Source organism: Equus caballus, chromosome 6 (genome assembly GCF_041296265.1).
Source record: "Equus caballus isolate H_3958 breed thoroughbred chromosome 6, TB-T2T, whole genome shotgun sequence".
NCBI classification, from domain to species: Eukaryota; Metazoa; Chordata; class Mammalia; order Perissodactyla; family Equidae; genus Equus; species Equus caballus.
Window position 1 is genome coordinate 85,094,072 of NC_091689.1, and position 70,294 is coordinate 85,164,365.

The 70,294-nt window shown below is 35.4% G+C and overlaps 2 protein-coding genes and 4 pseudogenes across 2 annotated transcripts; 5 read left to right on the forward strand and 1 right to left on the reverse strand.

The window, feature by feature from the left end:
• Positions 7,416–8,029, forward strand: OR6AW1P (olfactory receptor family 6 subfamily AW member 1, pseudogene; annotated as a pseudogene).
• OR6C74EP (olfactory receptor family 6 subfamily C member 74E, pseudogene) lies at positions 24,084–25,019 on the forward strand (annotated as a pseudogene).
• OR6C353P (olfactory receptor family 6 subfamily C member 353, pseudogene) lies at positions 32,257–33,187 on the forward strand (annotated as a pseudogene).
• On the forward strand, positions 42,324–43,274 carry OR10A7 (olfactory receptor family 10 subfamily A member 7). Its single transcript, NM_001390914.1, has one exon. The coding sequence runs from the start codon at positions 42,324–42,326 to the stop codon at positions 43,272–43,274; it is 951 nt and encodes a 316-aa protein (NP_001377843.1).
• Positions 43,275–55,402: 12,128 nt separating this feature from the next.
• OR6C329 (olfactory receptor family 6 subfamily C member 329) lies at positions 55,403–56,374 on the forward strand. Its single transcript, XM_014728378.2, has one exon. The coding sequence runs from the start codon at positions 55,403–55,405 to the stop codon at positions 56,372–56,374; it is 972 nt and encodes a 323-aa protein (XP_014583864.2).
• Positions 58,402–59,328, reverse strand: OR9K2SP (olfactory receptor family 9 subfamily K member 2S, pseudogene; annotated as a pseudogene).

Sequence of the window (70,294 nt, forward strand, 5' to 3'; positions counted from 1 at the left end):
GATTTATAAATCAGTCTGCAAAATACACTAAAACTTCCAGACTGTTACTCTTAAAGGTATAGACACAGAATTATTCAGGCAAAGGATTTTGTTTGTTGATGTTCACATTCTTTGTATTCCTCTTGCAGGATGAAGAAATCAGACTTTTTTTTCCTTCCCAGGAGTCACACGGAGATGTATAATTATTTAAAACTTTTAATACTTGTAGACATGTTGTGTTTAGCTATTTCAATCTCAGATCAGCAATTTGGACTATCCAACTGTCTCCTTTATTCCTCATATTCAAGAGTTTTTAAGTTAATACAATAATACTAAAATGAGACAACTATTTACTCCATTAAGTGATGACGATTTGCTTATTTCCAAGGAATCCCTTAAACAGTGTACGAATCTCTCCAAGGAATTCCAGTCCAAAGCAGACATTACCTGAAGATCTTTGCTTTTATTACTTTATGAGAGATGCCAAAATGCACAGAGACTTTTCTCTGTTTCCTTCAACTATGTTCTCAGGAGATTCTATACAAACTATACTATATTCAAGTCACCATGTACTCCTTTTACCCTCATTTATTTATTAATTCATTCATTCATTCCTTGAAACCTAGTTATTGTGTGCTTGAAATGTGTCGTCTATGTGTCAAGTTCTCTGTCCTGGACATAAAAGTGAAATCAAGACGCATGAATATGCATGTGAAATTGAGAATATAAAGGGCTAAGAAATAAGTTCAGAGCACATCTGGAGGACTTCTGTCTTCTGCTCCAATATGTAAAGATCTGGATCGTCACTCCTGTACAGACAATAAGAAAAAGCAGGAAAACAAAGAAAATTAATGACTTTCTTGTACCCATCAGAGAGATGATGTTGCAAGGCAAATCACCACACCAGAATCTGGAGAGACAGGTTCATCCAGAGAGACTCAGCCAAGATCTGCCCACCTGTAGCAAAAGCGGCTGAAACCATAAACTGGTGGCAACACTTCAGTGGTGACTTTGATGAATTGCTAGATGCTGAGTGTGGGGTAATGTGAGAGTGAGAAACTCTTGGAGGCTGAATTCTCAAAGGGGTCCCTACATTTTCATGGGTTTTGCTTCCAACATTCCACCAAGTTCTCAGAGTGAAGAGCCAAGAAAGATCCCCTTTTGTGGAGGAAGAAGGAGAAGAGTAATCATGAAGAATGACCACAGCATATACAAAGGCTAGATTCCAAGGGATAAGACTTTACCAGAACATTATTGCACCTGATGCAAGGGCATTTCTCGCAGTCCAGCCCCCAGTCCCCTTCTTGTCTCACCCGAAATTGGAAAAAATTTATACCACTGGAGAAATACTGTGAAGATCAAAGCCCTGAGACATAGGCCCACCAGAGCTGGAGGTTTAATCATAAAATTACAGACTGCTTCCTCTACACCACAGATTGATACAACATCAACAGAGCTCCAGTATAATAAGTGAATTACAGCTGAAAGAGCTGTAAGATGCAGACTCCCTCTGAAGAGGAGTGCTTAGGGGAACCTAACGTCAATAAGAGAGCCACAAAAAGGACACAAAAGGAATTTGAAGCCACTGGCTCCAATAGCTACAGAAAACATTAAGCACAACTCATCTCTTAGGGTGATTAACATAAAACCTCACATTAAAGGCCTATTCATCTCAGGTCCTATTGCTTGATACATCATTTCCAGCTTTCAACCAAAAAGTACAAAGTATGCCAAAGGGCAAGAAAAGTCACAGGTTGAAGAGAGAAAGTAAGCATCAAAATCAGAATCAAATATGATATAGATGTTATAATATGTTAAAGGCTATAACAGAAAACATAGATAACATGCAGGAACAGAAGGAAAATGTAACCAGAGAGAAGGAATCCAAAGGAAATGTGAAAATTAAAAAAAAAAATAAAACTGTAGCTGAAATAAAGAATGCCTTGGATGGGCTCATTAGTAGACTGCACACAGCCATGGAAAGAATCGGCAAGCTTGAAGATGGATCAATACAACATTCTCAAACTAAAATGCAAAGGGAAAAAAGATGAAGAACACAAAATAGCATTCAAGACGTAGGGGATAATTTCAAAAGATACAACGCATGCTTAATTCGAAAACTAGAACTAGGAAAAAAAGGGAACAGAGCTGAAGAACTGTTTGAAGCAATAATGACTGAGAATGTTCCAAAGATAGATAGTCTCAGACACTAAGTCACAGATCAGGAGTCTAAGACAACGCCAAACAGGGTAAACACTTCCCCACTCCACCTAAAAATCCTACACCTAATCATACCATATACAAGTTGCAGAAAAATATAGCCAAAAAGAAAATTATTTTGGGAAAAGTCAGAAAAAAATTATCTCCAGATAAAAAGGGATAAAAATTATATCAAACTTCTTGTCAGAAACCATGCAAGTGGGAAAAGTCCAGTGAAATATTTAAAATAGTGAAAGAAAAAAAATCCTACCAACTTAGAATTTTATACTCACCAAAATATCCTTCAAATGTGAAGGAAAAATGAAAACATGCTGAGAGCAACTGCCATAGATGGAATGTCTGTGTTACCTCAAAATGCATATGTTGAAACATAATCCCTAATGGGATGATATTTGAAGGTGGGTCGTTTGGGAGCTGATTAGACCATAACAGTGGAGCCCTCATGAATGGCATCAGTGTCCTTTTAAAGAGGTCCCAGAGAGTTCCCTTGTCCCTTTCTGCCAAGTGAGTGTATAGTCAAAAGACTATGAAGTCTATGAAGGAGATTCTCACCAGACACTTAATTGGCCGACACCCAGATCTTAGATTTTCTGGCCTCTAAAACTGTGAGAAATAAATGCTTGTTGTTCAAGCAACAAAGTTTATGGTATTTTGTTACAGCAGTCCAAATAAAGATAGAAATTAAAACAGAGTATTCATGCCAACAGACTTGTCATGCAAAGAATGTTAAATTTCTTTAGGAAGAAGGCAAATGATCCAGGTGAGAAATTCAGATCTACATCAAGAAAAGAAGAGTTTTGAAGAAAGAATAAAATGGATAGGTATATTCAACTGGATTTTCCACTGAACTGACTGAGTTTTTCTAAGTAGCACCGACTCTCTATTAATTACCATTTATTAAAATTAATTACAACTCCAATGTTATTAGTGTGGTTCTGTCTTTAATAGATGGCAATATTATGAGCCCTAAATTAGATTATCTCAGAATGCCTGCCTGCTCTATTGCTCTCTCTCCCTCCTTCACTCCTTATTTTCTTCCACTTTACTTCCATCATTCCTTCTTCTGTGTTCCTTTCCGTCTTCCTTTTCCCTTCTTTATTATTTCTTCTTTTCTTGCAATAAAAGAGTAGAGGTGTAATGTCCAAAAGAGTCAGAAGCCAACTTGAAGAGTTTCCTTCTGGCTAAAACACTCCAAAGGGGTAGAGATGTCAATTTAAATCTCCCCTGAAATATTTGTGTCAATCACTAGTGTGGCCTACAACAAATAAAACATTTATAAATCCATATAATCATAAAGATAGTAAGAAAAAGATACCATAGAACACTGAACACTGAGAAAAGAATAAAGAAGGCATTCATCTGGGCTTTCCTGTATAAACTATAATGATGAATAAGCAATTGGTAAATGATAGACTAAGAATATAACCATTTTGCAGCACATAATGAATGAACGGATCCAACCATAGATCAACAATGGAAAAAAATAAACTAAACATGTATCTCCTGTCAGAAATTTAAAATTCCATTTCTGGAGAAGTCTTGCCAAAAAAAAAAAACGTTTCCAAACCTGTATTAAGACTCTAAATAGCAATTACGGGAAACCACGAGGATGAGGACGCAATGACGGGTAGCAACACTGCACACTTGCCTCCATTAATAATGACAGTTTCTTGTGGTTTATTAATTGGGCTTTTAGAATAAAAACATAACACCATTTCCCTATTGCCACGAAACTGATCGATAAGAATAAGATATTATATACCTTATGGGGAGTTATTAGCGAGTAGATCTTAAATGTTCTCAACACAAAAAAGAAATTGTAACTATGTCAGTGACAGATGTATTAACTAATCCCACTGTAGCAATCATTTCACAATATATAAGTGTATAAAATCAACATGCTGTATTCTTTAAAGATACACAATATTATATGTCAATTATGTGTCAATAAAGCTGGAAAAAACATGAATGAAGTGGACAAGGGTCTCACTCCCCCGATATAAAGCCACATATGCCAAAAAACTCCTTTACTGAGTTAAATAAACCCAGTATAAGCACTGACATAGATTTGAGTTATGCCTACCTTTTTCTTCCATTTTTTTCCACAGTCTCTTCTAATTTCTCTCTTCCAGTAAGTAATTCCCAAACAGACTAGGATTCCAGCTGTGGTTTAGCTCTACATTGGTGACTGTATCATTATTCGATTACATAAATTTATTATTTTATTTTTTATGTTAAATGCATGTTTTGTTATTGCATTTAAACATATAACACTTATTAAGTAGTTATATAACATATCATTAGTTTAGATAATTATACAACAAATATGCAGCTTATTATTTACTGATTACATTTAATATAATTTTTTCTTATCATAATACTTGGACACATAAAGAACAACAATAAAAAAAGTGATTAACAATTCACTAACCAGAATTTGAAATAAACAAAAGACTAGTATTTTGTGATACTTTTCATTAGAATGTTGAAGATATCACTTTTTTTGTTAGTGCTGTTGAGTCAGTTCTGAGTCCTAGTGATCGCGCAACAACAGAGTGGAACTCTGCCCAGTCTTGTGTCTTCTTCTCACCTTTCAGCACTATATCAGACAATGCTCCTGTGCTATTCACCGGGCTTATTTTTCAGAAGTGAGTGGCCAAGTCCTTCTTCCTAGTCTGTCCTAGTCTGGAAGGTCCCATGAAACATGCCCACCATGGGTAAACCCTACTGGTATTTGAAATATCAATGGCATAGCTTTCAGCATCCCAGTGACATGCAGCCTCCACGGTATGACAACTGACAGATGATAGATGGGTGCTGTGGTTGTCTGACTGGGACAAGAACCCAGGCTGCAGCAGGAAGAGAATTGAATCTTGACTACTAGACCACCAGGGCTGGTGAGGACATGATAAATAAATGTAAAAGCCAAGAGGAAAAAATAAGATGGACAAATTTACCACTGCAGTTAAATATTGCTCTTGGTAATGAGGATAAAACTAGTTAACCTATGTAGTAGCATTTTTAAAAATTATGAGTACCACATGTGCCTTACAACAGTTATAATTTAACAGAATAATCTTGCTTCTTGATGCTCCACAACTAACAAGGCTTATTGATAAGCAACAAAAAATTCTATGTAGAAAACTTTTATACTTCAAGAAGGTGATTAAATATAAATTAGATGGAGTCCTATTTTTGTAAGGAAGTAGATGTCACAACTATTTTGATTACTTCTTAAATATTAAGCAATTGTGATTAATGGAAGTAATTATTTTTTAGAAGTCAACATTTTATGTCCTCTGTGGGATACAAAGATGCACATAACTGTTCTGAAGGGAGGTTCACCATGAGGAAGAGTTAGGTGGCTAGTGAGAAATCCAAGGATGGCTTTCAGAAATCCCTCATGGTCTGTGATAGAGCAGAGATGTAATTCTCTCTTTAAATATTGCTTTCTTAAACTTCTAGATCAACATTATGGAAGAGGACTGTGGTATATTTCCACATCTCAAGGTTTCTGACATTCCATTTTTATTTCTTGAACTATTTCCCTGGAGTCGTCATAAAATACAGAAAAAATAAAATCTAATTTGATTAGTGTGAATTTTGTGAGTGTCTGGCAGAGAATCAATAATTTTGCCCTCTACCCTTCACAATAAAAATGTGACTCTCTAGGGGCCGGCTCCGTGGCCAAGTGGTTAAGTTCGTGCGCTCCGCTGCAGGCGGCCCAGTGTTTCGTTGGTTCGAATACTGGGAGCGGACATGGCACTGCTCATCAAACCACGCTGAGGTGGCGTCCCACATGCCACAACTAGAAGGACCCACAACTAAGAATATACAACTATGTAGCGGGGGGCTTTGGGGAGAAAAAGGAAAAAATTAAAATCTTCCAAAAAAAAATTTGACTCTCTAAAATATGGTGGAGGTAACTGTCAAAATTTTAGCAAATGAAATCTACAAGTTAGTGTATCACGCACAGCTGGGAATTAGCTGAATAGTTTAGGATGAATGGGAGAGGTTTCCCCATACGTTCTGAAATATCCTTAGGGATCAGCAGTCTCATGTAAAAGATAATTGTGGAAATGTGGGGCAGAATTACAAGGCAATAAGCATTTTTTCCATAAAGCTTAATAGCTCAGAAAGAAGAAAGTTCAAATGGAAAATGCAGTGGGCTACATTCTTGGTGACAGAGCTGCTAAGATCTGATGCAAGTCATTACTTTTCCAATTTGTGCTTCAGTGCAAAATGAAAAACATAAATACTGAATGTCCCTTTAAGCTCAGAAAAAAAATGTTTCTATATATACGTTTCTAGCAAGTCATGGAAGATGTCAAACATGAACGGTTTTGATGGAATTATAAAACAAACCAATCAGTAAGTGATTATGTTCTCTACGCATTAAAAATTAACTAATTTATTCTACCTTACAGTAAATGTGCATATTACTATATAATATGTATATACTGTTATACTATTTTGAAAATTACATCAATAAATATTGATATTAAAACAATATTAATAATTATGTAATTAATTAAAAATAAAGTCTATTTTATTTGCTAAGAAAATCACTAACTGATTCTTATAAAAAAGAAATAAATACACTGAGAAATATACTTTCCATAAAAAGTGTAATGGGTTATTACTTTAGTCTCCTGAGTTTCACTTTTACCTTTTTATGGAGTTAAGATCATGCATTTCTGTTTTTAGATGGTAGCATCCTCCAATAAATACATTACAGAAAAGAAAGAAAAATGAATATTATATATGATTGTTTCAACAAAAATATATTTATTTGCATAAATTGGAAAGAGCAAGGATTACTGATTTTATTTACCATTTCTCCATGATGTGACATTGGATGAAGATTTCCTAACTTCTCCTGCTAGATTTAAAATAAGAGAACTAATAAAAACACCAGGACACACAAATGTGTATTAAATCATAATGCAAACGAGATTGTCAAAAGGAAATAAAATTGGCATGGATTACATAAAATGTTTTAGAATTGTATTAATAATGATGATATTCATCTTGATGAAATACATCTTTCCTCTCCTTCCTTTAGCACTCTTCTTTTCTTTCAAAGAAGTAAAAATGAGAGAAATAAACCACACAATTTGTCCTCCTAGGCCTTTCTGATGATCCTGACCGTCAGATTCTGATTTTCCTCTCTTTATTGATCATATATGTATTAAGTGTCACTGGACATAATCACTATGGATAAGACTATTTCCTATACCAACTGTGCAGCCCGACAATTTTTATCTATTTTCATGGAGGTGACTGAATTTTACATCCTAACCACCATGTCTTATGACCGCTACATTGCCATCTGCAAGCCCCTTCACTACACAACCATCATGAACAGGAAACTCTGCAGCCTGCTTGTGCTCTGCGCATGGCTGGGCTGGTTTCTGACCATTTTCCCACCTCTTATGCTTCTCCTCCAGCTGGATTACTGTGCTTCCCCCAATGTCATTGATCACTTTGCATGTGACTATGTTCCCCTTTTACAACTATCTTGCTCAGACACCTGGCTTTTAGAAGTAATTGGGTTTTACTTTGCTTTGGTGAATTTGCCATTCACTTTGGCATTAGTGATTTCATCTTATATGTACATTATCAGAACTATTTTTTGAATCCCACCTGCCTGTCAGACAAAAAAGGTTTTCTCCACTTGTTCCTCTCATATGGTTGTCATTTCCATTTCTTATGGAAGCTGTATATTCACGTATGCTAATCCCACTGCAAAGTAAAGGGAACATTGCCCAAAGGAATAGCTACTCTCAACACTTCTGTTACCCTCATGCTCAATCCCTTCATTTTCTGAGGATGTTTCTTCTCAGACTTGTGTTTGGAGATTCCTAATTAGAAAATTTTGTTCAATTCTTTTTAAATGAAGCTCGTAATCTCTTTCTCCCTCTGTTTCTGTCTGCTGCAACTCAGCACAGCAAAATCAGTACTAAGAGGGAGGTTTATAGCAATAAACATATAGTAATAAGTCATTTTAACACAATATATTCCAAAATTATCATTCCAAAATCTAATACATATATATATATTTTTTTTCTTTTTGAGGAAGATTAGCCCTGAGCTAACTACTGCCAATTCTCCTCTTTTTTCTAAGGAAGACTGGCCCTGAGCTAACATCCATGCCCATCTTCCTCTACTTTATAGGTGGGATGCCTACCACAGCATGGCTTTTTGCCATGTGGTGCCATGTCTGCACCTGGGATCCAAACTGGCGAACCCGGGCAGCCAAAGCAGAACATGCAAACTTAACTGCTGTGCCACCAGGCCAGCCCCAATACATATTATTAGTGTGACCATTTTCCCTTTTTTCTGTACTAAGTCTTTGAAATATGAGGTGCATTTATATTAACACCACTGCTCAGTTTGACTAGCCACATTTCGAGTTTTAGTGGCTACCATATTGGACAATGTAGACATAGTTAGACAAAGTAAACTGTTTCTGGTCTACTTCTTCATTTTAGCTTTTCAGAAACTTCAGAGGTGATTTATAATAAGTATAAGAAAATGTGGAAATTAAACAACACACTCATAAACTACCAATGGGTCAAAAAAGAAATCATAAAGGAAATTAAAAAACACTTTCAGAGAAAGGAAAACAAACACACAAGATACCAAAACTTATGGAACACCGTGAAAGCTATGTTCAGGGGGAAACTTATAGCTTTAAACATCTGCCTTAAAAAACAAAGGTACATCTCATATCAATAATCTAACTTCATACCTTAAAGATCTAGACAAAAAGAGAGCAAAATGCCCAAAATCAGAGGAAAGAAGTAAACAATAAATATTAGAGTGGAGATAAACAAAATAGAGAAAAAGAAATACAGAAATCAACAAAACCGAAAGTTGGTTCTTTCAAAAGATCAACAAAAACTTGTAAACTTTTACTAGATTGAACAAGAAAAAAAGAGAGAAGGCTCAAACTGCTAAAATCAGTAATGAAAATTGGTTCGTTACTATTGACCTGACAGAAACAGGAAGTAGTTTAAAAATATACTATGAGCAATTGTGCACCAAAAAATTAGTGTAGCTAAAAGTACAATTTGTAGAAATCCACACATTACCACTTAGTTAAGGTGAAATATAACAAGACCAATAACTATTAAGGAAATTGAATCGTTAATCCAAAACCTCTGAACAAAGAAAATTCAGGACCAGATGAATTCTTCCAATGCTTTAAAGAAGGAGTAATGCTAATCCTTCTCAAACTCTTCTAAAAATTGAAGATTACAAAATTCTTACTTGATTGTATGAGGGCAGCAATGCTCTGATACTAAAGCCAGATAAAAACATCACAAAGAAGGAACAACACAGATCTACACACCTCATGAGTAGAGATGCAAAAATTCTCAACAAAACACTAGGAAACTGAATGTAGTTGCATATAAAATATTATGCATCACAGCAAAGTAAGATTTATGCCAGAACGTAAGGATGATTCAAGTTTCAAAAATTAATGAATGTAATATACCACATTAACAAAATGAAGGGAAATTAAAGAAAACAACACAATTATTGCCACTGATGCAGGATGAGCTTTTGGCAAAATTCAAAACCCTTTCATGATGAAAATACAGCAAACTAGGAATGGAATAGGACTTCCTCAACCTGCTAAAAAGCATTTATGGAAAACTCACGGCTAGCATCATACTCACTGGGGAAAGAAAGTGTTTCCCCAAAGATCAGGAACACAACAAGGATGTCTACTTTCTCAACTGCTATTCGTCATTCTAGTGGAAGTTCTAGCCAGAACAATTAGGCAAAAATAAACAAATAAAAGCCATTTGATTTGGAAAGGACTTTCAATTCTACATAAAAAAATGGAATAGAATTGAAAGTCCAGAAATAATCTGATACATCTATGGTCAATTAATTTTCGACTAGGGTACCAAGATCATTCAATGGGCAAAACAATATTCTCTTCAACAACTGGTACTGGGACAACTGGATAGCCACATGCTAAGAATGAAGTTAGAGCCCTAGCTCACACTGCCCACAAATTTACTCAAAGCATATGACTGACCTAGATGCAAAGGCCAAAACTGTAAGATTCATAGCAGAAAATACAGAGGTATAGCTTAATGACCTTTGATTTGGATTTAGCAATGGGTTCTTGTAAATGATACCGAAAGCATGAGCAACAGAAGAAAATAATTAATTTGGGCTTCACCAAAATTAAAAATTTTTGTGCATCAGAAGATGTTATTATGAAAGCATAGGGAAAACCTACAAATGGTAAAAAATATTTTCAAATCACATATTTGATAAGATTCTAGGGTCCAGAGTATAGAAAGAACTATTACAAATCATCAGCAAGAGCAACACACAAAAAACCCACAAATAACACAACTAAAAAAATATGTCCAAAGGATTTGAACAGACATTTCTCCAAATGGCCAGCAGGTACATGCAACGATGCTCCACATTCTTAATCATTATGAGGATGCAAACTAAAACCACAGTGAGTTACGCTTCAAACTCCCTAGGATGGCTATAACAAAGAAAATGTGCATGTGGAGAAATTGGAAAGCTAGTATACTGTTGGTTGGAATGTAAAATTATTTTCCAGCTGTGGAAAAAGTTTGGCAGCTCCATTAAAACGTTAAGCATAAAATTACCTATGACTCAGTAACTCCATTCCTAGGTATTTACTCAAGTAACTGAAAACAGGCCATCAAATATTTATACACTATCCTGTTGTTCATAGCAGCATTATTCACAATAGCCAAAAGGTGGAAACAAGTCAAATGTCCATCAAAAGATAAATGGATAAACAAAATGTGATATATGTGTATAATGGAATATTATCCAACCAGAAAAAATGAGGCATTAATAAATGCTTCAACGTGGATGAACCTTGATATCATTATGCTAAGTGAAAGAATCTAGACGTCAGAGGTCATATATTGTAAGATTCTACTTATATGAAATATCCAATATAGGTAAATCCACAGAAACAAAACCAATTGGTGTTTACCACAGGCTAAGGGGAGAAGAGATAGAAAATCACCACCAAATGGATGCAGTTGTCTTTTGCTGTGATCAAATGTTTTGGAACTTAATATAAGGGGTGGCTGCAGAACATTGTGAATGTACCAAATGCCACTGAATTGTACCCTTAAAAATGGTTAATTAAGAGAAAAACTACGGAGATATCATCAGAAAATAGAAAAAAATAAGTAAAAAGAGTATTAAAGAATTATATCCTATACTTCATGCAAATTTATTTTCTGCCTTTTATGATTTTAAAAGCTTAATTAAATTTGTGGTTTGTTATGGTTTTCCTCACTCTAAATAGCATTCATACTGATTCCTAATTCCATATTTATAAATTTTGCGTTCATAATTTTGTAAAATGTTTTCTAAAAAGAGGGCACTGTGATGTGAGGGAATTTAAATATGCTCAAAACATATTCATGCTTGATAGCAGGTGTAGGGTAAAACTAATCTGCCTGAAGATAAGGAACAGACAGCCCAATACAATAGTGGAGCATCGGACCTAGAAAGCAAGCAGTTCTGACACTGCTGGGAGGAAAAAGAGTTCCAGGACTGACAGTGCTGAGAAAGAAGAAAATGAAAGAGAGAATTTGCCTAATATATTTGAATCTCTTGAGGGTTAGCTGCACTTCTGGAGGCCAGCCTGGGGAGGGAAGACTGGAGTATGTAAATAGCGATGCAACTATTTTCACGAGAAAATTAACCTCAATGGAAATAAAATCGTTGTTAAGGAAAGAAACAGAATACAGGCAAAGATGAGGCTCAGATAGAACAAAAAAATTTACACTGTCAAAATAATGTAATTTAGAATAAAAATCTAACCAATAATTGTAATAAAATTATTTTAGAAACATAATTAAAAAAGGAAAAAGAAATGTGTGTAGGAGAGATGGGAGATATACGAAAATCAATGCTCATCTTCCATATCATAAAGCCAGTAACTGGTGCACAACTGAATATGTTATTTAAGAAATGAAAATATATATATAATAGGGGAAACAAACCCTACGAAGGGTGGAAGTCTCTGGAGAACAGGAGTTAGGATGGAAGAGGTTTGGAGCAGTAGGCTACTAATTTTCATTAACAGAGTTCTAGAATTGATGACATTCTGAACTTTGTATATGTATACTTTTAATAGAAACTAGCACATTTACTGAAATAATATTTTGGGGAGGAGGAATAACACAATAATTAAGTCACGTTGTACACACAAAATTCCTTAGACAGTCATAATGATGGTAATTTGTATTCAGTTTCTCAGAGATAAGGAACGGAACTAAAGAGAAATTGAAGATAATTTTATTCAATTCAAAGTGAACCCTGCTTTGTGATATAAAACTTGGATTTTTTCCTCATATTTGTTTCATTTATTAACTAAAACTTTATTATTATTATTATTTTAGAGTAGGTTTAAGTTCATAATAAAATTGAGAGGAAGGTACAGAGATGTCCCATAACTTTTGCACCCACACATGCAGAGTCTCCTCCATCATTGACATATCCCATTACAGTGACACACTTATCAGAGTTGATGAACATACATTAAGACATCATAATCACCCGAAGTCCATAGTTGACATTACAGTTCACTGGTTGTACACTCTTTGGGTTTGAACAAATGCATGACATATATCCATCATTAGGGTATTATACAGAGTATTTTCACTGCTCTAAAAATCCTGTCTACACTTATTCATCCCTCCCCCTCCACCCACTCTGGCAATCATTGATCTTTTTACTGTCACCATAGTTTTACCTTTTCCAGAATGTCATATAGAGTCATACAGTATGTAGCCTTCCAGATTGGCTACTTTGACTTAGTAATACACATTTAAGATTCTTCCATATCTTTTCATAGCTTGGTAGCTCATTTCTCTTAAGATTTACCTTTCTCCTTTTAAAACATTTTATCTTAAAGTTATTTTCAAATGCTTCCAGAGTTGTAAAAGTTTGAATTATTAGTTTTCAGTGTAGATTATTTTACTTGAAAATTGAGAAGTATATCAGAGATTTTTATATAGATGACATCCTGAACTGAATATTAAAAATTTCGCTCATCAGTACTCTCTGTGTCCTCCAAATTTCCTCCATGCTCAATGCCCAGGCTTCCTCCTGTCATGCTCTGTCTTAGTTAGTGACAATATCTTATTTCTTATTCCATCTTGTTCGGAATTTCAGAATAACTTTCAATGGCTCTCCTATCCAAAAAAATTTAACTTTTTTGTTCTTTAACACGTATTTATTCAATTTCTAATTGGTGTCAGAGATATTCCAGATCCTGCGTATTGATCAATTCAATAATTGAATTCTCAGATAGGGTTCTACTCACATAGGGTCTACTCTCAAAATGACTTTTTGTGGAAATGATATTTAATCTGAGGTCTGGAATTTGGTGGAAGAGTGAGAGCAGACATAGGGATAGAGATGACAAAAACTTTGAGGAATGGACAGAAACTCAGTGTTACAATTGATAATGGAGTAAATAAAGAAAGAGTTCAATGGAAGGATGTGAAGATAGACTAGGTAGTGGAGAGCTATACCAAGGCTTCTTTGCCGGCCGTGCATTACCTGCAATTCAACTAGTTTTCATGGTATAATGTTAGCAAAGATGTAGAGAATTGTGAACTAAATTTTAGAGAACATAACTTTATCTTCTCTATAGAAAATAGATTGGATGAGGGAAGGAAGCAAAGATTATTTGGAAGGCTACTACAAGCTACTGTTAAGACCAGATGAGTTGGATTAGAATGATAGCAGTTGTAGCAGACACTGGTCACCTAATCACAAAATATTTCCTGTTTGACACCCTCTAGACAACCTCTGGACAGCCTCTAGATATCCCCAACTTTTTTGCATTCTGCTATATCTGTATAACTGTGCTCTTATCAATGGAAAAAGAATGGAAATTACAAAAGCCACTTCCGTGCCTAACAATATAAATCTCCCATGCAACTCATTACTGTCTTTTTTCCTTCATCTGCCGGTTGACTCTAGATATATGCTGAAGATGGCAGAGTCTTAATCAGCTTGAATCTCTGAATGATGCATAAAGTAGACAGCTCACCCCACCCTCTTAACAACCAAATAAAACCCCTGCCATCCATGCTACTTGCTTAACGTTAAATTTTTTTTTTTTACTCTTTTATTTTTTTTTTTTTATTAATGTTATGATAGATTACAACCTTGTGAGATTTCAGTTGTACATTTTTGTTAGTCATGCTGTGGGTACACCACTTCCCCCTCCGTACCCTCCCCCCACCCCCCCTTTTCCCTGGTAACCACCGATCAGATCTCCTTCTCAATATGCTAATTTCCACCTATGAGTGGAGTCATATAGAGTTCGTCTTTCTCTGACTGACTTATTTCGCTTAACATAATGCCCTCGAGGTCCATCCACATTGTTGTGAATGGGCCAATTTCGTCTTTTTTTATGGCTGAGTAGTATTCCATTGTGTATATATACCACATCTTCTTTATCCAATCATCAGTTTCTGGGCATGTAGGCTGGTTCCACGTCTTGGCTATTGTAAATAATGCTGCGATGAACATAGGGGTGCAACGGACTCTTGAGATATCTGATATCAGGTTCTTAGGATAGATACCCAGTAATGGGATGGCTGGGTCATAGGGTATTTCTATTTTTAACTTTTTGAGAAATCTCCATACTGTTTTCCATAGTGGCTGTACCAGTTTGCATTCCCACCAACAGTGTATGAGGGTTCCTCTTTCTCCACAACCTCTCCAACATTTGTCGTTCTTGGTTTTGGATGTTTTTGCCAATCTAACGGGGGTAAGGTGATATCTTAGTGTAGTTTTGATTTGCATTTCCCTGATGATTAGCGATGATGAACATCTTTTCATGTGTCTATTTGCCATATTCATATCTTCTTTTGAGAAATGTCTGTTCATGTCCTCTGCCCATTTTTTGATCGGGTTGTTTGTTTTTTTGTTGTTAAGCAGTGTGAGTTCTTTGTATATTATGGAGATTAACCCTTTGTCGGATAAGTGGCTTGTAAATATTTTTTCCCAATTAGTGAGCTGTTTTTTTGTTTCAATCCTGTTTTCCCTTGCCTTGAAGAAGCTCTTTAGTCTGAAGAGGTCCCATTTGTTTATTCTTTCTATTGTTTCCCTCAACTGAGGAGTTACAGTGTCCGAAAAGATTCTTTTGAAACTGATGTCAAAGAGTGTACTGCCTATATTCTCTTCCAAAAGATTTATTGTCTCAGGCCTAATCTTTAGGTCTTTGATCCATTTTGAGTTTATTTTGGTGTGTGGTGAAAAAGAATGGTCAATTTTCAATCTTTTGCATGTGGCTGTCCAGTTTTCCCAGCACCATTTGTTGAAGAGACTTTCTTTTCTCCATTGTAGGCCCTCTGCTCCTTTGTCGAAGATTAGCTGTCCATAGATGTGTGGTTTTATCTCTGGGCTTTCAATTCTGTTCCATTGATCTGTGGACCTGTTTTTGTACCAGTACCATGCTGTTTTGATCACTGTAGCTTTGTAGTATGTTTTGAAATTGGGGATTGTGATTCTGCCGGCTTTGTTTTTCTTGCTCAGGATTGCTTTAGCAATTCGCGGTCTTTTGTTGCCCCATATGAATTTTAGGATTGTTTGTTCAATTTCTGTGAAGAATGTTCTTGGGATTCTGATTGGGATAGCATTGAATCTGTATATTGCTTTAGGTAGTATGGACATTTTAATTATGTTTATTCTTCCAATCCATGTGCAAGGAATGTTTTTCCATCTCTTTATGTCATCGCCTATTTCTTTCAAGAAAGTCTTGTAGTTTTCATTGTATAGATCCTTCACTTCCTTGGTTAAGTTTATCCCAAGGTATTTTATTCTTTTCGTTGCGATTGTGAATGGGATAGAGTTCTTGAGTTCTTTTTCTGTTAGTTTATTGTTAGTGTATAGAAATGCTACTGATTTATGCACGTTAATTTTATACCCTGCTACTTTGCTGTAGTTGTTGATTATTTCTAATAGTTTTTCTGTGGATTCTTTGGGGTTTTCTATGTATAAGATCATGTCGTCTGCAAACAACGAGAGTTTTACTTCTTCGTTACCTATTTGGATTCCTTTTATTTCTTTTTCCTGCCGAATTGCTCTGGCCAGCACCTCCAGAACTATGTTGAATAGGAGTGGTGAAAGTGGGCACCCTTGTCTTGTTCCTGTCCTCAGAGGGATGGCTTTCAGCTTTTGTCCATTGAGTATGATGTTGGCTGTGGGTCTATCATATATGGCCTTTATTATGTTGAGGTACTTTCCTTCTATACCCATTTTACTGAGGGTTTTTATCATAAATGGGTGTTGGATCTTGTCGAATGCTTTCTCTGCATCTATTGAGATGATCATGTGGTTTTTGGTTTTCATTTTGTTGATGTAGTGTATCACGTTGATTGACTTGCGGATGTTGAACCATCCCTGTGTCCCTGGTATAAATCCCACTTGATCATGGTGTATAATCTTTTTGATGTATTGCTGTAATCGGTTTGCCAAAATTTTGTTGAGGATTTTTGCATCTATGTTCATCAGTGATATCGGCCTGTAGTTCTCCTTCTTTGTGTTGTCCTTGTCAGGTTTGGGGATCAGAGTGATGTTGGCTTCATAGAATGTGTTAGGGAGTTCTCCATCTTTCTCAATTTTCTGGAACAGTTTGAGGAGAATAGGTATTAAGTCTTCTTTGAATGTTTGGTAGAATTCTCCAGAGAAGCTGTCTGGTCCTGGACTCTTATTTTTGGGGAGGTTTTTGATTACCGTTTCTATTTCCTTACTTGTGATTGGTCTATTCAGATTCTCCATTTCTTCCTGATTCAGTTTGGGGAGATTGTAGGAGTCTAGGAATTTGTCCATTTCTTCCAGGTTGTTCAATTTGTTGGCATATAGTTTTTCATAGTATTCTCTTATGATCTCTTGTATTTCATTGGTATCTGTTGTGATTTCTCCTCTGTCATTCCTGATTTTATTAATTTGCGATTTCTCTCTTCTTTTCTTGGTGAGTCTGGCTAGGGGTTTGTCAATTTTGTTAATTCTTTCGAAGAACCAACTCTTTGTTTCATTGATCCTTTCTATTGTCTTTTTTGTTTCAATATCGTTTATTTCTGCTCTTATTTTTATTATTTCCCTCCTTCTACTGACTCTGGGCCTTGTTTGTTCTTCTTTTTCTAGTTCTGTTAGGTGTCGTTTGAGGTTGCTTACGTGAGCTTTTTCTTGTTTAGTGAGGTGAGCCTGTATTGCGATGAATTTCCCTCTTAGGACTGCTTTTGCTGCATCCCAAATGATTTGGTATGTCGTGTTCTCATTTTCATTTGTCTCCAGATAATATTTGATTTCTTCTTTAATTTCTTCAATGATCCATTGTTTGTTGAGAAGCGTGTTGTTTAGTCTCCACATTTTTGCACCTTTCTCTGCTTTTTTCTTGTAGTTGATTTCTAGTTTAATAGCGTTATGATCAGAAAAGATGCTTGATATTATTTCAACTCTCTTGTATTTATTGATGTTTGCTTTGGTTCCCAAAATATGGTCAATCCTTGAGAATGTTCCATGTGCACTTGAGAAGAATGTGTAACCTGCTGTTTTTGGATGAAGTGTTCTATATATATCTATTAAGTCCATCTGGTCTAATTTTTCATTTAATTCTATTATTTCCTTGTTGATTTTCTGTCTGGATGTTCTGTCCATTGGTGTTAATGGTGTGTTGAGGTCCCCTACTATTATTGTATTGTTGTTGATGTCTTCTTTTAGTTCTATTAAGAGTTGCTTTACAAATTTTGGTGCTCCTGTGTTGGGTGCGTATATATTTATAAGTGTTATGTCTTCTTGGTGGAGAGTCCCTTTTATCATTATATACTGTCCCTCTTTGTCTTTCTTTATCTGTTTTGCTTTGAAATCTACCTTGTCTGATATTAGTATAGCGACACCTGCTTTCTTTTGTTCATTATTAGCTTGGAGTATTGTTCTCCATCCCTTCACTCTGAGTCTGTGTTTGTCTTTGGGGCTGAGGTGTGTTTCCTGGAGGCAGCATATTGTTGGATCTTGTTCTTTGATCCATCCTGCCACTCTGTGTCTTTTGATTGGGGAGTTCAATCCATTTACATTTAGAGTGATTATTGAGACGTGGGGGCCTACCACTACCATTTTGTGTCTTGTTTTCCGGTTTTCTTCAGTTTCCTTTGTTTCTCGTCCCATGGTTTAATCTGTTCTGATGTAGAGCTGCTACTCTCTGTTGTTGTCCTTCTACTTATCTCCTCTGCTCTTGGTTTTGTAGCCCCTTTCCTTTTTTGGATTTTTCAGGAATGAGGGTTTTCCTGAGGATTTCCTGAAGAGGAGGTTTTGTGGCAATGAACTCCCTTAATTTTTGTTTATCTGGGAAAGTTTTTATTTCTCCATCGTATTTGAAGGATATTTTCGCTGGGTAGAGAATTCTCGGCTGTAGGTTTTTGTCCTTCAGATTTTTGAATATATCATTCCACTCTCTTCTAGCCTGTAAAGTTTCTGCTGAGAAATCTGCTGATAGCCTGATGGGGGTTCCTTTGTAGGTTAGTTTCTTTTGCCTGGCTGTCCTTAATATTTTCTCCTTGTCGTTGACTTTTGCTAGCTTCACTACTATATGCCGTGGAGTTGGTCTTCTTGCATTGATAAAGTTTGGAGATCTATTGGCTTCTGTCACCTGAAGATCCATCTCCCTCACCAGATTTGGGAAGTTCTCAGCCATTATTTCTTTGAATAGGTTTTCTGCCCCTTTCTCCTTCTCTTCTCCCTCTGGTATACCTATAATCCTTACGTTGCATCTCCTAATTGTGTCTGATAATTCTCGGAGAGTTTCTTCATTTCTTTTAAGTCTTGCTTCTCTCTCCTCCTCTGCCTGCAACAATTCTATATTGCCATCTTCCAAATTGCTAATTCTTTCCTCCATATTATCGGCCCTACTGTTCAGAGCATCTAGATTTTTCTTAATCTCCTCTATTGTGTTCTTCATTTCCAATATTTCTGTTTGGTTCTTCTTTATCGTATCAAACTCTTTTGTGACATAGCTCCTGAACTCGTTGAGTTGTCGGTCAGAATTCTCTCTTAACTCAGTGAGTATTTTAATGATGGCTGTTTTGAAGTCATCATCATTTAGGTTATATATCTCATTTTCTTTGGGATTGTTTTCTGTGTATTTGTTACTTTCTTTCTGTTCTGGAGATTTAATGTATTTTTTCATATTGCTTGATGATGTTGATTTGTGCCTCCGCATGGAGATAGAGTTTAGTTGCTCCTTTCACTTGTTTCAGCTGCTGCGGTGGGGGGAGCAGCTGTTTATACTTCACCAACCAGGAACCCTGTCTGTAGTTGCTAACTGGGCCTGGGCCCCTCTTCGTAGCCACAGTGGCCCTTTGGATTCCCTCCTCTGCCGTGGGGGCCGTCACGGGGGGCTTCAGGCTGCAGGTGCCTACTGTTGTTGCCCACCTAGATGCGCTCTCTCCTTGGGGTCTGCAACGGTGTTATGGGCTTTTCCAGCGGCCAGGGGTGGGATCACTTATATTTGTCGCTCCGTTGCTGTCGGCACCCACCAAATCTCACTTGTCCTCTATGGGTCGCAGGAGAGCTATTGGCATCTTCTACAGTCAGTGGTTAGTACACCTAGCTATGCTGCTTTTGCCCTGGGGTCTTCCAGCCTTGTGGCTGGCGGCTGGGTGCCTTCTACTGGTGCTGTGCAGAGGCTTTCCCTAAGGCTTCTGTGAGCCTGTAGGGTTTCCCCCTAGGCTACTAAGCTGGGTCTCTGGAACTCTCTCCAGCCCCAGTCCTCTCCGAGATCTCCGGCAATCCCTAGCCTCACCGGGTGGGCAACGGCAGCTGGGGGTCGCCCCGTCCTCTGGGCTTCTCTCCGGGCCTCTGCCGGGAGCTCTGAATGCTCAGCGTGGCCCCTCTGCTACCGGCAGACAGAGAGTTTTGTCTGCTGCCTGGCGGAACTCCGGCGCTTCCCCTCCGGGTCGCCGGACCTGCCTTTGAAAGTTCCCCCGCCCCGGTCCTCTCCGAGATCTCCGGCAATCCCTAGTCCCACGGGGCGGGCAACGGCAGCTGGAGGTCGCCCCGCCCTCTGGGCTTCTCTCCGGGCCTCTGCCGGGAGCCCTGAGTGCTCAGCGTGGCCCCTCTGCTAACGGGAGACAGAAAGTTTTGTCTGCTGCCTGGCGGAGCTCCGGCGCTTCCCCACCGGGTCGCCGGACCCGCCTTTGAAAATTCCCCCGCCCCGGTCCTCTCCGAGATCTCCGGCAATCCCTAGTCCCCCGGGGCGGGCAACGGCAGCTGGGAGACCTCCGTGCCCTCCGTGTCTCTCTCTGGGACCCTCCGGGCGCCCCGAGCACCAGGCTGGGTCTCCCCGCCAATGGCGGGGAGAGACTCTCCCCGCGGGCTCAGGTGTGCAACTCCAAAGTTTCCCTCTGCGTTTAGGAGTAATTGCGGGGGGTTTAAGTAGGGTTCTGGTCACCTGTTTCCACCGTCGCTCCTCTGTTGTGTTCTCGCTCCTGCCCTAGATGTGTGTGGATCCTCTGGGGGCGTCCGTTGGAAGAAAGCCGCTTGCGGGTACTAGGCTGCCCGTCGGGGTCGGAGAGTTTTCACCTATTTCCACATCCTCCCGGAGGAAAGTCCGTCCGCCTTCCGATGTATAGTCGCGTGGGTGTCTCAGACGTCCTGAGATGCTGTCTGGATATCCTTTGTCAAGCGATAAGTGTCCAAATAATTGTAGACTCGAAGGGCGAGAGACAAAGAGGACTACTCACGGCGCCATCTTGGAATTCCTCTCTTAACGTTAAATTTTAAGGAAATAACTTCTCATTGCCATTGCATTACAACTGACAAAACTGATCTGATCCCCTGGAAGAAAGGATAAAGGCTAAGCCTTGAGAGGGATAATGATCAGAAGAGGTTAAGAGCAAAGACTCTGGCGTACTGGTAACATTCTCTTTCTTCATCTGAGTGCTACTTATGAGGAAATGTTGAGTTTGTGAAAAGGGATCAAGCTATATAATATGGTAATTGCATATTCTATATGTATTTTTTACTTCACTACAATATTTTGAACTATCAAATGTGTAGTGTTGCCATGATTTTAAAGTTTATCTGTTATAATAGATAATATTAGTTTCAGTACTTAGCAGTGGAAATGGAGAAAGGTAAAAGGAATCAAAATAAAATTTTATGGAGAAGCCATCAAATATCCTGCAGATTGGATATAGACACTTAAGAAAGTAAATGCAAGCATGTTAGACTCTCATTTGTCTGTCTCAAGAAACTCAGGAATCTTCAGTCCAGATCTCCACGATTTAGATCCTTAAATGGTAATCTCACACCAGTTAATACTTTCTTTGTCAATGATGACATGTCTTTGCTTTCTACATCCTAAACCTGATTGAATCTCTAAATCTGCCGCTCAAGAGGATGGCCTTCAGAGGCTTAATTGAGGTAGGTATAATATAAACCACTGATTGAATCAAAGGTCAAAATTTTACTAATCCCCTTAAGATCTTCTCACAGTATAGATGAGTGAGTTTCATTTTTCTTGTTTGGGATGTATATTTGTCATGGATATGAAAGTTAAGTTAAATTTCCTAAAACTCCTTGTGGTTCACAGCATATATCTACCTCAAAAAGAAGTTTTTGTATACTTAATATTTTGGATTATATACATTTTTCCATGAATAATTGTTCATAAAATATTTTTAACATCTTTGTACAATAGTCTCCAGGGAAATTTTTTCTTTTTTAAAAAAATTGTTAAATTAATTAATCCTCTTGATACCAATAGCACAGTGTACAAAAAGGGTTACTCTTCTTGTAATTTTAAAAACTAGAAAACAAACAATTTTGCTTCTCATGTGGGCCAGAAGCATCTCAAAGTAAAAAATGAGTCTAAACTCTTGTCTTTTTACCAATCAATTCTAAATTTTTTAAAAAGGAAATACATTTATTTTGTATGTAATGCAAAAAATGTGGTACAAATTTAATACAACATTAATTGGAGAAAATTGTCTTTGTAAAAAATGTAAGAAAAATTGAAACTAGATAATTTTCTTGTCGTGATAAAATTTTTGAGCTTACACGGCTTGAGTGTGAGGTGCCGGTGCTAACGTACTTAAGGATGAGAATGGAAGATGGAAGTAGACTGAAGCAATGTAAAAAGCATATCGTTTATGCTACATTCTGAAATTGCCTCTGTTCTGGTACTCATATCAAAATGAAATTGCTACTAAAGACATTAAGGTTTGGAAAAACATTTTCATTTTTATTTTAATCATTTTAATTTTATTATATGAAACTGAACAAAAAAATGATTCATTTGTAAACCATTGAAATATGTTGCATGAAATTAGAACTATATCTTTTACAAAGCAAGCAATTAGCCAACCGTTTTGAATTCATGTATCAATTCATATATGAATTCACTCTTAACTTTATAAGCTGGCAACCTATATAATTCATCCTTTGTTGACTGAAGTTTTCTTATCTTTTGATCTTTAAGAATAGACTAATCTTGGGTTTCAAAAATCTCATTAATGAGTATGAAATTCTTAAATGTGCAGAATACAGACATTTTCAGAAATCTGGCAAAGGACAGAAAAGAAAAGAAAAAATGAAAGTAGTAAAAGAGGGAAGCAAAAGAAATCTTAGTTGTATCATAAATATTTAAATCATTGGGAATGTTTGTGCATTTTTTAACCCCTGAACTGGCATATATGAAGTGTAATAAGTTTAAAATACAATTTAACATATAGCATAATATTCTTCTTAGGGAAAGTATTATCATTCTTTATATATTTTTGGTGACAGACTTTTGGGCTGATAAACATGAGAATGTCGGTGTTGTCTGAAAGAAGATGGATAAACAAGAGAAAAAAAGAAAAGGTTAATATAATTTTGAATTGTGTGCTGAAACAGAAGGAGAGGTTTGTCTTTAATAAGAGAGAAGAGGCAAGGGTACCACGGCAAAGGGGCAAGCATGAAGACCAATGACACTAATGTGAGCTACCAGGTATGTCTAGCTAACATTTTATTTTTAAATACCATTTTTTCTAGACTCCCTCTTCAGTCACTGCAATTAATAAGTAAATTCACGCTACATAACCAATGCAGATATTATTCATGAGGATACACTTTTTATCTGCCTGGGTAAATATCAGAGAAGAGGAAACAGAGTGAGTGAGCAGAAAGAAAATTCAAGTCTTCGGCAAAGGGGAAAACAGAAACAAATGTGGTCATGAGGATTTAAATCTTAAAGAGTTTTCAGAAGTTTGGTGAAAGCATTAAATTCTCACTGTAAGTGGGTTAGAGATGTTTAAGTGTAGTTTATGTTATTTTAAAAGGCCGAGTCCTCAGCTACAATCTGATTTACTGAATAACATAGTCTGCCATAAGGAGGAATACATAGAAAAAGAGAGGTGTTTACCAAAGGAGAATGAGTCACCTGATGCTGTAAAACAAGTTAATATGAACTAAATAGATCGGAAAAAACTGTAAATATGGAAGATACGAGTTAAAATATTATGATAGCTTTTCTGTTTCTTTCTTTGTTTCTATTTTTATATGACATTATCAATGCAATATTTTATCCTTTTGGAAAGCCTGTATTTATGATACTTGAGAAAATAAAAACTCAGAGAGCATCACTGAGTTAGTGAAATTATGAGTAAAAATTATGAATGAAGTTTTATAAGCTGTTACTGCTGACTTGCAGAATATTGGTAGAGGTTGGGTGTGCGTAGCAACATGTTTATGGAGGCTCTCAAGACAATAGGTATTTCATGCAGCCTTTTCCTCTTTAGTTCTCATTTTTTCTTATTCTTTATTTTAATATTTTTTTACAGAAGTCAACCGAGAGAAATCACACAACAGTGACAACCTTTATTCTTCTTGGACTGACTGATGATCCAAAATTACAGGTGGTCATTTTTCTTCTCCTTTTTTTCACATACATGTTGAGTGTCATTGGGAATCTAACCATCATCACCCTTACCCAACTGGATTCTCATCTAAAGACACCCATGTATTTCTTTCTCCGAAATTTCTCATTTTTAGAAATCTTGTTCACAACTGTCTGCATCCCCAAATTCCTTGTCAATATGGCAATAGGTGATAAGACCATTTCTTACAATAGTTGTGCAGCACAGCTGTTTTTTACTATTCTCTCGGGTGCGACTGAATTTTTTCTGCTGGCTGCCATGTCCTATGACCGCTGTGTGGCCATCTGCAAACCCCTGCATTACACGACCATCATGAGCGGCAGAGTCTGCAGCTTGTTGGTCTTTGCTTCATGGTTGGCTGGTTTCATAATAATTCTTCCATCACTCCCTGTGGCTCTCCAGCTAGATTTCTGTGCAGCCAACACTATAGATCATTTCTTCTGTGATCTTTCACCTATACTGCAGCTCTCTTGCACAGACACAGATTTAATAGAATTAATGGCGCTTCTCTCAGCCATTTTGACGCTCCTGGTTACACTGATGTCAGTGATTCTCTCCTACATAAACATCATCAAGACTATTCTGAAGATTCCTTCTTCTCAACAGAGGAAGAAAGCCTTTTCTACGTGTTCTTCTCACATGGTTGTTCTGTCCATTTCTTATGGCAGCTGCATCTTCATATATGTAAAACCCTCTGCAAAAGAAAGAGTGTCTTTAAATAAAGGGGTAGCTCTGCTCAATACTTCTTTTGCCCCCATGTTGAATCCCTTCATTTATACACTGAGAAACAAGCAAGTGAAAGATGCTTTTATGCACATGATCGAAAGAATGGAATTTTTCTCGCTGAAGTGAATCACTTTATTAGTGTCATTATGAGTAAAGTAAAACAAAAAGTGTGGGCATGTATCCCAGAGTGCTTCAATATTTGTATTCAAAATTATATTACCTATCTTTTTCTACATAATTTTCATTGTGGCTTGCTTAATCTCAAAAGCCTAATCCTCTCCCATATTTTTCCTTCATGTAAGAACGCATGTAAAAATCTTCCCTGTTTTGGGCCAAAATCCTTTGCCTTTTTGTTTGGTGTTTTTATTGATTTCCTCTCAAAATTGTCAGGGGGAGACAAAGTTGGACTTCAATTTCCCCATGTTCCTTTCCATTGTTCTGGAATTCAGACATTCAATTTGACATATGTTCTACCTAGAGTTAATATACTACCTAGATTTTTAAAACTTAGCTGAAAAGGACTTATGTACAGAAGCCCACAAATTATCATTGACTGAAGACAAATTACAAAATGGGGACAGACCTATAACTGTTAAAGAAATTGAGTCACTTATCACTATGCCCTTAAGTATTATAAATTTGTTTTCTGTCTGTAAATAGAGATCCTCAACTGATGTTTATCATGGTCTATCAGTAAAAACCAACACAGAACACATTTAAAAAACTATGTTTTCACATTATATGAATATATATTGGTTTATAAGTTATATATTTACCAGAGTATAGAATATTTTGAATATTTTTATAGAATAATAGAAATTAAGGGAGAAAATTAGGCAAAAGACTCTACATATTTTATAATAAAACTTCCAATTTCATTTATTAATTGTGCAAATAGAGATTCAATTTGATCAAACATAATTACTATATTTGCAAATATTGGTTTAATTCTGTGATAAATCATCTGAAGGTCTTATTCCAAGTTTATTTTATGCTGGGACTAAGTTGGCAGGGCTGCCAAATGCAAATTCAGTGCTTCACAGTGACATGCTGATCACATCCATGAAGTGGAAATCACACTAATTATTCTTCTGTCCCATTCAAATTTGTTTTTGATATTGAGCTACTATATTTGGCTCCTCTGATGTTAATTAGCTATCTAAGTTTTTATAATTACATAAATATTTTTGAAGTACACAGAAAGTTTATATTTGGAATATTTTAACAAAGTGTGAAACAGTTTTGCCTGAAGTCTTCCAGTGGGGGAGGAACATTTTCATAATTAATAACACTATACTTTTCAGTAAAAATAACCATATCAATAATTTCAAACAATCAACTTCTAAATTTATTTTTCTTATTACAGCTTTCCTTTGAAAACCGGTTACTTTTTCATTTATTGTTAAAATACCGTCTATTTCAGAACAGAATGATAGGGAGATATCTTCTTGAAAGCAGACTATTAACAGGTAGTTGTTATGGTAGACACGGGAAAATTGGATCCGTCTATTTGTAAAATAAAATTACATATTTCACTTTAATTTGTCTTTTAAAAATATTTTTTCTGAAAAGTTCTGATTCTCTATATGATACATTTTTAAAAATGACTTCCTAGTATATCGTCACACGCTTCCTCCATCCTTCTCTCGTCCTTCTCCCGTTCCTCCTTCCCTCCCCTCCCTCCTTCTTCTTCTGATAACCCTTTAAATGTAAAAACTACTTCTAGATGGAAGGCTGTACGAAAACAAGCCGTGTGCTGCTTTTGCCCTGTGGGCTGTGGTTTGCTTGCCCGTGGTCTTACTTATACCAAAAGGCCAGAGATAGCCCTAAAGCGAGTATCAGGGTCTACTATTTTACCTGACAGACAATGCAAACTACTTGCGTTATTATCTATTAATCCATACAAGTGCACTCACAAATTGATAATTCGAGATTTAGTGCCAGGACTGTTTTGACTTAAACCAAAAAATGGGACATAACTGAAAAGCCAGTTGCAATTGAAGTTACCACCTGATTCAGTCTATGAAGTTACTGTTACCCTGTAAGATTCACCTGTGTTAGGACAGGTAAGCAGTTTAATTGAATGGCCATGTGGAATGGATCGCCACTACTGCATTGTTTTTTAAAATATTTGAAAGTAACACAAAATACTGCAGCTCCCCCTAGGAAACATGCTTTAGTGTTACTATGTGTTACTCAGAGAGAACTCCATGATTTTCTACTTAGCCTTGATTTCTCTCTTCTAACAATATATTCAGGATGATTTTTCACATGCAGTGGGATCACTGTAAATGAGACTAGAACATGACGGCCACTGATCAATAAACCTTCCTCTGTTCCCATTATCCTCCACTCTAATAAGTGTATATAGTGGCATTCCATAGTCATTGGAATTAAGATTAGCTCAGAAACGAGGTCAAACAATCCCTGAAAGTTCCAGGTTTCACTCTCTTTAGTGGACAGTTTTCCTGGCAAAGCAACATTTATCCTTTCAGGAAGACTGGAGGGATATTTAGATATTAGTATCAATCATCGCCCTTCCTCAAGGATAACTTCCTTAATCGATTCTGGCTCCATGAACTCACTGAAGTCTTTAATTGGATAAGGAACTCCAAGTGCATTATGATGGATGAATCATTCCTCTCCCCTCCCCCCCACCTGGAGGACTTTCAATTATATAGACCAATTAAGAACTTAATGGATTACCTACTTATTTCAGTCTTGGGACCGCCGTGATCTGTTATCCACTACTAGGGTGCATCATGTAATTTGGATCACACTAACTCTACTGACTAAAAAGTAACCACACCCATATGCCAATGTCAATTAAGCCCTATGATGTAGTCTTTGCCTTTGCATGATGCCATCATGTCTACTAGAATCAGGGAGGTCATTTTAATGAAAGCATGTCCCCCCTTCATTTCAGGCCAGCAGTTATAATACTTTTGAAAGCTGTTAGTACCCCCTTGTGAATACATCAAAACCTCGAAGAAAGAATTCTCCTCTGGTTCTTCCCCAGCAACATAGTTGAGTGATATGTAGGTGGATTGCACATGATAAAACTGTTCCATATCACTATCATTCTACATTGGATTTACTTTTATTCATTAAAATGATTTCTAGTATTTCAAATTTAATCAAGAAAAATCATTCAAGTCCAAGTTATTATCCAATAGAACGAGAAATTACAGCCACCATCAGAAGCTTGAACTATTCCATTAAATCCACAATAACTAAAAATACATCAATAAATTTACTCCAATGTTAAATTATATTTACTTTTGCTCTGGAATACTACCCTTAGAATCTATTCCCACATATATTCCCCAGGATGTTGTCAATGAAAATTGATGAATTACTACTATTGTCTGAATGTGTCCCCCAAAATTCATATTTTGAAATTCTAACTCCCAAAGATGATGGTATTAGTTGATGGGGACTTTGGGAGGTGCTTAGATCATGAAGGTGGACCCTCATGAATGGGATTAGTGTCCTTATAAAAGAGGATCCAAAGAGATCTCTTTTGCCTTCTACCATGCCAAAATATAGAACAAGAAATCTGAAACCCAAAAGAGGTACCTCATAGAACCATGATGACACTCTTATGTCCGGTTCCAACCTCCAGAACTGTAAGAAATGAATTTCTTTGTATATAAGCCATGCAGTCTCTGGTATTTTGTTATAGAGGCCCAAAGGAACTAAACACTCCCTACAATACTTTTAGCATACAGGTCTTCTCCTTTGAGATTTGATTTTTATTTGACCCTCTCTATCATGCTGGGCATGACTATTTTTTAAGATGGGGGCAATGAATTTTGGTAGGCACAGGTCAAGAAGACACATGGAGCCCACTTTAAAGTTAGCTACCTCCTTTCTGGTCATTATTATTTTAAACGAAGTACCACCAATGTTATAAGACATGAGGGGAGAGAAGAGCATAGCTTGTGCTGTAAATGAATTACTGTCTGATTTTTCCTTAGGAAAATTAGAAATATATGAAATGTCCCAAACATATCTATTTTGATTTTCTCCTAACCCCTATTTCCAATCTATGAACTTTCTCAAGAGAAATCTGGTAAGGATGTAATTTCAACTGAAGTTGCTATTTAGCAACCTGAAAGATCAGAGTCTACCTTTGTTTTCAGCAACAACTGACACAAAGCTATAAAGAGATAAATTTATTTCAGGCAGTCATGAGAACTTCATAGTTTGCTGATGATAAATCAAACTAAGAATTTAAAGCCACAAGCTTGTCATTTTCTTCCTTTAACTCTTCAACGTCCTGTATAGTGCTACAGTGATTGTATTTCACACACTTACCATATTTCTCTGTATCCCCTACATTCAGTGTGAGAAAGGTCACCCTTTAATAAAAACTTCTTTCTAAGCGATGATCTAGGTAATTCTGTCAATACTTGATGCTGTGGACTTCTAATATCCCATCTTCTTACAGTCCCAGCACTGTCTTCAAACTCTTCAAAGTCAGAAAACTAATTTCAAAAATCCTCCTTAAGTGTCAATTTATGCAACTACCTGTGCACTCATGACTGTTGGGTGACAATTCTCCGTGGTCTTTCTACATATCTTGTATTAGCTCTTGTTCTGGATTATTTTTACACAATGTTTTTATATCATTCAGCCATGAAGAGTGAGATAATATCTCTTTCCATTTAAGAAGGCAGATTTCTTTTTCCTGATTAGGATTGTAAAGATAAGGTAACCCCGTTAGGCAAATTGGGCAGATTTGCCAGCAGCTTCTTTAAAATATTGAGGGTTTTCTAAGCTCAACCTCTCTGTGTCGTTTTGTGGGGATTGGGAGGCAAGGGGAACTGATGCAAACACGGAACTCAAGCCATCTGCTATACTGTGAGTAATAATGTCTGTTATCTCTGACTTAGGAGTTTTACACATTCTTCCAGAATCTATGAAACTGTTGGCTGACCTATTGTACCCCTCCCAGTCTGGACAGTTTTCTTGAAGGGGGTGAATTGCTGGAAGAGATAAATTTTTCTGGAAGAGGAAGGCACAGTCCTTCCGTATGCAAAGTTAGGGATCTTTTACTCCTCATATTCAGTTGTGGATCGTCCTGCTGAAGTGCTGAGTGAGGGAATATGAGTTCCCAACCCTCCCACCTGTTAATGAGCCTGAGGCCCAGGATGTAGGATTTAAACTAGCCACCCAAGCTTTTGGTTGCTGCCCACTCTTCTAGGTAGAAGAAGGAGGAAGGGTCAAGGATTCCTCAAACCTGGCTTTGGGTGTAATGCAATAATGGGTGTTTCTTTGCGTGACCCTAAGCGGATATCTGGCTGCTTGTAATGATAAGTTAATGCGTCAGTAACTTCCAGTTTTAATTCAAACATATAAAGTGCTTGAAAGCTGTCACTTAGCTCCTTATGACAAGAAAAGGCTTCACAAATGTAAACAAACAAAAGTTATAAGAGGTTGCTCATGATTAAGTGAACGCAAAAAATAAGTTCATGAAAAATAACGGTACTTTCTTTTCACGAATATATGCCTATATTATTAACATGATTTTCATGGTTGATCTTATTACTTTATCTTAGAGTTCCTGTAAATTGCTCTAGATATTACTGAAAACAGCTTTTATTTGTCATTATATGTTTATTTTTATTTATTTATATATGCTTTTCTAATAATAATGAATCTATTAGAAGTTGGAAATAATGATATGGATATCATCAAGACAGAAAACATTGTCTGATCTAGGGATCACCAAAACTTAATCATTTCATTTTCTTGATGATGAAGATACTGAAGAAGGAAATTTTCCTTATAGATACCATTAATCTTTTTTTCTTTTTAAAAATGTACTATAAAATGTCCTATAATTATTTGTACAAAAATGTTGTACTTTTAAGAGGACAACTTTGGAAAATACACTCTTTCAAACTTAATCCTAGTTTCCAATACACTAACTGTACAAATCTGAGGAATATGACTGTCTCGATGTATGCTGGGTGTTGAGAATAGTGTTCTAGAATCAGTATTTCTTTAATTATGAGTTAGCCAATCATTTGAATATCCTTACGGTAGGGAAATGTATGCCTCCTAAAACTTGTGTCACCACTGCTATGAGATTCATTATGTGTTGAAATTTACCAAATACTCACCCTCATCTCTTTTAGGACATGCTGATCTCAAAATTGTTTTTGTTTCCATTCTGTATTTTAGACAAAGAATAAAATGGTAAGTGCAAGGAATAGAAGTCGATGGAGAGAAATTTCATTGTTAAACAATTTTTCTCCATAATTTTTATTTACTAATTTTTACTTACTAAGTTACATGGTTTTACTTACTAATTTACACACTTTTAATTTTTAAAAATTTTAGTTACCAATTTACAGCTTTTAAATATTCTTTTAATTTTTTCTACAAACTCACTATCCATTTACTAAAAAGCCCTTCTTCCCTTTGCTAGGTTACCATAGGCTTAATTTATTTTTCTCTTCTCTTCTCCTCACAACTCATACAATTTCTTGATTATGTTTATATATTTCTATCTGCTTCTGTATCCTTTATTCTCTATTTTCATTTTATTTTACCTCGTCCATTCTCAGAATCCTAACATGCATAGGAAAACTGAAATTTCTTGTTACACACATTGCAATCACAAACTGTTTCTGCTGATTGATTTTGCTTCAGGGTACAAAGTGGAAAGTGTCCGGTGATAACAGAGATTGAGGCGATGGAAAAACTAACGAAGACAGCAAATAAATATATTCTCCACGCCTCATACTCACTTATCTGAAATTGAATTTCATTAGCCATGAAAGTAAATGACACAAGAATCAGCCATTTGAGTTTGATTAGTTGAGTTAAATGGTAAATGTGTACTAGCCCTGTTTGTTGATGTTAGCTAAATTTGTAGGTATGCATGTGTGTGTTAATGCAAAATATGGGCTGATGTACTTGTAATGACAGGTATCATTTTGCTTCTAGTATGCAAACCTCTTAATTGAACAGAAAATGACATCCATCTAACTCATGCATAAAATCAGGAGAAGAAAAAGCATTTTCATATGCTTTAAAAATCCCTCTGATTCATTCACATAAAAACAATCAACATTTATATCATTATCTAGGTCACTCTGTGGTAGAATTACACACTCAAGATGGAATTCTCTGTCCAGATGCTCTGGAACTGCAAATACTGTTCTTCCAGGCAGAACCATCTTTAAAACATGAATGTTCATTGTGTTAGTCTGTCTGAAACATCACTTTACTAACTTTACCTTAAAAACTAGTTACTATTACTTTTCAATTGAGATCATTGTTTTCTTTCTTTCATTCTTCTTCTTCTTTTCTTTTTTTCTATTTTGACCTGAAGAAGTAGAGGGCAGTAATGGGAAACCATAAAGAAGTGACAGTGTTCATCCTAGCAGGTTTGACTGATGACCCACAATTGAAAGTTCTATTATTTATCTTCCTGCTTCTCATCTACTTGCTAAGCATCACTGCCAACTTAACCATCATTGCACTCACCTTGGTGGATACTCATCTCAAGACCCCCGTGTATTTTTTCCTTCAGAATATTTCCTTCTTAGAAATTTCCTATACGATTACATGCATTCCTAAATTGCTGGTTATTATGGCAACTTGGAACAAAACCATTTCCTATAGCAGTTGTGTTGCTCAAGTGTTTTTTGCCTTCCCTCTGGAGTATGGGAATTTTACTTGCTGGCTGTTCTGTCCTGTGACGGCTGTGTTGCCCTCTGTAGGCCCCTGCATTACACCACCATCATGAGGACTCAAATCTGCATACAGCTTGTCATCAGTTGTCGGCTTGCTGGGTTTTTTTGTCATCTTCCCACACTCTTTTTTAGGCTACTCCTTTGTGGCCTTTTAGACCTTGACTTCTGTGCCTCCATCATTGTCGATCATTTCTACTGTGACACTAATCCCCTCCTGCAGATCTCCTGCTCAGACACACAGCTCATCAAGATGATGGGATTCATCTCAGCTGTGGTAACACTTGTGGTCATGTTGATAATGATGATGATGATAATGACGATAATATCATATACCTACATTACCTTGACCTTTCTAAGAATTCCTTCAACCAGTCAGAGGAAAAAAGTCTTCTTCAACATGTTCTTCTCATGATTGTGATATCCCGTCCTTATGGCAGCTGCATCTTCAAGTATGTTAAGCCATCAATCAAACAAAGAATATCTTTTCCCAAGGGAATTGCAGTGTTCAATACCTCCATTGCTCCATTTCTGAATCCTTTCATCTATACTTTACGGAAGCAACAAGTGAAAAAAGCCTTAATGAATATGATATATGGGTTATTTGTTTCTCAAACAAATGAATACCCTATTGCATTTTATATAGAGGAAACAAACAAATGAGTCTCAAATAATACCAGTGTATCCAATAGTAGTTGTTTAATTTCTGTTAGAGAATTGTTAATATTTACAAGTATTTCAGTCATCGATGAAAGTATTTTATAATGATTTTAGAAATTAATAATGAAATACAATATTTATTTGTTGTCCTCATGCCCAAAAATCTCCCTCAGTAAGTTGGGAGAATTCTGAAGCTAATTGGAAACTGCTTGTAAGTGACTATTGAATAGGGAAAACACTAAAGTCAAAGCATTTATCCTTTAAAATTGTCATAGATATAGCTAAATACATATGTAGCTATGTCTCTTACCAGTGAAGCTAAAATAGTAAGATAAACTAACCATTTTCTTAAAGAACTTTGAACTGTAGGTCATACTCTGATATTTCAGGTACTCAAATCAATTTCTGTGTTGTGACCAGAAGTTAAAAATATTAATATAGTAAAAAATGTTTTCACATATACATGTTATATTTCATGATATTTTTTCCAGAAATGTGATGCATTAGGCTAAAATTTCTGTTTTCATTTCCTTTTAATTTTTACTTTGGATCTTTATTTGAAGAAAATACGTTAGAAAACACTGTCTAAAAGAGCAGCATATAACATAGCCAGAGAAAAAAATACGTAAGTATGTAATTGACTGGACAATTATGTAGGTTTTGTACAATTTCTTAATGAACTAGATCTTAAAAGATATTTGAGTCATAAATATGATTTCATGAACAATGGTTATTTAAACAATTGATTACATTTTTTCCCTGATCACTTATGTATATACTTTTCCCATTTTGAGAAAATAGATCTAATAATCCTGGAGCATTATTTAACTTTTAGAAATTTTAAGAACACAGAAAATAAAAAAAAATAATCTATTGAGACAACCTAATAAATGTAAAACCCAAGACTCTCTCAGTATTTATTTTCATTTTGATTCTGTTATGTGTCAACCAGGATGAGTTTGCTTAAAACATTCTATCCAAGTTAAGCCACTAATTTATCACTGAGCTATTCCGAATGCTTTATTTATATATTTTTAAATGTCTGTCATCTACTAGTCCTTTACCATAAAGGATGTTCTGTGACTCTTAATGAGGGTCCAGCTCTGCTACACTAAGACTTCCCATTCCCACTCCTGCCCACTCCCAGGCGGATTAAAGTTGCATCATCTGTCTTCTCTGGTACTTCAGTTAGTCTATGACATATCACCTACATTATATCTAATGGAAGCACTACAAATTCTGAATGCAAAAGAAAGTTATAGAAGGCTTGTGTGAAAGAAAGTCTGAAAAGAGTTTTATGCCTGGTCAAGTTGGCTGAGATTGAAATGAATCTAATTAAGTAAATGGATTTTACTATGAAAAAGTAGACTGGTACAAAAATTAGAATTTGGCTGTCTGTCTTAAAAGGATAATTTTCTTAAGCTCTTAGTCTGGTCTTGATAAAGAGATTATAAAACGTTTTTCCTTCTGAGTAAGTTTTCAGAAGATCTATGTTTTGTTAAGATAATTTCCCAGGTGCAAAAAGACAGAGGTCTCTCTATTAAAGTTTTTATTGCTGTTGTCACTTTGATTAAATATTATGAGCCTTGCTTCAGTGACCCTTGCTTTACAATGACAAGATCAGCAACCTCTTGATCTTAAGTGTTTTAAAATCTTTTGATATTTTTGACAAGCTTCTCCCTCAAACAAATAGTCAAGTCCTAAATAAATGTTTTCTTTTGACCTGGATGAAGGAAGAGAATTTCTCTGAGGATTTTCAGAGGGCCCCTGGGACTTAAAGAAATTTGTTCTCTGTTCCTATAAAGGAGTGATACTAAGTAGGCTTGTTTGGAATGCTAAATTGCATGAGAAGCATTGTGAAGTAAATGATGATAAACCTTAGGTTATATTGTGTAGGTAAATATTATTCACTATTTTAACCTTGCTACTAATGAGGATTATTTTAGGCTAGTTACCGTTAAAACCGCAGATGAGAAGGATGCTCTGAGGACTGGAAATTGCTGACCCTTTGATAAGAGACATTTGCATTTGTGAAGGAAGTCTCCATCTGTGAGGGTGCCTCCTCTCTGCACCAGGAGTAAGGAGGGATGATGAGCTTATCTCTAGAAACTCTTAATGGGAATAGCAAGGACTTAAGTCTTGTTTATTGTGCTTGTCTGGTGACCTGATGTAGCTGACTCCCCCCACCACCAATGCCCTCCTTTGTCTTTAGCTGAAGATAGTATTTAGGGTGGTGGCTTCTGGCATTTACTTAATCTGATTTGGTTCTTATCTAAAAGTTATAGGACCACCCAATAGCCAGACCCCACCTGCACTGATACTATTTTAACTTTTTTACATATTCTTTCCTTTGTCTTGTAAAGAGATAACTCACATGCTTATGCCTTAGATTTAGCTCTACTGTCAACCCATGTTTGCATCAGCATCTCCTCCTACCCCTGAGTCCTGTCCCCATGCTATTCTCTAGATGGGAGAGCGTTACTGCCAGACCCTGAGAGTCCAAGAAATCTTTCTCACGGCTCACCGACCCGGCATCAGCTACGTTGCTTCCAACATCACAAGGAGAGAAGACCATGACTGCATTCTATTGTTTAACTTGGTTTACAAATGGGTCTTACTTAAATGACAAACAAGGACAGTTATAAAGCTGGATATGCTGTCCAGCCTCAAGAATCCCTGCTACTTTCTGTTAACTCTGCTAATCCATTAAAAAGGTTTCCTTCTACAGGCTTAAGAAATCGCCACAGAAGAAAATATATATATATACATAAAGGTTGCAACAAAAGGGAAAAGTAATACTTTTGGAAACATTCTCCTAGTGACTCATATAGCCTCTACTTGTTGTGCTATATACCCAAAGTATAATCCAGAGAAGCCACTTCATGAGTCACAAGGCCACTTTCCCCTTCCTAAGGGACCCTTTGAGGTATGACAATTGGATTTTGTCTAAATGCCACCATCTCAAGGATAAATATATCTTGTTCTCACATTGTGTTGAGGCTTTTCCTTGCAGAAGACCGAGGCTTTAGGTAAATTATTATTGAAAAGGATAATTCTTGTTTGAGGAATTCCTCCCGAGTTACACAGTGACTGGGGAACTCAAATCTATTTGTAATGTTTGGCAAATATTGCAGCATTTCCACTGTGCTTACCATCCTCACGCCTCAGGATTGGTAAAAAGAACTAACAGCACAACCAAAACTTAATTGGCAGGCTTTCAGAAGCATTTACTCTCTCACGGCCAAAAGCTCTTGTGCTAGTGCTCCTTAATTTTAGATCTATACTTTTGTAAACATTGGCTGTCTCCTTTTGAAATAATAAAACAGCCTATGCAATTAGATGAAGAAATATATGAACCAACTTTGCTTAAGGGGTATATTAAATTGTTGTCATGGTCTTATTGAGGTGCTTAAAAAAAAAATGAAAGATTGGTAGTTGATTCTTTCACGGAGAGCTCCCAAAACTTAAGGATCTTGGACTATAACCTGCAGAATTTATTTATTGAAAGAGACATCAAATAAGACTCTTTGCAGCCCAGTTGGAAAGGACCATACCAGGAGGAGAAGAAGACGGCATCTGTTGTAGACAGCTGTCCCAAGACTCCGGACCAGGCCTGTATTCCTGACGTTATATCTCCTCATTTAAACCTTTGTTATGCTTAAACTGTAGACCTATTTTATAATTTGTTTGGAATGCTATCATACTTAAAGAAAGTGATTAATTTGGAACAGACTTGTCTTGAAGGCCAGGCATTTATCAAGTGACTCCTAATGGAACTCAATGGCTTTGTGGAACAAATCTTTGGCCTTGGCTACCGCCTGGATGGCTAAGACACTGCACCCTGAGTTTCCTTTAAAAGCAGGGAAGGAGTCAGTCTGCGTTAAAACCTGTTGCCAATATCCCTCTCTTTAAGGCCAGATGGGCTTGTTCAGTGTTCTACTGGTATGGCTATATTTGCAACTATATGTCCTTCTTCTTTGGGACTAAAAGATGTCATTATTACAGATGAAAGCTCTTACTAAATTTACTCAAGAAGCCCTTAATGATAGTCAAGCAGGAATAGCCTTATTAAATACCGAAATGTCTTTAATGTGAAAGGCTGTCCTTCAAAACAGAATGGCTTTAGATATTCTTACTGTATCCCAAGGTGGTACCTATACAATCATTCAGACTGGATGCTATGTTTTTATACTTGATGAGTCTTCCAATGTGTCATCTCTGCTAAAACACATGAAGAATCAGGTGGATGCCTTAAGCTATCCAATGCCCAGTCTTGATTTCTTTGGTTAGCTCCCTTCCAGTATGGGTTCCCTTTTTCAATCTGGATTGGAATTTCTATTCCACTACTTCTTGGAATCCTTGTTCTGGTCATAATATTTAAACTAACTGTTGTTTTCTTTACTCCGTCTTGTAAGAGTAGCATACAAACTAAAGCAATGATTGCTCGATGGCTTGAGATGGTTGATCTGTCTTATAATCCTGGACACATTTCCTTTTCTGATAGGGACTATGACTAAGAATTCATTTCAGACTAATCCTTTCAAAAATGCTGAGTTATTATTGTTACTGTACTTGTTCTATAATCATATACAATGTAAATGCAAAGTGTCATAGAGAAGCACATATACAATGTTTGTGCAACAATCTAAAATTAATTGGAAATTACATGACCTATGAAATGCTTACTCTATTAATACATATACTTCCATGCTTGTCTACTATTTCCCCCCAATATGGACGACTAGGCAAATAAATGAGATAAAAGCCTAGCACCAAGGGACATGATGGACTAAGGGCAGGCAGCAACCACCCTGGCGCCGAGGGACAATATTTTGATCATCAATGCTTTCTATCGAAAGATTATAGATCAAAAAGGGAAAATGGCAAATAATAGGATATATTGGAGTACATGAGGAAGCCATTTGGTATAAACCTAATTCGGCCTGACCTTGTCTTTCCAAAAGGGCCTGACCATGGCTGTTGAGCATGCATTGTACATCTGCTTTAGATATTCCCTATGGCAAGAACAAAGGCCCTTGAGATAAAGGTGCAACTTCCCTCCTCCTCCCAATGTTGGCATTACTTAAGGATTAAGCATCTTTCCTTAGGCTAGGAACTGATTGCTGCGCTCACCTGTCACCACCCAACTCGAGACAATAGACTTGCCTCCTGCTGCACCCTCCAAGACAGCAGACCCACTACCTGCTGTGTCCATCAAGTGCTGTGCCGACAGGGCAATCTTGTGACTATTGTGGGAGGGACATTTCAATCATATGTAAAGCACCCTCTTTGGGGGTATATAACCACTCTGTACACCTCATTTCTTTGGTATCCTTTCTTCCTTTGGAAGAAAGGCCCCGGGCTATGGTCCTCAGATTTTAGCTCAGAATAAACTCACCCAAATTTTCATTTATAGATTGGTTATGGATTATTTTTGTCGACAGGCCTTTTCAAGGCTTTATGCCCTCCAAAGATTTCATTAGAATATTTTGGAATCATTCCCACTTTGCTAATTTGTAACTATTTTGTTTGCATTTATTTATGAGTTGCTTCTACAGCTAATATATTACAATAAAATAAAGTGATTTCCACAGTTTTCTTAGCTCATTCCAAAACACTTCAAAGAATAATGTTATGTCTCTGCCTTCTCAATTAAAATAGTCTCAGAAAATCCAAGGATAAAACTTTCTAAGGATCAAAAAAAAAGAAAAATCACTTACTGCTTTATGGCATTGACCATGTTGGACATAAGGTACTGCTTCCACGAAACAACATATGAATCTTGGTGCTTTTTACAATGTTCTCATAGTAAAACAAATCAATAGCCAAAATATTTAAGTATAAGACAACAATAAAATACAACTAATTATCAGCGTAACTTGATGTGGTTAATCATTTAAAAAATATTATTATTAGGAAAATATGTTTAAAATTTTAAAAATAAGATTTAAAATCATATAAGTTTCAAAAACACGATACACATTTCTCTTATCTATATAGGACCAAAACTACCCCACAAATAAACAAATTTTCAGGAGAAAACTAAATTTTATATTCCTCACATAGTTTTGGTATCTTAATAGTTATAATCCCAAGGGACTTCACCAGTGTGCCCAATAGACCCACCAAAGAATATCTATTATTGAGAAATACTTATTGAATTGCGGTCATTATGACTTAAAGAAAATATAACCAGTTTCGTGAAAATTCTATATTTTCCCCTACGAGATTAAAAGATTTGTTTAATTAACAGTAGTCCCTTCTAATGTCCTAGGGATCATTTCCCCTAGGCCAGTCATACTTTTTTTATATTGTTACTAAAATATACCAACCATTTAGTGCCAATGCAAAGCAGGTTAGTCTGCCTAAGGTGTTTGCTTAATTCTGAAGATTTGAGATAATCAACGGATTTCAAGATCAGTTAACACTTCTCTCAAAGTATTCCTTCTCTTTTAAGAAAATCATTAAACTTTTAATTAAAAAAGAAATATGAGGATGTATTTGGTAAGACATATTAAGATATTTCTTTATGATTTATTTTGCTCCTCAACTTTTTAAAAAAGCAGTTTTATCTGTGTATCTATATATGACAAAAGCATTTTAAGAAATATATATAGGACCTTGTTTATGGAAAAGGGAATAACTTTGTGCTTTATTAAAATAGAAGAAAGCAAAAACAATAGGACCCTGCTCTGGCTAGAAAGTTATAGAATGCTAAGGAAAAGAGTATTAAGAAAACAATAGTTGTGTATTTAAGAAATGCTGTGGAGTATAACCATACAGAATACTTTCAATTCAGCTACTGAGATTAAGTGCTCTCCAATTTTTACCAATTTATATTTCTGGTTGTTAGAAGTGCTGTTCCAGTGAGAGAAATTTAATGATGATCTCAGCTTCAGGTTGTGCTCCAAATATGATGCTGTAATTGCATTGACCCATAATCATTTTTATGAGAAACCATATATTTGTGAGAAAGCTGGCAGAATGAGAGATGAAGTCTATTTTCTCAGAAAAGGTTGAAGTTGCCTTGCTGAATGGGAAATAAATCTCTTTGGCCTCATCAAGACATAGCCAATTAAATTATTGAACTTAAGTAAATGTCATTAAATTACCAAATGCCATACTACAAGTAAAATAGTACATTCTCTAGAGCTATGTAGTAATCATGGCAACTCAACCACAGTTTGCAACTTTTTAAAAAAGACATCAGTGTAAATCTGTGGTAGTGATTGCATGTCACCGCTGGTGAATCTCTTTTTTAGAGGATACATGCAATGTAATCAGTAGTTCTTTGAGGATATGGAAAGACTGAGAGGATGTTTTTTATTTTGGTGAGGAAGATTGGTCCTGAGATAACATTTGCTGCCAGTCTTCCTCTTTTTGCTGAGGAAGATTGGCCCTGAACTAACGTCTGTGCTCACCTTCCTCTATTTTGTGTGTGGGACGCTGCCACAGCACGGTTTGGTGGAGCAGTATGTAGGTCCGTGCCTGGGATCTGAACCTGAGAACACCAGGCTACCAATGCCTGGGAGCAGGTGAACTTAACCGCTTCGCCACAGGACCAGCCCTTGAGAGGGATATTTGCAGGTACATCCTGTGACACTATTAACCCTGAGTTCTCCAAAATTTTACTAAATTTAAATGTGCCCATTCAAAGTAGAAAGTGTGCACCACTAATTATCAAAAAACTGGTAAATTTCTTGGGTAGCTTTATTCATATTTCACAGTGGAGACCATAGATGGTGCGCTATAGAGACTGATCACTCAAAGACCAGCCGCTCAACCTAGTACTGCTTTCTGCCGTGGCAACATCAGAATTCTGAGAGGTGGTTATGGTTGAGCCACTTTAAGGATACACAAAAAATTGTTAGTCTATTATAAAATCTTGATACCTTTGTCAACTCTCACGTTGTTCTTTTTTTCTCAAGACAGAGCTACAGCAAGTTTAGAATTTTTGCAAAATGCTGGTGAGCATAATAATGCATATGAAGCTTTTTATAACTTTTGCTAAATGTGCAGGAATAATGTTTTTGCTATTACTGATGATGGGAATGGTATTGAAGCAGGTTTTGCAACAGTCATGAGAAGGTAATGGTCACAATCACTGTCACACCTGTTACCTATTATTCTGGGACGTCGAGGGACACAGACTACCTGGGATTGCCAGAATTCCTTTCGTTATGCTATTGACAATATTGATTTGAGAACTTAGGGTAAGCAAAATAGACAGGTGAGATATTACCAAAGTATGTATCTTTAGAGTTACAATTAAAACATAGAATTCTTCAAATGGGCTACTTATCTCATGTTAAATCAATAGGCTGTGAGTTTTCGGCTCCTTACTTTCAGAGGGTAAGTCTATTTTAAATAAGAAACAGGAGCCCAGTGAAGTGAAATTATGGTTCAACGGACAGTATCAAAAATCACATAAATTAGCAGTCTCATGAAGACTACAGAAAAGCGCCAAAATCATAAACATTTATTATGTTTATGTCTTTGTTTACTCATGTTTATTTACTGAGTTTCTCTCATATATACATGTATTTGTGTGTGAATGTTCATGTATATATAAATGTATATATGTATGTACATAGTGGATGGGATGGTGTAAAATGCACTCCATTCAGTAGAAACATGTCATTTATATAATCAAAGATTAGAAAAGTCCAACTAGTTCATAACTTATCTTTTGGCAACCTGAAATTCTTTTTAAAAATTAGCAAATGTTTCTATTTTAATGATTATCTTTCTATACTATCTACTTAACCCTGAAAAATACCATGCCTCAGATGAAGAATGTGAGCCTCAGACTGTGACCTCTGAAGAGAAAAAAACTTCACCTGGATGATCAGCAATTACTAGGATTCATGCAAAGTATTTCTTTTCCCTTGATTTTATCTCATCGTAAACATTCTTTCTGGTTCAGAGAAATAGAATGGTAAGACAACTGAGAATAGAGATGTGTTTATGGATTTTTTGAGAATTTTGAGATTATATCTATATTTAAAGACTATCCTTTGATGCACATACTTGGATTCTTAGAGAGAAACTAGTCTCAGACATGATTTGTGAAAATAACACCCGAGTCACTGAATTTGTTCTTCTCGGCTTTACAAACAACCCTGAGATGCAAGTTTCTCTTTTCGTCTTGTTCCTGCTCGTCTACACAGACACCTTGTTTGGCAACTTCCTTATTGTCTCAGTTACCAGTGTGGATCCTGCCCTTCACACACCCATGTACCTCTTTCTCCGAAACCTATCACTTCTTGAAGTCTGTTTCACCTTGGTCATGGTGCCGAAGATGCTGGTAGATCTAGTGTCCCCAAGGAAAATCATCTCTTTTGTAGCCTGTGGTACCCAGATGTACTTCTTCTTCTTCTTTGGCAGCTCTGAATGTTTCCTTCTCTCTATGATGGCTTATGATCGCTTCGTGGCAATCTGTAACCCTCTCCAATATTCAGTCATAATGAATAGGTCCCTATGCTGGTGGATGGCCATAGTCTCTTGGATGTCTGGCATTCCTGTCTCTATGCTACAGACAGCTTGGATGATGGCCCTTCCTTTCTGTGGACCAAACACCATAGACCACTTTTTTTGTGATGGTCCCCCAGTACTGAAACTAGTCACTAAGGATACAACCACGTATGAAATGCAAGCACTTGCCTCCACACTACTATTTATTATGTTTCCCTTTTCTCTCATTTTGGTCTCCTACACTCGCATTATCACAACTATTTTGAGGATGCCCTCTGCTACTGGTCGCCAGAAGGCATTTTCCACTTGTTCATCACACCTCATTGTGGTATCCCTTTTCTATGGAACAGCCAGCTTGACCTACCTACGGCCCAAATCCAACCAGTCTCCTGAAAGCAAGAAGCTAGTGTCATTGTCCTACACTGTCATCACTCCTATGTTAAACCCCATCATATACAGCCTAAGGAACAACGAAGTGAAGGGGGCAGTCAAGAGGACAATCAGTCGAAAAGTCTTGCAGAAGTTAGATTTATTTTGAGTCCTATTGTGTAGAGTTTTTCTAAACAAAGTAGGGAGTTGAACCCATGAACAAAAGCTTAAGAGGAGTAGAAGATTTGATCTTATTTTGTCAGTGTCACTTAGTATGATGAATGGATCTCAGTGTCTCAGTCAGAGTCCCGGCAAGAAAGTGATGGTGCTCTCAAATTGGAATAATTCAGAGAATCTTTATGAAGAGAGTATTTAAAGATTGGGGGGCAGGGTTAGATAATTGTCACACAGCTCATATGATGGAAATTCTATATCTCTTGACTGGAAAGTGCAAGGAGAAGTATTAACTGGAACCTGGAGAATACTAAACTATGAGAAAAAGCCACCCACCAGGAGTTCTGTTCTGGGAAGAGGAAGGCTGCCATCCCAGCCTTATTCTGCTCTGACTTTCTCACATTTTCTGCTGGTGCCTCTTCTTGATCAAGCCAATTCTGTGGCAGATGACAAGAATGTCTGTTGATGCAGTATATAAAGGCCAGCCTTCTGGGGCACTGATCAGGATGGAAAAATTCATGAGGGGGAAATGAAAATATCCGACGCAAACCGCTATATATTCTGCAGCTAATGTGATGCAAAGATCAATCATTTAATGTGTTTTAAGTGACTTTTTAAAAGATCTATTGAAAGGTGGGGATTTGTAATTGCCAAGAATTCGTGGTGCAAATTCTTTATATGAGTTGCTGGTTTAAATGAGGTTATTTAATAAAATTACCTTAGTATTAATATTTGGTGACATGATTCTAGATTTCTTTGATCATTGGCTAAATAAGATGTTAATTTTTATTAATCAGTTGTTACTTCTTAGAATTTATACAGCAGTTTTCAGGAGGTTGAGAGTAAAAAAATTATGCAAAATGATGATTCCTGTGGAACGAAACATACATGCTTGGCAGTGAGATAATCACTAACTTGAATTCAGACCCCAATACTCAGTAACAATTTATTTATCCTCCGTACACCATCATTTCTGTACAGATTTGTGGCAAAGTCACGAGAGTTTTCACTGTACTATTACAATGTAATATATTCAGAAAGCAGGGGACAGTGGTTATTTACGAACCGCTTAGCCCCTGCACTTATTTTGTGAGTCTTAGGAGAAGGCAGGAACCATTTTCCAAGGAACAGACGTGAAGACCAGATACATAATGCACCAGATTGCTTTATGGCTAGTTTGTAGGCATGTAACCTAAGCTTAACGAGTTGGATTTTGAATCGCGATTTAGTGGTGCAAAGAATGGAGACAGTGGGGATTCACATGAGCCACAATGAGACTGCAGTAGCAGTGGCGGTTCGCAGCGTCCAGTTCTGCTAGTGTGAGCTCAGGCTGTGGCATCCAAGTTTTAGTTGTGGCCTCAGCAGTATGTTTGCACAGCTGATTCTGGAGTATAAATTCGGATTTTCACCGTGGTCCTGACTGCTGCTTATTCTTGCATTTCCCTTCCCAGTAATATGTGGGGTTCTTCTCAACACCTGTTAGAATGGCTATTACCAAAAAGACAAGAGGTAACAAACACTGGTGAGGTTATGGAGACAAGGGCACCCTGTAGCTCTGTTGGTGGGAATGTAAATTGACATAATCACTATGAAAAACAGTGTGGATGTTCCTCAAAAAATTAAAAATAAAACTACCATATAAGACAGCAATTCTGCTTCTGGGTACATGTCACAGGAAATGAAATCACTATGTTGAAGAGGTATCTGCCCCTCATGTTTATTGAAGCATTATTTACAATAGCCAAGACAAGGAAACAACCTCAGTGTTCATCTACAGAAGCCTGGATAGAGAAAATGTGACATCAATAAAGTGAAGTACGATTCAGCCATAATAGAAGGAAATCTTGATATTTGTGACATGGATGGAAGTTGGGTGCATAATGCTAAGTGAAATAAGTCAGACAGATAATGACAAACACTGTGTGATCTCCCGTATATGTGTGATTTAAGAAAAAAAACTCATAGAAAAAGAGATCAGATGTATGATTGCCAGAGGCAGAGGGTAAGGGTGGGGAATTGGATGAAGATAGTCAAAGGATACAAACTTCTGGTTTTAAGATAAATAAGTACTGAGGATGCTATGTACAACATGATAATTATAGTTAACATTGCTGTACGGTATACTCAAAATTGCTGAGAAAGTAAATCCTAAAAGTTCTCATCACAAGGAAAAAAATTATTTTGTAGCTATATAAGGTGATGGATGTTAACTAAAGTTATTGTGGTAATCATTTCACTATATATATGTCAAGACCTTATGGTGTACATCTTAAATTTATTAAGTGCCAACTATACATTATGGAAGGAAATAAATAAAAGTAGTAAAATCTGAAAATAAAATTAAAAAAAAAGATGTTACTTCTGATTCTTTCATTATCTATCTTGGTGACCTTAGTCAAGATATAAACTATTTGAGACTCATTTTGATAATCTATAGAGGAGAAGTTTCTAAAATTATATGATACAAAAATTTGACAGCAATAAGTAATAAGGTATGTATTATAAGTGGCAAAGTAGTTCAGAGATGAGTTAGGAGTTTTCATGGGCTAATCTCAAAAGGAGTTTAAATTTAAGTTTAAAAAGAAGCATGCCTTGTTTTTGACAGGGGAATGCAGATAGTGGAGGCCAAAAAGCAAGGAAGAAAGTTTAGTTAGTTTTCATGTTAATTGACATTTCCTCTTTTTCTTATAACCTTGTTTAATAGATTGGGCTTTTATAAATTTTATGAATTTACAAGCTTTTGTTTCTAATTATAATCAGGGTATTTAAGTTCTCTTAAGTACTTTCCATAAAGTATATATGATTACTGTTGTAGACTGAAGTGTGCCCCTCCCCCAAGATATGTTGAAGTCCTAATCTGGGGTACTTGTGAATGTGACCTTATTTGAAAATCGGGCATTTAGAAATGTAATTAGTTTAAGATGAGGTTGTACTAGGTTAGGGTGGGCCCTAAATCCAATGACTAGGGTCACTATATAAGGAGAGATAGATGTAGAGACTCAGAGATACACAGACCCATGTGAAGATGGAGGCAGAAGCTGTAGCGATGCAGCTACTAGCCAGGAACACCAAGGATTGTTGGCAAGCATTAGGAGCCAGGAGAAAGACAGGGTATATGTCCTTTCTCTCTTGCGCTCCCCTGATTCTCATGAGAACAAGGCAAGGCTAGCCTGCTGGAAGCAGAAAGCTCATTCATCCCAGCTGAGGCTATTCTAGATTAGCTTCCAGCCAATTGATTCCCCAAAATGTGGAAGAACCCAGTCCAGATCAGCAGAAATGCCCAGCTGAACTGTAGACTCACGAGCAGTAACAAACGCTTGTTGTTTTAAGACACTAAGTTTAAGAGAGATTTGCTATGTAGAAATGGCAGTTATAAAAGATGCATAGCTAATTCTAGGTAATGAAACTAAGAATCTCGTCTATCAGATGCGTCCTTGATTCTAAGAGAAGTTGTTCGTACAATGAAGCACAGTACAGAGAAGGTGAAAATGTTAACTATGAATTATACCAGAATCAGTTTCTTGTACTCTCCTTTATTGTTACCCGCTTGATTTATTGAATTCTCCCTGCCGTCATCTGCATGCATCTCCGAATATTAACTCGATCCTCGAGCTTCTAATTTTTTTTCTATCTTTTACTTAGACTATCTTACATTTGGATCTGAATACTACATTGATCACAGCATGAACTATTGGTTCAGTCAGGAAATAATTCTAACAACCCCGTTAGCCCTCAGATACCACTACGCTCAGTATAGTCCCTATGAATTACCCTTTAGAAAATAAAACACTCATCTGCTCACTGAGGTTTATAATAAAAAGTGATAAATAATAGCTATAAATAACATTTGCTATATACTGTATTTAAAAACTGCAGAAAAGAAAAAAACGGTAATGCCCTCATATCGAGTATCTGTGGAAAGTACACAAAGGAAACAATATCTTTCTTTATCCCTGTAACGTTAATCGGACAAGTTAGAGTTGGCAATTAGTAAAAATAGGTCTTCATCCCTTTTCCTTCTGAGTGGCATTTAACTGCCCAGTTACAAAGCTGATAAGTCTTTCCCTAGTGAATTTATCTACTCTGTGAGAGTGGGCTCAGAGGAGAATAGTAGAACTTGACACATACATAGCACTGACTACGTGCCAATCTCCAATTATGGTAAACCATGGGGTAGATGCTAATATGATCCCCCTTTACAGGTGAAGAAACTGCAGCACAGAGATCGTAGAGATGTTATTGTGATGTTCTTTCTCATTTCCTATTGCAGATTAATTTATCAGTCATTTCCTTGACCCATTTTCAACCCATATCCTTAGGACTTTATCTTCTGTCATAAGTGGTTTTCTGTCTTCTTATTAAATAAATTAAGTTCATTCACTGAAAGGAAATATAATGCTAGCTGGTGAAAAATAATCAGCTATTTTTTCCCTCATCCTACTGCAATTATGTGGCATGGAACGTATACTGAAAAATATCTTCTATTTGAGAATGCATGCATCATATTCAGAGGACTGCTAGTTTCAGATTCACTGTTTGAGGTGCTAAAATGTTCAAAGTTAACTATTGGCAAAATAGATTTGAAACATATATCTATGCCATAATATAGAAGAATCTGGATGCCAGCTAATGTATTAGAAATAGTAACGTGGGTAATGGGTTGGTTTTTAAGCAGGGTAGTTACAACTTTAAAATTGGACAAAGGGCATGATGGGTGGTACAAAACACAAGCTTGATTCAGAGAGACCAATTAAGATATTACTGTAGCACAGCTAGTGTGTGATGTTAACCTCCTATTACAGTACTAGGGGAGAGACTGAAAATAAAAGGAAGAATGAAAAAGGAATCACAAAGGAGATACTTGATAATTCGTTGGCTTTATGAAACAAGATAGAAAGAATAACAAGATTATTTCAGACACAGGAAAGTAGTGGACTCAGTCACAGATTACAGATTTCAGTCCAAGGATTTAGAGAACGGATGAGTTGAAAAGACAGCATTTGATAAGGCTTATAATCATGCAATTATGTACATATAATTTTTTTATATAATGCTAACAAGCTTTTCATATACATGATCATGTCTTTTTTCTTTAAACACACATTGATGTGAATCTAAGTAATGCAAAATCTGTGAGTGCAAAATTTTTCTTCCTATTCTGGTCACATATCTATTACTCTGTTCATGGGTTAGAAGACTCAATATTGTTATGTCAGTTCTCACAAAAAATTGTCTGGAGATTCAATGCAATTCTAATCAAAATGCCAACAGTCTTTTTTCAACCTTCTTTTTACAAATTGACAAGACGATTCTAAAATTTTAATGGAAATTCAAAGCACCTTGAATACCCAAACCAATCTTGAAAAAGAGGAGTAACTTAACGCTATCTGTTTTCAAGACTGATAAAGATTAAGTAATCAAGACATTATGGTATTGGTATAAATATAGACATATAGATCAATGAAGCAGATAGAGAGTCCAGAAATAGACCCACACAGATAGGTGAATTCATTTTCCAAAAAGTTCCAAGTAATTAAATAAGGAAAGGATTATTGGATTATTATTTCAATAAAAAGTGTTAGAACAATTTCTAGTCATATACAAAATAATGATAACCTTGATGCTTACCTCACATTTTTTGCAAAAATTAATTTGAAATAGACCATAGATCTAAAGGTAAGGTTTAAAACTATAAAACTTGTGGAAGAAAACAGGATAGTGATATTTGTCTGTCAAAGATTTCTTAAGATACGAAAAAGCATGAAAAAAACTTAAAAACCCAATAAATTGGACTTTATAAAATTGAAAAGTTTTCTTTTTAATTTCCTTGCCAAGAAGACTGGCCCTGAGCTAACATCTGTTGCCAGTCCTCCTCTTTTTGCTTGAGGAATATTGTCAGTGAGCTAACACCTGTGCTAATCTTCCTTGATTTTATGTGGGACGCTGCCACAGCGGGGCTTGAGGAGTGGTGCTAGGTCTGCGCCTGGGCTCCAAGCCTGCAAGCCCCAGGCAGCTGAAGCAGAGTGCCCAACCTTAACCACTATGCCACCAGGCTGGCTTCTAAAAATGAAAAGCTTTATTCCTCAAAACTCACTGTCATAAAAATAAAAACATAAATTAAAGACTGAAGAAAATGGCTATAAAATAGATCAAGGATTTTTTTTCCAATATATACGAAGACCTTTTACAGCCCCAAAATAAGACAATCTACTATAAAATGACAGAAAATTTAAACAGATACCTCACTGAAGAACATATACCCATAATAAGCAAGCACATGAAAAGATTCTTAACATCTTTAACCATTAGGGAAACGTAAATTAAAATAACACTTAGATACCATTACAAACCCGATAGAATGACTAAAATTAAAATGACTGATCATAGCAAGTGTTAGTGTGGATGTGGAGAAATGGAACTCTAGTATCCAGCTGTAGAGAATATAAAATGATATGACCTCTTTGGAAACAATTTGACATTTTCTTAAAAAGTATATACACCTACCGTACAACCCAGCCATTCCACTTTTAGGTATTTGCCCATGAAAAATGAAAGCATTGCGTTCACAAAGATTTGTAGAAAATATTCATAGTAGTTTTATTTGTAATAGCCCAAATTGGAAATGTCCAAGTGTACTTCATCTAAGAAAAGTTTAAAACAATTTATGGTACATCCATAAAATGGAAAAATTGCTCAGAAATGAAAAGGAAATAAATAATTGGTTCACAGAACAACGTGATGAACCTCATAATAATTATGCTGTGTGAAATAAATTAGACAAAATATATGACTCTGTGTGTGTAAACTTCTAGGACATGTACATAATTTATGGTTACAAAAACAAATCGATTTTGTGGGAATGGGGTAGGCTGTGGAGAAAGAATTAAAAAGGGACGTGAGGAATTTTTAGGGTTCAATGGATATATCTATTACCTTGATTGTGGTTAAATTTTCACAGGTATATAACATATCTCAAAAATCATCAAATTGTATATTTTAAACATGTGAAATTTGTTATAAATATATTATACCTCAATAAAACATAGTATCTAATTTAGAAATCCAATTTTGTTTAAATAAATCCTCAACAAATGTTTACTGAGGAAAAAGATCATGCTCTATGTCCTTCTTGCAGGGAATATACGTATATAAAAACAGTTCGATGTATCATAAAGAAACTGGTAGTTACCCAAAACTTCCGCAGGCATACAGAGAAGTTAGTAGATATTTCTTACATAACACGTTACAAAGAATATCGGTGTTGAAGCAAACAGCAAAGCAATTCAATGAAAAAGATCACCGAGAAAGTTTGGCAGCATCCATGTGGCATTCAATGAAAGAAAGGCCCAAGAGAATATAGAGAGACTAGTTATCATTAGAGCAATTCACTTATCATTTCACAATATGAGATAAGTGCTAAATAAATCACATGAGGAGATAATATATCAAAGGAAGGAAGGATGGTACTTACGCGTATATGAATCAAGGGAGGTTTAGAATGAAACGGACCTATTTTCCTGAGAAAATATCGGAATAATTAACATGAATATACGTGGTGTCAGACAAGCAAATAATGGCTATCTAGAAGAAGCTCAAATTGCATCTAATATTTTTTCATATTTCTATTTTGTATATAGAAGTTTTTTATTGATTACAATGATTTTGAGGCATGAATATATTAGCATTTATATATATGATTTATCTTTATATATATCATATATATCTTTATATATCTAAATAATGAATGTTTATATATTATATAGTTTATTTATTTTATATATTTATTTATACAGTGTTTATCTTATAGACCCGATGAGTTTTTTAATATATTGGTTGAATATATTTCTCAGAAAATAAATTGAATTTATATGGAAGATTTATACATGTGAATTGGAGATTACAAGAATCATTTATATAATTCTTTAATTAAAATCCATCTATATAATTTTTAAAAATAGGCTTGAGTTAGAAAAACAATTATGAAGATGACATTTTATTTAACTATATAATCCTGACATTCCACTTCATTCTTTTTGCATTTACTTTGCTTCTAAAAACTATTAACCATTTTGTTTGTGATATTTGCATATTTATCCACATGATTAAATCAGAAATATTAATCAGAAAATTTTTCAGGAAAAGATTACAAACTTCCTTGAATGTGATTCCTGAATGGGAAATGTGATTGATAGTGAAATCTATTTCCTAACTGATCACTTAGGAAGGCCTTTAAATTAGTATATTTGAAATACTTGATATAAATCAAATTTTTTTGGAGTTTGCTCAAACTGTTTTGGGCTTGTCAACCTTATCTTTTCCTGTTTTTATTTATCTTTGGATTGCTTTGAAGAACAGGAATAGTTCATTCAAAGACTTTTGTTCCTTTATAAAAGATTAAAAAGGCAAGCTGATATACTGGAATAGTTCAAGTCTACAGAAAATTGATGTAAAATAAAAATCAACTAAAAAAATAAGATTCAATTAATATGTATCTACAAGATTCCAAATATGTGCTAGTCACTTTCATAAGTTCCAGAGTTCCAGCATTAAATAAAGTCCCTCATTTAGTGGAGCTTACAATTTAGTGAGGATGACAGACAATAAACACACAAGCAAATAAAGAAATGATAGAATTTAGGAGTGATGTGAACAATGAAAAAATCTGCTATGTATAAAATATCAAGCAAGTGAAGGTGTTAGACAGTGATCGAGTAGTGGCTGTTTTGGATAGCACGAGCAGGGAAACTTCCACTGGAGCACGCCCAATTCTGAGATCTGAATGACAAGAGGGAGCTAGTCACGTGACGTCTGGAGAAAGAACATCACGGAAAGATGAAACAGCAGGTGTAGAGGCTTTGAGCTGGCAATGGGCTTGGGTGACTAAGGAATAGCTAGATATCCACTCACATAGAGCAAAACAAATAAGAAGAAAATCGATGGATGCTAAGAGCAATGGAACAGTAAGGGAGGCCTGGCAGGGCATTGCAAGCTGCTTCCAGGCTCTAAAACAGGGCTGTCTTTGTTTTCTTCTTACCTGCTGATTTGACACATCTTTGTTGGAACAGAAAGCTAGATATTCCAGAGCATTTGAAGCAGACAATTTTCATGGCCCAGGGACCATTTCCCAATGGATCCTAAACCTTTATATGCTCCAATTCGGCCACAAAAGGAGCTGATTTGGAACTAAGGCAGAACTGATTCACCTGCTTGAGGTAGGAGAGGGTTGGTGACGGCACCGTTTAACTAGAGACATATAGTCTCCTTATTGTTTTGTTTGTGTACCTTTCATGTTTGCTTGTTGACATAACCGAACGGACAATTTTTTAAATAAAATTTGGAATGCTTTAAGCACAAACAGGTAAAAAACTCAAAACATAACATTTTAGTACATATATTTTTTTCAGGAAGAAAATATTAGTCCATACACAATTAAGCTTAAAGTGGTAAAATAAATAAATGACAAATTTTCTGTTTTTCCACTATGCCTATTCCTCTTCCAACAGATTCAATTTTCTTAACTTTCTTCTTAACTGTAATCTATAACAGTGCTCCATAAGCTAAGAGATATTTCTTAAAGCTTTGGGGTCCACCACAGAGGGAGACAGGAGCTAAACAGGAGAGTTACATATAATTCATCATGATGATGGTTTTTCTTTGAGAGAGGAAATTCGTAACTAAAGTTATCCAGAAAAGATTGGGGAGGTTCTTCCATACCCTTTGAACTACACATAAGTCTTATTTTTCCCTTTATCAGTGACCTAGCAGCAAATCTTTTTAAGACAATGTATTTTTTGCTGAACAGATTTTCTTGGGATCAGGTATTTATTATATCACCAAATACAAACATATATGATTTTATACATATATGTATAAAATAAACATAGCACTAATATTTATTATAAAGGATTATCATATTTTAGTATGATGCAAATATGTTTGATATAAATTTTTCTTCTCATACAAAAATTATCATTTTGCTCATCGTTTATTTGATATGTGATGAGACTACTTACTAATATAAATTTTGTTAAACACATTTATTCATTCATTAAATTGTTTCTATTGAGAATCAATTAGAAATTTTTTTGTAAAAAAATTAAACAATAAAAATTTCAAAATATTAACATTATTTAGTGATTGCAATTCCTTGATTAATTACTTTCTAAGTTGGAATTTTAAGTTAATTAATATTAAGGGTCTCAAAATAGAAGATTACATTGATATCATCAAATTATCTGAATTCTCATACTTGTTTATCTGTACTTATTACAAAGTAGTCAAAATAACATTCAGACATAGATAGCCAAAATTTCAATTGACACAAATTTACATTATTGGTACATTAATGCAGCTATTAATTAACACAACATAGCTGAACAGCATATTGTAACCTTTAAACATACAATTTTCTACAAGAATGCAAATTGGCTGAAGTTATAATATTAGTAACTCTGAAATTTTCCAGATATCGTTTTACTAGTGTCTTTTTTTAAAATTTTTTTGAGGAAGATTAGCACTGAGCTAACATCTGCTGCCAATCCTCCTCTTTTTTGCTGAGGAAGAGTGGGCCTGAGCTAACATCCGTGCCCATCTTCCTCTACTTTATATGTGGGATGCCTAAAATAGCATGGCTTGCCAAGCAGTGCCATGTCTGCACCCAGGATCCAAACTGGTGAACCCAGGCCACCGAAGCAGAACGGGTGCTCTTAACTGCTGCGCCATAGGGCCAGCCTCAACAGTAAGTCTTCTAAACTTGGTAAAAGTCCCTTTTTCCTGTATTAAACATTTCTGGAATTTTTACATTGATAAGGATATAACATGTGTGACTATTGCTAAGTTAATATGTATTATAATTTGAAAATACACCAATGTATATAGTGAAACAATTGCTGAAAATAAAAGAATTTTATGATTTTTTGCTTAGGAAAATACATTCACTTAAAAATATTTCTTCATGTCTGATTATGGAAAATATTAAAAGAAAATTCTGAAGATCTATATGCATAAACTTAATTGGAGCTTCTATTTGCATAAAAATTCTGTAGCATTCAATAAAATAGGGCTATGAGTCTAAAGATGTCAAAAATATATTTTACATTAAAATTTGTACGAAATCTGTACAATTTTCTGGTCTCTGTATAAAAAAATATAAAGGAATAGGAGTCTATTCCTGTGGTCAGAGTGTACATGCTTGATATAACTAGAAAAAAACTTTGCTTTATGACTCAGTGTTATGGTAAATTTTTGTAAAGAAGAGGAGAAACAATTATCGTTGACTGGGATTGTTAGATAAAATTGTATGGAAAACTGAGCTTTAATGGACTTTTTGACAAACCGTATTGTGCTGATAGTCAGATTCTGCGTGCAGCAAGAAAGCACAATCAGTGAGATTATCTTGATTTACTATTTTACCAAGGACTAATCTATATATTTATATTAAATGATGATGGCATTTTTTGAACCTTTCACATGAACAAAGAACTGTAAGCAATATGTATTCCAAACACTTTATTAAGAATTAAGAGAAAAATCTATCCAGGCTTTGAGCTTCACTAGGTGCACAGAATTATTCTTTAAAATGAGAAAGTTGAAATAAACAAAAAATGCAAAACAGTGAGAAGAAAACAAGCAAGCTCAGTGTTGTTCCTGTAGTTCATACCTTACATTATATTCACTTTGTTGACTGATAAACTGAGAGTTAAAAGGCTAATTTAAAAAAACTCAAATAAAACCTACTGTCTAAATTTGCTTGAGATTTATCTATGCACTTGTGACAGCATACAATAACAAAGAGAGGAAAATCAGGATGAAAAGAATAAGAACAAAAATATAAACAAGTTTTGAAAAATAAATATTGATACTATTTAGAAGAAGTGACTGAAAATGTCCCTAAGGAGCAGGACCTTTGTTATTTCTGAAATGAATTAAGAACATGCGTTAATTTTTCATTAAAATATGTGTCATTTTAAAAATAAAGGGTAGAGGAAGATTCAGAGTTTTGAATTTTACTTTTAATTGTTTTTGACCTTGATTTTATGTTTCAATAAAAATCTGGAGCCTTTTGTTTTATTTCAACATTTATCATTATTACTATTTTCTACCGTAATTAGCCTGAAGTTAAAAATGGGAAACCAAACCTCAGTGAAAGAGTTCATCCTTCTTGGTTTGACAAATGACGCCGAGCTTCAAGCTGTGCTTTTCCTGTTTCTGCTGCTAACTTACATCTTAAGTGTCATGGGGAACTTGACCATCATCATTCTGACCCTGATGGATTATCGCCTCCAGACTCCTATGTATTTCTTCCTCCGGAATTTTTCCATTCTGGAAATATCTTTTACCTCTGTCTTTGTTCCCAAAATGCTGGTCAACATAGGGACTGGAGACAAGACTATTTCCTTTGCTGGTTGTTTCACTCAGTATTTTTTTGCCATCCTTCTGGGAGCAACCGAATTTTACCTTTTAGCAGCCATGTCCTATGATCGCTATGTTGCCATTTGCAAACCCCTACATTACACAACTATAATGAGCAAGAAACTCTGCATTCAACTTGTCCTGTGTTCCTGGTTTTCCGGTTTTTTAGTTGTCATTGTGCCGCATACAATGACTCTGCAGCTGCCTTTCTGCGCATCCAACATCATCAACCATTATTGCTGTGACTACATTATCTTACTGCACTTAGCTTGTTCAGACACACATTTCATAGAAGTGATTGAGTTTGCCGCTGCTGCAGCTACCCTCATCTTCACGTTGGTGCTCGTGATCCTTTCCTACGTATACATTATCAGGACAATTCTGAGAATCCCCTCTGTTCAACAAAGAAAAAAAGCATTTTCTACATGTTTCTCTCACATGATCGTGGTCTCACTTTCTTACGGAAGCTGTATCTTTATGTATATAAATCCCTCTGTTAAGGATGCAGCGACTTTTAATAAGGAAGTGGCTGTTTTAAACACTTCAGTTGCCCCTCTGTTGAACCCTTTCATCTACACCCTAAGGAACAAGCAAGTGAAAATAGCCTTCAAAGATATGGTCAGGAAGATAATGATTTTTTTCAAAAAAGTGAAACTATCTGAGATTAATTATTACAATAAATAATAAATGTTTGGAAGTCTGTAGATGTACGTTATTGTATTAAAAAATATTTTCTTTATTACATCGTTAATATTCCTATTTGAACATGGTGACGGTAAAACTATTTATTTAAGTAAGCTGATTTTATCACCACTTTTTTGTTTGTAAAAATTTAGAGGCTAGTGTGTGTGTGTATGTATGTGTGTCTTCTAACAGTTTCATAATATTTTTCTTCATTTATATCTTACTTTTAAAGAAAAGGTTTGAGGGAAAGTCAGAATTGGAAATATGAATTCTAATTGTTTTTTACAATTGAAATTTTCTTATCCATTGCCATACGGTCTCCAATCTCTATACTTGTAACTGTATAATTCAATAGATATCCTGAAGAAATTTACTTTAGCTAGTTAATAATAGGTTAAGCAGTATATTAGTGAGTTGATGCAAAGTCAGTTATTTTCAAATTATAATATCCATATTTAAACTTTGTCTTTCCACAATGATCACTTAATAAGAACCTGGGCATACTCAGTGTTTGAGGTAAGAAAGTTCTTAAGAAGAGAAAATCAATATGTGTTTGTTCTATTATTGGTGGGAAAATGCTTCATGAATGAATCTATGAAAGAGGTAAAGGGATGATTCAAATTTAAGCTAATTAGAAATATGTCCTTATAATACATTTCACATAATTTAGTGTTGTGCCTAATGATTGTTCTGGTTCTCATTTACAAGAATATGAAGTAAAACCATGTTAACATTATCATGGTGTTAATAATATTGTAGCCTTAAATTATATTCTTTCTAAACTTCATACTAAACTTTGTGTTCATAATTTGATGTCCTTAAGCAGGCCCTCCACCACAAGTAAAAGCTGACATTTTCTAAACATTTCTTGTCCATATTAATTTTTCAAAATGAATGGAACAGATTTCTAGCATACTTAACTTCAAAGTTTAAAGAGGCTATAGATATTTCCTCTCCAATCCCTTCAAGATACAGATGAAGAAAACTGAGTCCTAAAGACATTAACAAGCTTCTATTAAAGCATATAGTTAATTAGTGCCAAATTTGCACTCTTGAATTCTTTATTCATCCGTCTAATGATGGAAAATCTAAGTAGCAGAGATCCCGAAAGAGTACCCCAGGAAACTATGAAGGAGAAAGACGATTGAAAATGTAGAACTTGTCAGTTTCTATACACCTAGTTATGATTATATCAAAAAACACCTCAATGCCTAACACATAATTGTATGTCTTTTGACTAGGTTTACCACGTGGCAGTTTAGTTCTCTGTTCAGCTATTTTCCCCTCATTAGATTGTGAGCTTAATTATAAAAATTATTTAGTCCTAGGGATTTCCATAGGGAAAAGAGTACATCAAAATTCAATAAATATAACTGTGATGAATTAATTCTCACAAAGTCATATACAACAAAAAATGAATTAGTTTTACTTTTGGTTTATTTTCATTACAGTTTTCTTGTGAAAAGGAAGAATTTTCGAGAATGACTTATTTAAGTGAGAAACCATGAAATAAATGGGTTACTCATTCAGCCTCTGGACATGTCATCCTTAGGACTCTGTGCGCTGCAGAGAATCCAATTCTCTCACTGAGCACTCACAAAGGTTTCTTCAGTAAATCTGTTATTTTGTTCTGTCTGCTTATTAGATCAGATTTTGTTCTCTCTACCAATTACGTACATATCAATGTAATACATATTACTGACTCAAGATCAACAATGCATCCCAAAGAACACCCTCAGAGAGCCAGCAGGAAACTTGGCACATAGTTTCCCTAAAAACAAATGACATGGCAATCGTTATCTTTACCAAAAATAAAGATGAGGCTCGAAGAAAGTCATTCCACTCCAAAATCGACAGACAGGCACAATATAATCCAAATGTATTCTTAGCTGCAAGTCCAAGGAATTCAAATACATAAACTCACTAAGATTAAATATTTCTAAGATCAATGGTGCATTCTTTGAGTTAACGCTTTCCCAATTGTCCTAATATCCAGATCTTTCTGTTATATCACTGCTAAAATAGAATTAAATAATTTTTTTCTCCAGTATGTTTCTCAGAGCTTCTTTGACATCTTTGGTTCTCAGAGAGTAAATCAAAAGATTCAACATGGGAGTAACTAACGTGTAACATAAGGAGGACACTTTATTCAGCTCATAAAATCTGTCAGGAGCGAGATACATAAAAAAGACAGCACCACACAGCACACTCACAACTCCTACGTGAGAGCTGCAAGTGGAGAAGGCTTTCTTACTTCCCTCAGTGGAGCAAGTTTTTAGAACTGTGGACACAATATACATATAGGACACAATAATGACAATTATGGTAGGCAAAACAATAATGCTGCATAAGAAAAAAGAAACCATCTTATGAATGTAGAGATCAGAACAAGAAACTCTCTGAAGTGGATGGTCATTACAGTAAAAGTGGTCCATGGCCCAAAAAGCATGGAAGAATAAAGTAAATGTCTTGTTGGTATGAATAATGGAGCTGATACAGTCAGTAAAATAGGAACCAGCCACCAACTGAGAGCAGAGACGTGTTGACATCTGGACAGAGTAGAGGAGTGGGTTGCAGATGGCAATGAAGCGGTCATAAGCCATGGCTGCCAGGAGAAATCCCTCAGTTACAATGAAGAGAGCAAAGAGGAAGAGCTGGGTCACACAGCCTGCAAAGGAGATGGACTTGCTCTCAGACCAGAAGTTGATCATAGCCTTGGGTGCAATAACAGATGAGTAGAAGAGATCAATGAAGGAGAGGTTGCCTAGGAAGAAATACATTGGTGTGTTCAGCCAGGAATCAGTCTTTATAATGGCCATCATCCCAACATTCCCTAGAAGGCCCATGGCATAGACGAGCAGAAATACCAAGAAGAGGAGGATGTGGAGCTCTGGGCGGACCCTGAAACCTACAAGAATAAAGTTAGTCACTTCTGAGTCATTGCTTGTTCCCTGTCACCCATGGCAGAAACCCACTAAAAGGCACAAGGCAAATAAATGAAATCTTGGCTTTGATTCCAGTGACAGAAATAGTCAAGTGTAGAAATAAATTGTTTACAGCTTAATTATATACTGCATATAAAACAATTTTAATGTCATGAAGAATCGAGAATTTGGGTTAGATGACACTGGGATGCTTGGACTGCTATTCTATTCAGCAGTGGGGTTATCTGCTTATTGTCTCTAAGTCATATTTTTGCAGGGAGTTCTGCAGGAATGCAGCATATTTTATTGTCTAATTTTACTCATGTTCTGAATTTCTGTTTTCAGTATATTTATTGACAAATAATTATCTTTATCTAAAAACAGGAGTAGTATTGCATATAACCCCAAATAGAAGTGTTACATCCAATCACTATGATTGTATTTATAGCCATTATGATACTCAAGTCACTGTTTGAATCCCATGATAAGTATATTTAAAAATGTTTTTACCAAGATTTGCCATAATCTATTTAGTTTCCATTTTTACTATAGCAATATTTGAAAATAGAATAAAAATAAGTAAATTATTGGTATGTTAAAATTAATAACATCGGAAAATCACTAAGAGGCCAGCTTGGTGACATAGAGGTTAAGTTTGCATGCTCCACTTTGGCAGCCCAGGGTTTGTGGTTTCGGACCACAGGCAAGGACCTACACACGGCTCTTCCAGGTACAGATTTTAGCTCAGTGACAATCTTCCTCGAGCAAAAAGAGGATGATTGGCAACAGATCTTGACTCATGGCCAATCTTCCTCCCCAAAAGAAAAAAAAGGGACTAAGCCTAGATAAAATAAAATTCTCTAAAGCTATTTTCAAACATACACTCATTTACTTAGATCAAGAACATTCCTACAAATAAATGTATTTTTATTGCCTCGTTACAAATATTTCATTTCCATTAGTAGTTCTTTAATTTAAAAATGCCATAATCATTTAGCCCTTTTTTGGAAGCAGAGAGAGAAGCTGGTGAACATTCCAGTCCTTATGCTGCAGTGAATGACTTTCTATGAAAGCTGTATCAATTCAAGGGACCTCACTCAGGTCAGTCAGGACAAGGGATATATGCAAAGGAAAACTGCTTTCCTGAATTCTCATATACTTTATATGTCTCAAAATAAGGATACTGGGATAACCATGGATATTTAAGGAGCATAGCAACCCGTGTCATCCAGAGCCCATGATCGTTTGCTACAGTATCAACAGTGGTTGTTTGTGATGGCCTTAGTAATTTTTACTCCTGGGAAATCTTTTTTCAGGATATTTCGGCAATGACGTTTTGCTCACCTCCTGTGATGGATTCCACTGGGACGGGAGTAATCATAAAGTCAATTATGGAGACATAAGTGCAGTCTCCAGGGCCATTGTCCATGAGGACTGTGGGAACCTCTGTTACAAATACTCTAATAATAGTGCAAATACAAGGAACTGTTTCTTCTCCAGTTGTGTGTATCTTGGGGAGTTTCTTTGGACTTTTTTTTTTTTTTTTTACCAACAAAGAAAAACTTTGTGGTAATTATCACAGCAGACATATTGATAGGCACAGAGAAATAGATTGAAAAGTTTGTACACTATGAGAAAAGCTTAGATAAATGAATATTTAAAATTATGTAGTAAATTATATTTGCTATGATTTAAAAAGGACTAAAATGTATTGCAAATTATGGTTTACCTGTATATCCTGAAGCACACATATTTCATGATATGACAAATGTCTTCTAAATCACAAACTCAAAGTCAGATAATACTTTGCTAATTTTATGCTTTCCTATATTTAAATACTAAACAGTCAGAAAATATAATGGAAGAAATGATAGCATTCAATAAAATCATTTTTTAAATCTTTAGTAAAAATATTTAAAAGAGATCAGGACCAATATTTAAAAAAATTCCTTAAAAACTTCTAGGTGACAAAAAGACTACATTTAAACCAGAGACATAATATTCTATTTAATGAGTCTAATATTATAGGGATGTCATTTTTCTAAAATATTTCCATCAGTTAATTGTGATTCTATTTTTAGAAAATCTCTCTTTTAGTGAAAAATTATTTCTAGAATTTTTCTGGAAGTTTTTTTGGGTGTGTAGATAGCAGAATGATGTGGGACAAGAGCTTCTCCTTTTTATAATACAGTACTAGTAAAAGTTTGGTCAGTGTTGGTAGAGAAAGCAATTTAAATATTTTAAACAGGAAAATATTAATTAAAGTGAGTTGAGGCCTATCAAATTTAAAAAGGCTCAAGGAAATTCTGGATGACACTTCTAATGACCCTTATAGCAACATAGGATTAATTCACAAAGGGGGCTACCATTGGAGGTATGATTTAAAAACACAGCACCGTAACTCTGATCCAGGGATCAAATACACAGACTAAAGAGATGTCACTACTTCCTCATCCATCAAAATAGCTTCTCCAGGAAATTGGGAACTCAACAATGCTGCAGAGAAAGCCCACTTTTTCCTACAATTTTTCTAACTGGTAGAAAAGGAACAGAAAGATAACGCCCTACTGAATTCTGAGCTTGTATGAATCTAATTGGTAGAACAAAATCTGTGTCAAGAATCCTGGAAGCAAGAGACATTTTAACTTTCCAACGTCTCCAACTAGAAAGCACATGGGGTAAAGCTTAGATATCTAAGCTATAAAATGTACCAGATTCCAATATAATTTTTCCCATCATAAAACTTCCCACAATAGCATTAGAAATAACAACATGCTACTGCATATACGTACATATGAAACACTTACTGACATTCACAATAGATGGGACATAAAGAAACCCTCAACAAATTCAAAGATTGAAGTTGTTCCGTGTCTGTTCTGATCATGTCAACTTGATAAGGAAATAATAACAATTAGATAACTAGAAAACTCTATGGGTATGGACACTAAAAATTAACACTTCATAAAAGTCCATGGATAAAAAAGAAATCAAATTAAATTATAATAAATTATGATATACCTAAACTTCTGGGATGCAGAAAAGGGATATACAAAGACATATAGGTAAATATAAAGGAGAAAGGCAGGAACATTAAGATTCATCTCTCAGTAATGTGAAATAGAAAACAGCAAATCAAAACAAAAAAACGAATAAAGTAAATAAGATAGGTAACAATTAGTTAAATAGAAAAAATATGGATAATATAGAATACTCACTTCCATTCTTTCATTCTTCATTAGTAAATTGTATAAAATCCTAGCCAAGTTAACAATGGTAAACCAGCGACCTTATATCACGAATATCAGGACTAAAAATGGGATATCACCACAGATTCTCCTTACATTAAAAAAAAAGAATGAAGTAAACAATGTTTTTAGCAAATATTGATGATTTTTTTTTCTTTAAAGATTGGCACTTGGGCTAACAACTGCTACCAATCTTCCTTTTTTTTTTTTTTGAGGATTGGCACCTGGGCTAACAACTGTTGCCAATCTTTTTTTTTTTTTTTTCTGCTTTATTTCCCAAACCCTCCTGGTACATAGTTGTATATCTTAGTTGCAGGTCCTTCTAGTTGTGGGATGTGGGACGTCGCCTCAACGTGGCCTGACGAGCGGTGCCATGTCCGCGCCCAGGATCCGAACCCTGGGCCGCCGCAGCGGAGCGCGCGGACTTAACCACTCGGCCACGGAGCTGGCCCCAATGATTTTTTAAACAAACATATTAAAATAGAACAAAATGATGTATCAAAAAGAAACGTGAATTTTAAATTATCTGTTAGAGTAATTAAATTTTATTAATGATCATTCCATGAAGAAGTGTCCTTGCCTATGTGACTTCACCAGTGTTTACTTCCCAACGTTTAATAAAGGAATAAGACCACTCTTACATAAATTCTTTCAGAAATAATGGGAAAGGAAATAGTTCCCAACTATATTTACGAGTCTGCCATAAGTCTCAAATAACTATTAAAATAAAAATTATAGATAAATTTCTCTCATAAACGTAACTTCAAAAATTCTCCAACCGAATATTAACAAATAAAATACTTCAATATATAAAGAATAATAGAGTCTCACTGAAGTGTGTGTCTATACTCCAAATGTAAAGACCAGTTAACATTTAAAAAATAAAGAATTTAAGATGTTTCTACATTTTTTAATGAAAGAATAACTACTACAAGATTTTCTTTCCATAACAAAAAACTAAACTATGGATAAATATGTGAACCATTTTCAGACATTGTACAATAAGCAATGACTGTAATTCCTGACCAAAAGTAAAGACACCGAGTAGGAAAGATTTTAAACTTGAATACATAGCAACATGAAAAAAACATAAGCATAGAGTTAAAAAGGAAAAACAAAAGGAACATTCAGTGAGAGCTGAGAAAATATTACAAATGTAACCGGAAAATGAGAGGCCAGAAAACTATTAGAAACTATAATGAGCAAAAAGTTTTTCTAAGTTGATGACAGCTGTAAACACACTGACGCAAGAAAATTCACATAATCCCAATCAGGAGAAACAGAAAGAAGACCAAATGAAGGCACCTCAAAACAAAATTTCTGAAAATGAGTCAAAAAGAGAATATTGGTCACATAGCAAGAGGGAAAAAGAGACATTACATACAAGCAAACACAAGTTAGACCATAGACTTTTTGTCAGAAAAAATTCAAACCAGAAGACACTGTAACAACATCTTTAATGTGCTTATAGATAGGAGGGGAGACCAAACCAAAATGCTAAATCCAGGAAAATATACTTTAGAATTGAAGGCAAATTGAGGAACATTTCTGATAAAGGAAAGTTAAGAGAATGCATCATGCCAAACTTGCACTCTAAGAAATGCCATAGACAGTTTTTCTAGCTAAAGGGAAATATTATCAGAATAAATTAGGATCTCTAGGAACATTATGGAATGCATAGAACAGGATTGTGGAAAGTCTTGAAAAATTTTATGTAAGATTCTTTCTTTCCCAAAATGTTAGTTGAGGAATCTTTGTGCATTCTAAGGTAGTGGTCATTCAAATACAGCCTGTGGGCCAAATCCACTTACCCTCCCTCAGTGACCTATTGTCGATGCTTCTTTCACAGGCCAATGGCAGCACTGAGGATGTATGAAGAGAGAGAATTTCCTTCTTTTTTACTATACTTCATGGCATGTTTCTCTTTTTGGTTCTAGCACCTTGTGGAAACCATGGTTCTCACTGACTCACCAGACTTCTGGGATCTTGTAACACCACCTCTTCTTGTGCCTTGAAATCATAGATGGAAGTATGACTGCCTGCTCTTGCTAATCTTTGTGTTACTTCAAAACCCCCCCTTTTATTGAACTCTTCCATTAACTACTTAGACTATTCTCTATATTAATTTTCTTCTTATACAAGCATGGTGTATTTACAGTAGAGATAAAATGTGAATTTCTAAAAGTAAAAGTTGTAATCTACTCAAAGGAAATATCGTGAATGTCCCTCTGTGTAAATCACAAAAATAAAAGACCACATAGTTCTCATCCCAATTTGTTTTACTATTATTTTGTTTTGAAGTAGCAGGTTAGTTCTCATGTCCTCCAGACGACTCTTCTAACTTTCTTTTCTCTTTTAAAGATTGGTACCTGAGCTAACACCTGTTGCCAATCTTTTTTTTTTTTTCTATCCTTCTTTTCCCAAAAGCCCCTCAGTACGTACTTGTAAATTCTAGTTGTAGGTCCTTATGGTTGTGCTATGTGGGATGCTGCCTCAGCATGGCTTGATGAGTGGTGCCATGTCCTCACTCGGGATCCGAATTGGTGAAACCCTGGGCCGCCAAAGCAGAGCATGCGAACTTAATCACTTGGCCACGGGGCCGGCCCCCCCTTCTAACTTTCTAAAGGTCTGGTGAGTTTACTAATTAATAATTTCTTCTCTCACTTTTCTTTTTGCATTATGACACAAAACGCATTACTGGTGAGGGAGACCTTGATCCCTGGTTAATATCTTGCAGAGGAAATGCCAGCTACTCTGGTTTCCCTCTCCATGAGAGAATTTCTCTTAGCATTTATTACAGGGCTATTTGTTGGTTTGATCAATGAAAAAACAAAGAAAATAAAAAAATGAAAAAGAGAGACATAAGCTGCAATGTTTCTTAGTACTTCTTCTTAGCAATTTGAGTCATGATGTGAACAGTGAGGAAATGCAATCCGTGTTTCAGAAAAACTTCCCATAAAACAAAGATTTGCTCCTTTTCATACTTTTATTTCTCCATGAACGTATTCAGTTTAAAATATAGTGAAGGATTACTAAGAATTAGTATTCATTCTTGAGATTCATATTTATTTTGTTCTCAACGCTCTTCCTTTAGATAGCTTTAATTACATCTTTCCCTTTTTTTAAATGTTTCTGTTGAGACCAGAAACCTGTTTATATAAAATATAAATTTAAGGAAACTAGCAGTTTTGTAGTTAAGAGGCCCTACCAGTGATTATTTTGATTATTCCTATACATTCTAAAATCAACCAGTCAAAATTTGTTAACTTTTAGTTTTTTCAAGAAAGTAGATATTGTAACTGGACCAAACTAATTCTAATGTACTCCGATAGCCCCAATCTATGTTAAAATAATGTCAAAATTACCGAAACAATAGAAATGACAATAACGAGAATTAAAGATATATTATGGGACATTTAATAATTTATATCACATAATTTTATTATAAGTATACAATTTATATATAAATTTACAAATACAGAATCATAAATTTTTATAGTTATATTCTTATAAAAGGCATTTCATATTATGTGAAGTTTGGAATTTCTCATTCGCCAATTTTCTTTTCATTTTGTTGTAGATTGTTGAATGGTAAACCACCTTGCTCCTCAAGCTCATGACTCTAAATAAGTCTCTTATATCTATTTTTGTCTCAATTTCACCACTCGTAAAATTAGAATAACAATCGCTTCATTTCTCTATGTCTGCACTGCATTTTATTTAAGGACAGTTTATAGTCATAGTAGCAAAAGTCAAACTTTATTATATTAACAATAATATATAACATAATATAATAATTGAATAATATCACATCTGTGTGAAATATTCGTTAACTTGTTCTTCTACAAAGCCAGTAAACTGATATTCGTTTGGAAAAGATAACAACCCTGTTGTGAAGGTGGCAAAACACAATGGTAATGGTTACATACAACACTTTTGAGTGAAGGTCCCATATTTTCCCAAAGATCCAGGTTTATATTCCAAGGAGTATCATCTTTATAGTTACTACTCCTATGAAAAGAGGGCCCAGAATATATTGTTGAGAAGCAGTACTTCACACAGAAAATGTGTGTCAATAACATTTTACCAATTTTTATTTTCCCAGTTTCTTCTTAATATAAAACAATGTATTTTGTAATAATAAAAGCCGATACATAAAGAATGGGTACAATATGACCTTATCATTTTATCTCCATTTTCAAATAAAGATACTGAAGTATTATGAGACTAGGTAACTTGGTGCATCCCAAATTTAATACTTCATTAAAATTAAAAACCTTCTGCTCTGCAAAAGACAATGTGAAGAAAATGAAAAGACAAGACACAGACTGGGAGAAAATATTTGCAAAAATATATGTGATAAATGTTACCTCATATATACAAAAAACTCTTAGTTTTTTGTAAATTTGTAAATTTTGTAAATTTGTTTGAAAATCAAACAAATTCTGATAGATTTATACTTCTCCATGTGATTATGGTCACAATCTTCTTTTTGTTCATTCATCAAATTAATCTTCTGAATTTAAATAAAATGCCTATGACTGAAAGACCTTTATTTGTTATTTAAAAGAAGTCTATGGAAATTCCAATGCTTTATCTCAAGAACACATCTCAACTTTCGGTCAATTAAACTATGATAAAAAATCCTTTCTCCTCCAAATTAAATTTTCATTTCTAAATTTTTTTAATACAAATACAGCATCAATATTTTTATTAAACTGAAAAATAATTTAAGGTTAATGCATCTTGGTGTTAACCTATGGTTAGAGTCCCTATAAGATACAGATAATTCTCCCATAAAAATAAGTTCTAGGAAAAAATCTGTTTTTTATTTCTGAATATCTCAAATTCAATTCAGTAACCATTGTCTTTCAAATTCCACATTTTCAAATTAAGGAGTCATCTTTTTTACTGTTATTATACTGAATCTCAGTAATATTCAGCACAATTGATCACTGCTTTTCATTTAATATAATTTGTTTGCTTGGGTCAAATAAGAAACTATAATGTTGTTTTCTCTGACTGTATTGGCATTTCTTTCTCATTTCTTTTGCTGGTTTCTTCTGTGATTGATTCCTAAATATGAGAATCCCCAATGCTCTAAGGATCCATTTGAGAGACTTCTCTTTATTGTCCTTGCTCTCCACTCACTTTCCCTAATGATGGTTCATTTCTAATTCCAAATCACGTGTAGATGTGTGAGTGTGTGTTTGTGTAAAATGGCTAAAAATGTTCCAAAATTATTGACAATTGCCAAAACATAGATTGAATAAGCTCAAAGAGCACAAGCAGGAAAAAACCCAAAAACTAAGCACATCAATATAAAACTGATGAAAACCCAGGCAAAAAGAAAATCTTGAAGGCATTCAAGGGAAAAAATATATTACCTACATAAGAACAAGACTAAAAATTAAGCCTGATTTTTCATCGGAAGCAATACCAGCAAAACGACAATCAAGTGACAACCTAGAATTCTATGTAGAAAAATGATAAAGAAATAAAAATTTTCTCAGATAAACTAAAACTGAGGGAATGCACTATCAACAAACCTACCCTACAAGACATGTTAAGGAATTCCTATTGACCAAAACTAAATAATATAAGTAAAAAGCTTGAATTTCCTCAAAAAAATGAAGAGCTTGAAAAATGGAATAAAGGAAGGAAAAATATAATCTCTTTTCTCGTTTTAGTTGCTTGAAAATCTAAGTGACTGAAGCAATGATGGTAATAATGTGTTGGGTGTTTATAGTAATGTGAGATGTAAGGCAAAATAGCATAAAAGGTGAGAGGGGTGGATTAGGAATATATGAGATGACTTCCCTACACTTCATGTGAAGTGGTATAATCTGCTTTTGAAGGAGAACCAGATTATTTTGAAATATATGTTCGAAACCACTGGTAAATAAAAGAAAAAGGTTTTAAAATTACTCAAACATTTGTAAATTAGAAAATACTCTTCTAAATACACTATTAGAGAGAAGTCTCAAGGGTGAATTAAAAATTTATGGACATGAGTTCATAGTGATATAAATAAATGTGGGAGAAGAAATCTCCCTTATGAAAGAATTCCAAAAAATATATGCAGATAATCCTTCCAGGAAGTGGAGCTTAATTATATCCCTTTTCTCTATAGATCTGGGCTATCTTAGTGACTTGCTTCTAAGAAGAAATCATAGACAGGAAAAAAATAGCATTGGTTTTAATGGAAAACTTTACTCAAGTTACTAAGGAAAATACTAACAGTTATAAGTCATATTGATATCATTTACTCCCTGATATGATGTGATGAGAAGGAAGCTCATCATCCTTGTATTCTTCCTCAAAATACATAACCCTAATGTATTCCTTAAAAATAAAAAGAAAGAGAGAAATCCAAACTGAAGAACACTTTTAAAAATGCTTGACAAATACTCCTCCTGATAGCAAACCTGAGGTGAGTTTGCTCACCCATTTCACAGCAAGCCAATCTCTGACACTGAGTGTAGTGGAAGAAAGTAGGAATTTTATTATTCCACAGTGCTGAGCAAGGAGAGAGGGCAGCTAATGCTGAAATCCCAAACTCCCTGAAAAGCTAAAAGGAAGGATTTTTATTTTGGGTTTTAGGTAGGGGAAGGGAACCATATGGCCTTGTTTGTCAGAGCTTTCCCACCAGCCTGTCTTTGGCCTTGAGACTACTTGCAGAGAGGAGGGAGCCCATGATCTTGCTGGTCAGCAGCTTTCCAACTAGCCTGTATCTCTTTATGGAGAGGAGATAGTAAATCCAAGTGCTTCTCCTTGGCTGTGTCTGTCTCCATGGAGGATAGTGGATTCTGGAGCCAGGAAGGCAGGGAGTAAGCAGGGAAAGAGTGTTTTGGTTTTAACTCCACATATGCTGGGTTTAATGTGGGGGAACTGATATCGGGGTCGGTATCAATTCAAACTGACAAGTACATGAAAAATAAGAAAAGATTAAGAAATAATTAAAGACCAGAAGAGACTAAGGAGACTTCATGAAAAAATGCAATGTGCTATCCTAGGTTAGATCCTGTAATAAAAAAAGGAAATTAGTGAGAAAATTAATGAAATACAAATAAATTCAGGATTTATTTAATAGTAACGTACCAATGTTCATTCTTTTGGTTTATCTTTTCACTTTTGACAATAGTATAATGATAATACAAAATGTTTACATTAGCAGAAACTGGGTAAATTTTTCCCAGTAAAAGAGTTTATTGAAAAACAACCTGTCTCTCAAAACATCAATGCAAATTACTTGATGTCATTAGAGAGCAAAAATAGCAGCTAGAATTTGAGAAGTCACCATCCTGGAGAGAAGGATACTTACGAAGAGGAATCATATTCTCCACAACTTTTCTGTTAGAGCTTCTTTTCTTTCTTATGCAGTGTTTGGTAAATTCAAAGCAGAAAATGGTAAATGAATGTTTCTTCTCTCTCACAAGACTGGAGAGAAATAAAGTGGAATCCACATCTATCAATGGAACCAGGACTTTTCACGAATGGAAAAGATCTTGTATAAAAGGTAATTGGAAACTAATGAGCCTGATATTTTTCAGCGCTTTCTTCCCTAAACATATTTGATAAATCCTAAGTAGCAAGCAATGGAAGCCTGAGACCGCAGTACACATCGGCAGCAAACTGAGGAAGAATCTAAAAAGAAATTCTTGCTGTCTCCTAGTCTCTGTGAGAAACTTGACATTTTATGATTTTTCAAAGTTGAAGAGCCTGGGTAAATATCTAGGCTTTTAGTT

Bases quoted from the DNA above. Each gene is read 5' to 3' on its own strand.
- OR10A7 (NM_001390914.1), top strand. From the start codon at position 42,324: ATGATTTGTGAAAATAACACCCGAGTCACTGAATTTGTTCTTCTCGGC.
- OR6C329 (XM_014728378.2), top strand. From the start codon at position 55,403: ATGGGAAACCAAACCTCAGTGAAAGAGTTCATCCTTCTTGGTTTGACA.